Source organism: Bidens hawaiensis, unplaced genomic scaffold, assembly GCF_021521415.1.
Source record: "Bidens hawaiensis isolate Kalapana, Puna unplaced genomic scaffold, B.hawaiensis_p1.1 tig00039700_1, whole genome shotgun sequence".
In the NCBI taxonomy this organism is placed as follows: Eukaryota; Viridiplantae; Streptophyta; class Magnoliopsida; order Asterales; family Asteraceae; genus Bidens; species Bidens hawaiensis.
The window spans coordinates 37,511-109,599 of NW_027505626.1; the positions used below are offsets into that span (position 1 = coordinate 37,511).

General features: G+C 35.5%; 1 long non-coding RNA gene and 1 pseudogene across 2 annotated transcripts; one reads left to right on the plus strand and one right to left on the minus strand.

The window, feature by feature from the left end:
* Positions 1-17,290: 17,290 nt before the first annotated feature.
* Positions 17,291-25,340, plus strand: LOC143614344 (eukaryotic translation initiation factor 2A-like; annotated as a pseudogene). Its single transcript, XR_013150278.1, has 14 exons — positions 17,291-17,340; positions 17,380-17,426; positions 17,828-18,153; positions 18,735-18,921; positions 19,004-19,238; positions 19,348-19,416; positions 20,598-20,699; positions 20,810-20,850; positions 21,783-21,916; positions 22,490-22,553; positions 23,168-23,261; positions 23,340-23,449; positions 24,693-24,715; positions 24,825-25,340. The product of XR_013150278.1 is annotated as a eukaryotic translation initiation factor 2A-like (transcript).
* A 12,516-nt stretch (positions 25,341-37,856) lies between these two features.
* LOC143614343 (uncharacterized) lies at positions 37,857-39,276 on the minus strand. The gene is made up of 3 exons (XR_013150277.1): positions 38,389-39,276; positions 38,238-38,284; positions 37,857-37,964 (listed from the first exon to the last, which is right to left on the minus strand). It is a non-coding gene; the product is annotated as an uncharacterized LOC143614343 (long non-coding RNA).
* Between the last annotated feature and the right edge of the window lie 32,813 nt (positions 39,277-72,089).

The following is a 72,089-nucleotide window of genomic DNA, read 5'->3' on the forward strand; positions in this document are numbered from 1 at the left end:
TTTGGATGGACGAATGCTCAAGCAGCATTTATGGTTATGATGAATAGGGCATGTCATCCGATATTAGGACAAATATGTCGTTGCCTTCACAGACGATAGTTTTGATTATTCAAGGGATAAGTCCGACCATGTTAAACACTTGAGAAAAGTGTTGGAAACGTTGAAGAAAGAGTAATTGTATGCTAAGTTTTCAAGGTGTACCATTGACACATGTCATAAGAAGCAGAAGGAACGGAATACGAGGCAAGAAGATGAGTGAGGCTGATAAAGGATTATGATTGTGGAATCAAGTATTATCCTGGTGAAGCTAATATGGTTGCTGATGGCCAGAATGTGGAGAAGATATCACGACATTTAAGTAGTATAAATTAGTTAGTACTCCGGATTGCATTAGAGAGATCCACAAGGTACAGTTAAAAGTTATAAAGGATTAGAGCAAGACGAAAAAAATTAATGAATTCTCTAGTTACACCGAGAGTTGAAAGATTATACTTATTATGTGAAGATCATATTTGGTCGCCTGAGGATTCCACGTCATGGATGTCTTCGAGGCCAAATCCTAGATGAAGGTCATAAGTCTAGATGTCACTTATAATGAAGGCATATACTAATAGAAGTGAAACGCTTTAGTAGAAGTCAGATGAAGATGAGTCCATGGTATGTGACAGTTGTGGATAGACATGATACTTTGCCAACACGGATAAGAACAACCACAAGTGTTACGAATGTGGAGCCGAAAGTCACACTACAAGAAAATGCTAAAAACCAAGGACAAAAGGTGGAAAGACATGCAAGGAAAACGTAGATATGGTTTAGACTTATTGAGTCTTGACACAAATGAATAATGAGTAATTGATAATCATGTGATCATGGAAGGGAAGTCCTCTGGAAAGTAAAGGATAGAATGGTATTATAAAAGAAGGTCAAGACATACCGGAAAGGAAGTCGGTTAAGGTAATTGGTTACGATAGATCAGGAACCTGATATGCAACGGCAAACAACAATGGATTCATAGGACAACGTGAGGCTTGATTAGTCAAGAAAGACGGAGATGTATCATCATGGACTTCATGATCAAGCTACCTTGGACAGCTATGACTCATGAACCTTACATGTTGACGCAGAGCTGAGAATGAAAGAAGGTATAAGTGGTGACTTAAGGAGTTCTCCGACAATTATTGCAATGGATGCGCTCAAGAATTGTAATCTCAAGGAATAGACAAAGGGATTTTAAGAAGTAACCCTTAAGGAGAAACTTGAAAGGTTTCCTTTTTGAAATTAATATGTTTTGATCGTATTGCAAAGCAGTATATTTGCTAAAGGTTGTAATTGGACGGAATGGTCATTAAGTGCTAATTTAAAGGACAAGAAAGGAGACCATACTTGTGGAAGTAATATGCACTTGCAAAGTCTAGAAAAGGAAGCATATCATAGATGACTTCATGGACAAGCTACCTAAGAAAGGTAAAACTAATTAACATCACTCGTTAATTGTAAGACAAAGGATAAACCGGTAAGTCAGGAAGCTAAAGAAAGGATGTGAATACAGGAAGTATTCCTTTTACAGGGACTAAGCAGGTTTTGAGGACGAAACCTCTTATAAGGAGGGTAGACATGTAACATCCCGAATTTACAAAAATAAATAATTAATATATTATTTAACTAAGATGAAAAAGTTTACTTGAGTTAATAGAAAAATAGTAAAATAATAAAGATGGAAGGATAAGTAGGCTAATTAGATGTAATTAATTATGGACCAAAAAGGAAAGATGGGCCTAAGGTCCATGGGCTTATGGGAGTATAAATACCCCTTAAAACCCTAATCCTTTCCATTTTCATACATCTCCACACCATAGCCTACACCATCAAAACACACACTTAACCCAATTCTCATTTTTGAGAAAAACACCCACAAAGACACAAAGATTCCCAGAGATCTAGCCGTCGGATCGGTCTCAAATTTTAACCGAGCATTCCTGACATTTAAATGAAGTTTTCCACCGAAAAGATCTTCGATCAAACGTGGGGAAGTCCGGTTTTTATCAGTAAAACCACAGCAGCTCAAAAGTGAAGATTCCGGCGACTGCTCGGCTGTTCCGGCGAAGGTGAGCTGACGGGTTTGTAGATCAGGACAAGAAGGTTCCTTGGCCGCTTGAATCACTCAAATCGGAGTTCGTTTGATATGATTTTAAGCATCTCGAGTGATTTTATACAAAAACCTCAAAGGTACGTTTTTTGTTAAAAAGGCTTACTTTTCATGAACGGATTTACATGAAAATTGGTAGGATGATAGATCGGGTCATGATTATTGATAAAGTAATGAACTTGATAATAAACGGGTTAGTTGGTTCGTTTCGGGTAAAACGAGTAGTGTTCGGTTTGTGAAAATGATGGGTAAACGAAGTTGGTTTTGCATGAAACTTAGTATGATAGTAAATCGAGTATAGCTATACCATAACGTTGCTAACTTGAAGATTAAAATGGACTTAACGAACTCATGGTTAAGAACGACTCGTTTAAAATAAACCCTAGATCTAGTTTTGAACGTTTTAGCCATAAAGGTTCAAGCTTTATGCTAGAAAAGGGTTGAGTCTTGATGATGGGTTGATAACGAATGTAAAACGGTGGTGAAACAAGCGAGATCTCGCTTTTTCGGCGAGATCCCGTTATTCCGGCAAAGGCGGCGCCGGAAAATGTGGTATGAGGTTTAGATCTTGTCAGGGAATGTTCTGACCTAACCCTAGTTCGTTAGCGGGAACGTAACGAACCAACCTCAGTTCGTTAATGGAGACATAACGAATTAGCAAGTAATTCGTTATGACCTTTCGTTAAGCAGAAATAACAAACTTGAGGCAATTCGTTAAATTGATTCGTTAACAGAAGCTTAACGAACTAGTCTCAATTCGTTAAGGAATGAATGACAAACTAAACCCAGTTCGTTAAGTAGTTCGTTAAGGGAGAAATGACGAATGAACCCCTAGCTCGTTAAGGGTTCAGTTCGTTAAAGACCAGTTCGTTATAACCGTCAGTTCGTTATAATGAATGAGTTCATTCGTTAAGAACCCCATTCGTTAAGGGCTGGATAACGAACTAGAAGATTGACATAATTACAGAAGTAGTCCACGGACTTAGAAAAGAATGATATAATTACATAATAGCCCTTGGACTTTGATATATGGTGAAAGATACCATTAAAGGTTAGCAAGTAACGATTAACTAACCGGTGATGATTCAATGAAGTAAAACCGGCTTAGACGTGTAAGATTAACTAAGTAGCAATGAGAATGGCTAGAGTAGTGTTTAACATCTCAACTATTAAACAGATATTCGCGCACACCTCAAGAGAGGAATAACCATTAGCAGAAGAAGTAACCTAGTTCAGGTGAGTTTCTAGCCCCGTTTCTTTGTTATGTTTTCGGGGCTGTGTGCATACTCAATGTGAATGTTAACACATTACCTTAAATGGTAAGTGTATGTCTTAATGATAAATGTGATAGTTATGTTTAAATTATAAATGTATGCTTGACAGTACGTGAACGACCTTTGGGTACTGCACGTATTGTTAAGGAAAGTATAGTGTAGTATGTATGATATGGGTATGTGAATAAGGAAGTATGTATGACTATGATATGTATGATATTATGTAAGATATGTATGAATGTGATAACGGAGAGGATAATGACAAGTAAGGTAAGGTTAAAGGGTTGCATACCCTAATAATATATGTGAAGGTTAAAGGGTTGCATACCCTAATAATATATGCAAAGGTTAAAGGGTTGCATACCCTAATAATATATGTGAAGGTTAAAGGGTTGCATACCCTAACAATATATACGAAGGTTATAGGGCGTAATACTCTTTAAAACGTAAGGTATGAAAATGAAAGAAAGAAAGTATGAAGGTAAGTAAGTATATTATAGACGAAAGTATGAAAGTATGTAGTTATGAATGCGTTGTATGTTGTATGATTAACTAGAACTCACTCAGCGTAGCTGACTTTTAGTATGCACGCAGGTGAGTAGAATGAGACAGTTGGCTTGAGCGGGGGCACATGGAAGAAGAATAAGAGTCTGGCATCTGAGGACTCAAAACGTTTTATAACTTATGTTTTTTATTTGGAAGACAATATGTTTGATAGGACAAAGTTATGGATTAATGTGTAATGTTTTATGAATGTTTTGATATTCCGCGAATGTTTTTATTAACTCTGATATTTAAAACTATGTTTATGAGTAAATCCAACGTCCAAAGTGAGGCACCGGTAACGGGGCCTTACAAGAAGGTTCGGTTGTTAATCGGTTTACCGGTTAGTTTGTTAACAATTTGGGACTCGTACTTAATTGATAATTTAAAATAAAATAACTAAACCAATATTAAATAGAAACAAGAATGGTTTAAATCTAGAGTTCGGTTTTATAAAAATGAATAGATAATGAAGCTTATAATGGTGTTATTAATGATAAAGATAGTAATGATAATAATAATTTTAAAATATCTTATATATATATATATATATAAGATAATGATGATAATGATACTACCAATTGAGAATTGTTGTTAAAACTAATAATAGTAGTAGTAATAATAAATATAATAATTACTTTTGTTGTTGAATACATTATTAATAGACTTATGAATTTTAATAATAATTATTATTAAAATAATAATTATATGTGTCATATTAATGATAATAACTAATACTTATAACATTTTCATAATAATAGTATTAGTAATAAAAATATAACTCGAGTAACGATGACGTTAAATGGCAACTAGGCCCGACATGGGTTTCGATTTAATAAAACAAGTGAATAATATTAACAATAATAGAATTTAATAATATTACTTAATAATCATAATAATAATAATAATAATAATCTATTAACTTGGAAAATAATGATAATAATAACTTTAATAATAATAATAAAGACTACCTTGTTAATGATAATGATAATAATAATTGTTTTGTTAATGATAACAACAACAACAACAATAATAACTATCTTAATAATAATAATAATAATAATAATAATCATAAAAAAAATAATGAGTTTTATAATGAGTTTGGATATTAATAATAATGATACCAAAAATACACTCCAAAGTCGGTTCAAGGGGTAATCAAACTTGTGACTCGATTATCGATTATAAGTTAGATGCAAAGACAATTAAAAACTCTAAATCTCGTTGCTTACCATATGACGTTTGGCCGAGAACAATTGTCGGAGCCAAGCAGTAGTCTTCGGAGACCGATTCCGGCCGCTAGAGGTGCACTGGAAAAACGAGCCAAAAAGAGAGAGAGACGGAGAGAGAGAAAGAGAGAGAGAGAGAGAGAGAGAGACGGAGATAGAGAAAGAGAGAGAGACGGAGAGTGAGAAAGAGAGAGAAAGAGAGATCGGTTTTCCGGTCGCCGGAAAAACGACTAGGAGAGGGAACAGGGGCGGTTTTTGGGTGAGGGGTTACCGCGTCGTCGCTCTGGTAGCCGAAGAGCCGAGGGAGGGAAAGTTGGGTGGCCGGAGATCGAAAAACGGGAAGGAGAGGTGGCTGGAGTCGCTGGTCGCCGGAAAAGCTCGAGTTCGCCGGAAAACGGCCAAGGGGGGTGGCGGCTGAGTTGTTTATGATAGGGTTAGGGTTTATGTTTATATATATGTTTATAAATGTTTAACTTTGGCCCCTCATGTTTGATATTTAGTTATAAATGATTTAAATCTTGTATAGCTTTAAGAAAATTCACTTTAGTCTAAAGTTTTTTTAACCAAGCTTATAAACTATAACAAACTGTATTTTGACAAACCCCACACACGCTAGAGTTATAACATCAATAAATGATAAATTGCCGGTTTGGGTTTACAAGCTTAACCACAACTACGAAGTATAATTTAAAGAAAAGTAATTATTAACGAATATCGTTTTTTAGTAAGATAATTGTATGAACATTTTTTTTTTTGCAAAAGAATAACATCAAATCGTTGCATGACTCGAAAAACACTATAAATGAGAAACATAATAAAGGCACTTATATATAAGATGTATTGGCGGCGTATCCATCGTGCCCTTATCATGATTCGCATTTCTATCGTTTTTCTGTCATCATTCTCGGGTCTGAGTTATCGCACACAACCGCACTTACTATGTCTTTCATACGGGGATTTCGATAATTAAGTGTGCACCCATAATTTTTTTAGATCGTCGTATGGTCCACATGGTTCGTCCCATTGTGCGGTTTAAAAGACATATTTATTTTTGAAACCTTAAACATTGGAAACGTGCACAAATCTGTTGAATTTTACACATATTGATAAAATGATGCCCGCGGTTGAAAACTTTTGGGGTTGACCTTTTAAATAAATAGGAAAATGGAATAAATAATTGAAACAATTAAAATCTTAAAGTATAACCAAGGTGAAAATAATTATTATGGTTTAAATAAGTAAAGACTATCGAATAAATAAAATCTTGGGTAGACAATTACGAAACGATGATTGAAGTTAAATGTCCTCAAAGTGAAAGTATAAGTAAATCATTGAAATTCATGGTTGAAAGTCGGGTCACTAAATTAGTATAAAAATCCGATGAGTGAAATATTAATAATGATAACTCTGATAGAAGGAAATGAGAAATCTAATAAAGGAAACGAGAATCCAAAGAGTGGAAAAAAATGAAAAATCCGATAGGTGTAAATGAGAAACCCAAAAAGTGAATCCATGAGGTCGGGATAAACAACGTTACAATTAATAATAGTCTACGATGAGTTTCACACGTGAACAAACTTGAGGTTATAGGTATTTGAGGATATGATTACTTGAAATGTGATAACACGAGAATGACGTGAGTTTCTTTGGGATGACGCATACGTGTATTAACATAAATAAAATAGCATTTAGTTAACAACCAAAACAATCGATGAAATGTGATAAAACGTAAATACGGCCACTATTGTGAAACTATTTATATAATCATCATTATAATAACGGTTTCTAATAGCGTCAAAACTTGCAAACAACCACACATAGACCGCTTAATAGATTAGATGAAATGATGTAGAATAATACATAGAATCGTGTTTACATAAATGCTCAAATATAAATAACATAGTCATGAAAATATCGTTTAAAAGATAAACGAATTTTTTAGCGAAATTTAGGATTTGAAAATATTCCACAAATTGTTATTGAATAACTTGAATTCTGTCATAAACAAAACACCAAAATGAAATCTCATGTGCATGATATTGTCATCGAAACATCTCATCAAATGAAAAGAAATCGTAAAAATCAGTGAGACTCTAATAAACGACGAAATATATAAGTCGCGTGTCATATATAATGAAATTGAAAAATGAAGTCCTTAAGTAAAGCCGTTCATTCGTTTCCAAGAAAAAAAATGAATATAATCATAACATAGTCTCGCGGTAACGCATAGCTAGAGAAACGTTTTGCTCAGAAATGAAAGTAAATCTTGTAAGCCAATTTGTTAAAAGAATTTGTATGCATAAGGTTATTGTGATGAAAATAAATTATATAAAGTGATGATGCTTGCGATAATATGAGGTAATAATTGGCATAAATCGTTGTCGAACGAGAATTTGTGTCACAATATCTAGTATATAAAGTATTTATAAATGCATTCCAAAAGGTTTGTAAAGCCAGGATTATTGAGTTTATGCAAAACTAAGAAGAGTTGTAATTGGTTATCGAATAAATCTCGCATTCAACAATCAAAATGAGACCTCGTATTCATAAAGTTATTAAGAGATTTATCACCTTAAGTGACAATATTTAAAACCTTGAGAAAACGCATATAATTGTTTAATAATCTCTTTGAAAACAATCCTCATAATGGAATTTTGTTGTCATGACAATATTACGTTTTACAAGGATGATTTATAAAATATGGACATAACGTGTAAGTCGTCAATCTTGAAAGAGTTTATAATCTATAAGCGATTATTTGAACACATGAGGTCGTTATAAATACACTAGTTGTATGTGTGTGTGTGTGTGTATTAGGGTAAAACGAAGCTTGCGTGTGTAGGGAGGGGTTTTAGGCTTCGAACGGTGAATGGTTTGAAAGTTTGGTGAAAAGTGAGTGTGTTTCGGTTGACTTTCGTAGTTGGGTTATCTTGAGTTGGATTGATGAGGTTTGTCGAGTTTAAGTCGTTAGAGTGGGTTAGGCTTTGATTATTTGTGTGAGTAATGGTTGGGCTATTTAGGTGAGATTTTGCTCATTTGAGCTCTGGTTAAGTTGTTGGGTTGGATAATTTGATCTTGACTAGTTTGGGTTGAGATTTGGTTTATACATGTATTTTGTGAGGAGTATTTGAGGTTGCTACTTTTCTTGATGTCAAACTCTATGGTTGGATGGAAACAGTGTGGCGATACGGTTGGTGATTTGACATATTATAGGTCAAAAGGATTGGGTCATAGTTGGGTAAGCTTAGATTTGTATACGTTCAAGGCATTTGTGTGTGTGTTTGTCGGTGTCTTTGAAGCATTTAGATAGTGAGTTGAATAGGTTTTCATGGCGTAGAGTGTCGGTGTTTAGGGCCTTTTGTTGGGATGATGTTGTCGGTTTGGATTTGCATGGGACTTGAGTAGGTGAGGGTATAACGTTGGCGTGTTAGGTCTCGTTCATCTCGGGGAAAGATTTGACTATGTGGGGAAACTTTGAAGTGGAATAGTGGTTTAATTTGAGATGGTAGTTTGAGATGGGATACGAGTGTTTGGGAACTTGTGGTTGCGTTTAGGGAGATTTTTGACTAATAATAGGTATTAAATTGAAAATATCCTAATTTATAAATAATGCTTGAAACATCCATGAAAATTTTGATAATTAAAATTACAAGTTAATATATATATAAATATAAATATATATATATATATATATATATATATATATTATAAATAGTTTTTTTTAAATCCGAGCGTGTGAATCACACATTTTTTTTTACCAAGTTCATTACTTAATATCGTGTAACGAAAATATCATGGTAAGTTAGAATGACCGGCATTGTAAATCGAGAAATCACGAGTAAATGATTTTTGGTCTTTAAAGTAGAATTTCTATAATAACCCGAAATCCTTATAAGATAAAGATTAGTCTAATAACTCTAAATTTGTAGAAATTGTATACGAATACTTATATTTACGTTTTGATGTTTTATTTTTATATATTTTAATTAGAATCTATTGTGAGGAAACAATTAATAATTTAAGAGCATTCATATCTCGTTCCACATCCCTATCTCTATAATTACACTACAAAACACTACATTTAGTTTTCTCTCTCCTCTCCTCACAACCAATCCAACAAATATTAAAAAATAAATAGGGGCAAACAATTTTCCCCAAATGTTTCCCAAAATTACAAAAAAAACACTACATTTCTCTCTCCACCCTATAATTTACACTCACAATCAATCAAAACCTCACCCTATAATTTACCAATCCCCCTCATATAATTATGGGGGATGGGATGAGAATGCTCTAAAGAAAGTAAGTCATATAGAAACATGGATATAATCAAATATTCGATCACATGTTTTATTAATTCCATACCTAGTTAATTTGAATGCCTTGACTTAATCCTTTTTTTTTTTCCTATTGATAAGTCTAAATTGTTTCAACAAACCAGTCTAAAAATCTGGGTGACGAAACCTTTAATTCTAATTTATAATCGGCAATACATATTCCTATAAAAACCCTTCTTACTCATAATAACCGTACAACCTCCATCCATTGATGCCCTAGCAAGAAACCATCGCCTCATCACCACCACCACCACCTAAATTAGCCTAACTGCAAAGAATACCTGCCGCCATTGTACCACCAACTCCCGCTGCAAGTCAGACGCCAACGGCGTTTTCGTTAGTTTGCATTTAGGTAAACTACCAACTCTTTTGATTTCTTGATAACGATTGTTTCATGGCACTGTTGGCTATAAATCCGATGTCGATTATTAACGCTAATTCTATCACAGTTTCAGCAGCATAAGCCATGCACTGCCACTCGTTTTTATTTCCCTCAAGCACCGACCGCCGTTCTCCCTCCGCGAGTAAGTCACCGTCCGCATCACGTACCACCACTGTTCAAGTTCCGCCTTCGATTTGTTCTGTTGAGAGAAACCGATTTAGTCATTGTCACGTTTACGTACATCACCGACTTGTTTTGACAACCAAGGTAACCGTCCACTCCTTTTCTTCTAGTTTGTACCCCTAATTAAGTTGTTCGGATGTGGGCGTATGATCGCTGATTTGTTCCGGCGATAGAAATGCATGAACCACCATGACTATTCCAATAACAACTGAAGAAATCATCGAAACATTTTAAATTTCCAAGATGTATTAAAAATTGAAGTAAGGAGCTGAAATATCTACGAACCAACATTCGATTCCAACTAAATAACGAAATCTAACAATAATGAAAAATGGATTGTTGAGGTACCCACGAACCACCGCAGGTTTTCGACAACAATCGTGCAAATGTCATTATATAATAGTGAAAATTAATAATAAAATTCCAATTAAATCACCATGGGAATTCAATAAAATTCATTTTTTTAATAGTGAAAATTAACTTAATAATGGAAAATAAAATTCCATAGCGAAAATAATTTTGTTTAAAAAAATGATAAGTTCAATTAATAATAGAACTATAACAATTCAATTTCAACGATAATAAGATGAAAGGTAAATTGTAATTCATGAGATCAATAAACACATGACGTACACAAATTTTAAAAATCAAAGTTGAGAGTAGAAATTGACACATTGTCAATAATTTAATAAGCAAATAAGGTAGATGAGAAAAGACAAATTGAATAATATAGTCAACTAATAACTGACTGTCGAAATTGTGTTTTTTATAATTGTGAAAAGAAAGGAAACATTTGTTTCGATTTATGAGAATCTAAATATTTTGATTAGTTGACGAAATGTTAATGAACCAGATCCTATAATTTTGATTAAGTAAAACCAAACGTATGGATAAGTACGGCAACCAACGATATTGATCTTTGGAAAGATAAGAAAAATTTTATTGTATGCGAAAAAGATACTTAAAATGATGGATTTTCCTAGTTGGGTTTGTTCCAAAATAAATAATTTAGACAAATAATCGTTTAAGGTATAACTGGATACAAAATACGTTTAGACGAAAATGATGAAGACGATAAAAAAATCTTCTATGTGAAAACTTAACTATGATTGGTTTGATTCAAAACACCTTTGTTAATTGAGCTTATGAAATCTTAAATAATTGAGATCGAATGATTTGGGGCACCTCGAATAGGTTTGTGAAAACAAGGTTTGACTAAGGTAAGGTTGATGAAATTAAGTCTTGCGGGTCTAGAATTGAGTAAGCGAGAACGACCTTGTTACATGAAGAAAGCTTGAAAGGCATAGAGTTGGTTGGTTTAAGGTAAATGAGCATGGGTAGTATGGTACGGTGCCGGTATAATTTGAACTCGGCGTGAATGAGTAAAGAACAATGCGTTGCGTAGGTGATTAGGGCCTCCATAATTGTAGAAGGCACGTGTAGCAGGTGTATAACGCTAAGTTGATGGCATAGACCGTTGTGGGATGTCTTTGTGTCGTAGGCAGCGTAACGACAAGTGTTAACGGGATAACCATAACTGTTATAGTGAGTGTAAGAATGACACAAGAATTGAGTTGGATGACGAAAGTCGCGAATAAGACGTAACGAGCGTATTCCAATGTAAGGTTTCTTGTTTGAGACACTATGATTTCGTTGAGATTGATAAATGGGTTTACTTAATAACCTAAACTCGATTATTAAGCTTGCGTTTGCTATTATCGTTGTTATGAGGGTGAGTAAGGGTAAATGAATCGAAATTTCTCTGAAAGAAGTTAGTGAACAAGATTAAATTGATTGTATTAGTGTTTAGAATTTATACCCTACAGATTGTAGGAGTTATCTCATTAGTTGTACTTGTGGTCATAAAGTAGGTGTAGAGAATATATGATCTATATTGTTTGATGTAGAAATCCTTCTATAATTATGTAAATTGAGATTAAATGAGTATAAATAATAAGTTGTATAAATTCCTTATTATTTATTAAGGAAATAGTGATATTCGACATAAGTTGTGCTAGCGTTAATCATAACTTAAGGATAAGCCAGAATTTAAATGAGATAATATATACGACAATTGGTTGAGTAGATGATATAATCAATGAAATGATTTGATATGAGATTTTTGTCGAAGCATAACAAATTAAAATGTTAATACTTAAAATTTGTGGGTGATAACTGAGATGTAATTGATAGTTATTGGGGATATTGAGTTACTTGTGATAAGTTCGTTAATTGATAACGTGATAATCGTGAAAATGAGGGATATTGTTCAAATATTAAGGTATTTAATAATACTTTTATTATATTTGATAGTTGATGATGTTGTAATATCCGTATGAGAAATAGCTATTAATTGCTCTTGATAATTTGTGAATGTGATAATATGAGTGCGAGATAACCGATTAGATAATTAAATAGTAAGTTGTTTAGATGGACTTGTGATAACAGAGTCCTAGTGAGTGAATGATTTGTGCTCCATTATGGAAATAAAAATATTTGTGAGTATGCGAATGAATTGAATCAATAAGTCTTGGTTCGATGTAATTGAATAATTAAGTGATTGAGTCAAATCGTAACTTCTTTCAAATAAAATAACATACATAAACAAATAAAAAAAATAACACAAGTTTCTTGATATATTGGGTTTCCCATGAGCTTGTCCATGGTATTTTGTTGGCCCGTGAGTGTTACGTGTCTAACCGACCAAACTAAATAACGAATGACAAATGTAAGTAGGAGTAGTTGAATTATCTCGTATATCACCACGCGTGATAATGCTCCAACCAAATATTGTAAATATAATAATTGTGGAAATGAATAGTTGGCGTGTTGATGGCGTCCCATGGATTTTTCACCCGTCTAGACATTTTAAAAATAATAATAAAACACAATAAATGGTGTAACCGTTTAGCCGGCTACGTTAAACGTTTAAATTGTCGGTCGCATGACAATTCCCACAATGGCGGGGAATCTTGTCACACTCCATAGTTCTAAGCGAAAAAGAGCAAATACAAAGCTAGGAAATTCTCAAGAAAATTGCCGACAATAAAGGACAATTTAATAAAATTAAATAGAAATATTTTGAGGTTTAGGCGTAGCCTCAGAGTTATAAAAATATTTTGAGGATGAGACACCGTCTCGGAGTAATTATTTTGAGAGTGAAGCATAATATAATAAACAATTAGCTAAGCAGTTAATAAGTATTTAATCTAACAAGTAATTATGTAAGCTGTAAACAATCAAATAGAACACATCAAGTAAATAAGTAAGCACGTATATGGTTCCTAAGCATGTTACTAAGGCACCACTAACGACCTATCTTAAATCTTCGGCTCTGATACCAATCTGTCACACCCCAACCTACGGCGAAAATGTCGGGGCGAGAGCTGATTGCCACAGCTCACAAGGTACTATCATGCAATTGTAAAGCGACAATATCTAACTAATTTATTAATTGTCAACGAACATTTAAGTACAACAAAAATAGATAAAATTACAATACAAAACCAACTATTCTTGTTTATGTTTAACATCCTAAGGTCATCTCTACGTGAGCTTCAGTTCGATAAGCAATCCAATCTATAACCTGCAAATGCGTACAAAATATATATATTTGTGGACAACACATGTTGAGTGAGTAGATTCACCAGTTTTGACATGATCAAAATGATAATATATAATGATATAAATAATAGAGTAAAAATAAGCAAAACTGTTATCTGTGAGTATAAACAATGAAAGTGTTAAACAAGTAATGAGTGTCGGTGAAACCATTGCCAATGCGATCGGGCTCCGGCCACTACGAGGGTCGTATGATCATACTAAATGAGATTATGTTGGACCTCTCCGAATGCGATTCAAGTAAGCAAGTAAACAAATAGCAAGTAACAGACTATCATTCAATTGATACACAACACAAAGATCACAGTTTGTGTTTGAGAAATAATAAGATAAATAATCTGATAAATGGTACGCAAGTGTCCCCAAAACATTTGAAAACAAGTAAAATAGGGGAGTGATTACTCACCTTAACGGATGAACGGAGGATCAATTGATGATATGAAAAAGTAACAATTAAACCCCCCCCCCTTGGGATGCACCGACAAGGATTCCTAGTTAAATATAATAATATAGATTAATTATAAAGATATAACATGATTCAATTAATTAAGATTTCGATGCGATTTGAGTTAAGTATTGTGATTAAAATGTTTATTAATCGAACGATTGATTTCTATTATTAATATTATTGCAAACCCTTATTATTGTTATAATTTTAAAGAATTAATACTTTTATTATTTTATAGAATCACTATTACGCATACTTGATAAAATCATATAATTAGTCTTATAATACATAATTTAAATAAATAATTTAATATTAAATATACATATAATTATTTGAGTAAATGAAACACTAGTGCATAAATAAATATATGATCATGATAATAATGCGTTAATAATTAAATATAATATGTATTAGAATATAAATAATATTTCGTTTATATCTTTTATAGAAAATCTATTTAATACGTTTAGTATATATATAAAATAAATATAAGTAAGTTTATAAAGACGTTCAATGGCTACGAAACGTGAGTTAAAAGTTTTGGTTACTAAAGCAACGATGATTTAGTATTATTACATATATACTTAATAATACACACACACACACACATATATATATGTGTGTGTGTAACGAAAACTTTTAACAAAGGTTTGACACGAAACATAACTCCAAGATATCGGTTTTAAGAAAATAATGTTTACCGAATATTTAATATATATTATCATTTATTAAATTAATTATAATAATTAATCAAAAACAAGTAAAAAAAAGAAGTAAAGCCTAAAAAAAAGGGCTGGCCGGGTTCGAACCCAGGACCACCACAATCACGATACATAGGCCAAACCAACTGTGCTACCCAACAACTTGTTTATAACATGAAAACTAATGTTTAAAACCAGACATAGAATAGGATATATAATAAACAAACCCTAGAATCAATAAATCGATCAATCTGTTAATGGATTGTTCAATTCAGTTTAGGGTTAATGATACCCGGTTAAAAACGATGCTATAACATATTTTAATTACCAGTTACGAGGAAGATTTAATGATGAACGGCTAACAAAGTGACGGCTCAAACGCGAATCAGAAACAGTACCAACAGGCTTCAGTTGTACAATTATTTAGGGGTTAGGTTCGCGGCGGCTTAAGGAGGGTGAATGGAGGATTAATTGGAAACATCAACATTTAATATGGTTATGAGTTACGAGTTAAACCCGATTCGTAAATAGGTAAATTCGAATCACATTGATCATAGTTTCCTAATTATTTACGTCGGTGAGCGTCGTTTTTGGCATGTAAACGATTTGATGAACTGATTCCAAAAATAATCCGAGAATTAAGGTACAAGAATGAAAACGGGTAAACGGGTTGAGCATAAATGGTTAATGAATACGGGTTTGGACCTGAAAAATGGGTTTGGACTTTATAATAATATAATTATAATCAGATTTGCAAACTAGACCCTTAACTTCTTGTGTGGATGTAAAGTGGGGTAAAACTTATGCTTAGAGTGTAAATTGAAAATTCTTTTAGATAGTTAATAAAATATAATTATTAACTCATAAACGAAGTTTTTTGTTGATTAAAATTTCCCGTAAACGAAAACGGGTCGAACAATGAATATTCTCAAATATTCGGAAAACCCGAGTTGTTACAAGTTCTTTGATAGGTTCAACAATGGTGAACTTTAAAAAACGTCCGAAAAAGTTATAGACGTTTTAAAATGAAAGGGGGGATGACATGTGCATTGTATGTGACTAGAGAAATAAGTGTTTTTCTCTTTATTCCTCTTTCTCTGGTCTCCACTTAACACATGATAATCAATTATGGATTCTCATCCTTTTTTTGTAATCCTTTGTAGAATAACTCAACCTCTACTTTATAAATGCAAGATTTAAGACAATGTGTATCGGATGGAGCCCCTATGGGGGCGTTTTGCGCCATGTGGCGCCACATGACCATATTGGTGTTTATAACAAAGTGTGTAGTGGATGAAGTCTAATTCCAATCAGTAACTCATTATTATTTTATTATTATTTTATTAAATACATTCAAATAAAGCAAATACCAATCATCATGATCCATTCTTCCCTCATCCGACGCTTTGTAGGAAACGCCCATCACAAAAAAAGAGCCATGGAGCCTAGGGGTGGTGTGCAGGCCTTATGAGGACGCTTTGTGGTGGGCATAACGTCCACTATGGATGGTCTAATTAATCGGGTTACTTAATACTCAACTATTTGGCAAGTATAGTTTTGTTTTTAACCCAAGGACAAGAATAACTTGTATTTTTGGCTCTTATAACAAACAAGTTGTAAAATCGAGCCAAATTGACTTCAGTCTACAGTCTAACCGAGCCAGCTTGGAATGAAATTTGTAATCGAGTTAGGTTTTATATTAGGGAAAATTCCCAAAATAGGTGTTTATGAAAACGTTTTTCAGGTTTTAGGTGTCATTTGTAAGAAATTCCCAAAATATGTATTATAATCTAGTCGTGACGAGTAGTTTGTATAATCAATTAAAGCTTGACACGTGTCATTAAACTAACCGTAACGAGCAGATTTACTAACCATTTACTTGTCACGACTAAATAAGTTTTATGCCTCGTAATCAACGCCCACGAATAATCTATAAGTTCTTTAGTCGCGACGAGTAGATTGTAAGGTTAAACTAGTCGCAGCGAGTTAACTACTAATGAACTACTCGTGTAGGGAATGTAAACCAGGTAAACTAGTCGTCGAGGCTAAAGGACTTTTGAATTTCTCGCGGGCGTTGATTACGAGGCATGAAACTTATTTAGTTGTGACGGGTAAATGATTAGTGAACCTGCTCGTTACGGTTAGTTTAAGGGCACATGACAAGTTTTAACTGGTTCTACAAACTACTCGTGTGTAATCATAAATTACTCGTCACGACTAGTTTATAATACCTATCTTAGGAATTTTTACAAATAACACTTAAAACCCTGAAAAACGTTTTTATAAACGTTTATTTTGGGAATTTTCCCTTTATATTACACATCTGGATCTTATATTATTATTATTATTATTATTATTATTATTATTATTATTATTATTATTATTATTATTATTATTATTATTATTATTATTTTGGGTAAATAAACCCTAACGCTGTTGACGAAACCTCCTGCTGCCATCTCCGGTAAGCGTGTCAGTCAGTCAATCCATCCTTCAAAATCGTGCGTGCGAGTAGATTTCAATCGCTTGCAATGTCACTTTCACCGCCATTGGAGATATTAGGTATTACGCCTTCATGCTTGTTCCTTTGACTTTAACCAACGCCAACAATTAAACACCCAAGGTTTTATTGTTCGTTAAGAAAATGAATGTGTTTGTCTTCGTTTATGTTTATGTTTGTTCATTAACTGAATAAACGAAAACAGCCGTATACTAAATTAATTGTAATCGGTGATATTTTCATTTCATAAACAGGACTAAATTGTAACGAACCTAAAAAAAATTAAATAAATATACACTGGATATAAAGGAACGGGCATAAATGAGATATATGTTCATGTTCGTTCATATAACGAAATCAACAAACAGTGTTGTTCGTGTTGGTTTGTATATTAAATAAACGAACTTCCTGTTTATAATAATCACTCAGTTCCTATAATGTTGAATTATTGTTGTGCTCCCAGTTAGAGAACCAGGTGGTTTTGTTATATGGAACGGACCGCCTTTCAGTAACAATCAACCGAGTATCAAGCTTGATAAAGTTCCCTGCACTAGTGCAAATTTTAGTGAAGATGGATCCAAATTGATGGTGATAAAATCGGAGTCTTCAATTAGCATCTATGACTCTAAAACCTTGAAAGAAATAAGGTGTTTTATCTCCATACGGAACTTATCTTCAAACATTCCAGAAATTTTCATCACCACAAGAAAAGAACATCGCGTTATGGAAAACAGAGACCGGGGAGCCTGTTTATGCTCTTTCTCAAAAGAACACGACTAAAGCAACATGGTACACGTTTATGCTTCGGATATCTCATTCATTTAACTTAAACCGAACAAACGATCGAACACCAACAACAAAACGACTGAGGTTTTCTTATTCGTGTTTGTTTGTTTGTTAAGAAAATGAACATGTTTGTTTTTTGTTCCTTATTGTATAAATGAACAGTTCGTAACGGACGAACATAACTGACCGAACCACCAAACACTAATTGAAAGTAAATTGAACATCAATCTATTGGCCTAAAAGTTAATAAAACTTTACTAAATTGTAATAGGTGATATCGTAATGTCATAAACTAGACTAAATTATAACGGGACTTAAAAGTTAATAATATATAAACAAATGTTCACGAACATAAATGAACGAACGAGGTATCTGATCATGTTCGTTCGTTTAATTAAATGAACAAAAGTTCTGTTCATGTTTGTTCATTTATTAAATAAATGAACAGACCTTCCAGCTGAGCAGTTTACTTAACATTTGGCTCATATACAGGCTTAAGTAGCCCTGTTAAGAGTGGGATTCTACTGGGTACGTTGGTTTGTTTGTTAAAAGACTTGATTTCTGATTGACTTATTATGATTTAGGCCATCAATTAGATTTAGCTCTGATGAAGCGGTTGCTTCTCATATGGCAACAAACGAGCTTCAGTTCTTTGATGCTAGTGACTTTTCGAAAGGCATTGTGCATAAGATTAGAGTACCTGGAATAGCTTCAGCTGAGCTTTCTAAGAACCCGGGATCCCATGTAGCTGCATTTGTTCCAGAATCAAAGGTTTGTAACTAGCAGCATTGTATGTAAGATGAGGGCTACAATCTTCATGTTTTGCATTTACCTCAAATACCTTGATTTGCAGGGAATGCCAGGTAGTGTTCAGATATATGCTTGTGCACCGGATTCTCCGAGTGAACCAATTGCGCGGAAAAGTTTCTTCAGGTGCTCATCAGTTCAGCAACATTGGAACCTTGGTTCAACAGGGCTTCTGGTTGTGGCTCAAGCAGATGTTGATAAAACTAATCAGAGTTACTATGGTGAAACAAAGTTGTATTACTTAACATTGGATTGCAGTTATGATGGCCTTGTATCCTTGCGTAAGTTTAACAACTCATGTTGGTTATACTGATGTCAGCTAAAAGACTTATCAAGAAAATAATAATATGTTTTCATAAGTAGTTGATAGGTGGTTCCAAAATTTTGCAGGTAAAGAAGGGCCCGTACATGATGTTCGATGGTCATATTCAGGAAAAGAATTTGCCGTTGTATATGGATGTATCCTTTTCGTTCTGTGACTTCAACAGACATGGACAATTAAACAAACGAATATTTCTTGTTTGGGTTCGTTCATTAACAAAATTAACATGTTCATGTTTGTTAGTTAATAGTATAAATGAATGGTTCACGAATGTAAATGAATGAACATAACTAAAGTACTAAACATAGATGATCGATTTTAACGAGCTAAAACCAGTTAAAAGTAATGTGAAGAAGAATCTGTTGGGTCTAAAAAGTTATAATAAGTATACCTAGTTGTATTGGGCCAAAAAATTTTAAATGAATGTATTAACGAACATAAATAAGAGACTGCAATAAATGTGAACTACCAAACATAAATGAATGTTAACAAATGAAAATAAACGAGTTCAAATGAAAGAGCGTTCACGAACATAAATGAAGGTATGTGTTCATGTTTGTTTGTTTGTTAAATAAACGAACTGTTCACTGAACGTTCGGTTCGTTTACAAGCCTATGATGAACAGAACTAATGGGTTGTAAAAGTTTAGAAGATAGTATTTACATGTTCTTCTGTTGTTTAGACTTTAGGTTGTACTTATCCGCTAATCGGATGTTCAAGTGTTTGGGAAATTACCATCTTTAGGGAAAATAATGTATAAAACGATAAAAAATGATATTTTAGTGGAAATAAAAGATGATTTTAGTTTATCCATTGACATCACAGCTGGAATATACTGACTATTTGACCACTAACTAATCACATAATCAAAAGTTGAAATTATTAATGTAAACCTTAGAAACTTGTTATTGTGATTTTAAATACAGTTAATAAGTTTTAAAGGTTTATATATGTTAACAAACTTGAATTCTAATTATGTGAAGGGGTCAAAAGGTCTGATGCAATGTCGATGGATAAACTCAAAATGCTTACTCTTTTATTTGTGCTTAAGATATCATTTTTTGATTGTTTTATGCATTATTTCCCTAAAAAATCGTAATTTACTAACCACTCAAACATCTAATTGTCTGATAATTACAACTTAAACAATAAAAGAACATTTAAATAGCTCTCTTCTGAACTTTTACAACCCGTTATTACAATTGAATTTCATATATTGATTACTTAATATGGCACATTACTTCATCAATCTATATGATTAACTTTTCACTTTTGTTGTTTTTTTCTACCGATTATGTGTTTACTTGACATACGATAGTTATGCCTGCCGCTGCAACAATATTTGACAAGAAGTGCAAACCTCTCCTACAGCTCGGGGAAGGTCCTTACAATACCATCCGTTGGAATCCAAAAGGAAGGTGTATCCTTTAAGAAACTATTTTTTGCTTGCCTACTTTTTGCATGATTTTAAAAGCCGTTTATGGTGCAAATGCCTTGAGAGTGTGTTTGCCTTAATCGTGTTTTCTGCAGTTATATTAGTGGCAGGCTATGGCAACCTACCAGGTGACATGGTATGTTTACAAATATTTTTTTAGTGCAGTAAACACAGAGTAGTTGAAGCAAGTTGTACCATTAGGGGTGTGCATGGGTCGGTTGGAGTTTTTAAAAATCGTTCGGTTTCGGTTTTTGGTTTGGGTTTAGTTCAGTTTCGGTTTTATCATTTCGGTTTCACTTTTTGGGATAGAAAATTGGTCCAAAATAATGAATTTGGTCTTAAAAGTTCTTTGTTAATTTAATTGTTATTATACAACTGGGCTAATATATTTGGGTAACACTATGTATAAAATCTCTATAAATTGTCCAAATTCACATTATACATAAAATCACATTAAAAATGAAAGCCCATGAATTCTGTTATGTTCGGTTATTGGTTTTATTTACACGCAAAACTGAAAGTTTGGTTTTTACAAAAACATAAGATCAAACGATCGTTTTTTTATTGGGTTTAGTTGTTTAGGTTTGGTTTTTCAGTTATGGGTCAGTTTAATTGGTTTCAAACACAGTTGCACACCTATATAGTACATTTTGTATGATCCTTTTTGGTCATATAACCAACATATAAATACAGGTGTAAACAAGCCAAGCCCGAGCTCAGCTTGCTTATTATTTCTTAATTAATTTATATACATCTATAATTTTTTTAATATATATTTTAGTTATAGGTTTTTAATTTTTGTATATATAATAGAATATATTATTCAGTTATTTTTTCATAGTTGTATACATCATAATAATTGTTATGTGAATATATCTGATATATGACATAATAATCATATACATAATAGGCTCGTTTAGGCTCTGGATCAAGTGAATTTATTAAAGCTTATTTTTAGATCCGTGCTATTTTATGCTTGGCTCGATTCAAGCTTTTAGCCAGCCGATCTTGAGTAGCTCAAGAGCTGCTTGGCTTGTTTACACCCTAACTTACTTTGCAATGTTTTAGGCATTCTGGGACTATGTAGACAAAAAGCAACTTGGGACCACCAAGGCTGAATGGTCAGTGACGAGTGAGTGGTCCCCTGATGGCTGTTATTTCATGACTGCCACAACAGCTCCGAGGCTGCAAGTAGACAATGGGTATGTTTCTGTTAACCTATATTCTCTTTTGACTCTTTAAATAATTTGTGCCCTGCTTGCGGTGCGCGCATATAATGTATATATGTGTGAACCCTCGGGTGGGCAAAAGTAAAATTGCACGAATTTTGACGTTATTTTACTAATTTTGTGAAAATAACGTTAAAAGTGATGGAAGGTTAATCAGGCATCATGTGGTGGCGTTGATAGCCGAAAGACAAGGTTACATGCACCAATCAGCTGGCGTCCCGATGATTGAGTGCTATGTGCCTTATGTAATATGTCCAAGGCTTGATGCAAAACTACTATCGAGCCGGGGGTCTCACCGGAAGCAGCCTCTCTATCCCCATGGGGTAGAGGTAAGGCTGTCTACATCTTACCCTCTTCAGACCCTACCATAGCTTTGCTATTGGTGGGATATACTGAGTACGATGATGATGATGATGATGACTCTTTAAATAATTTGTGTAATATATTATTACAAAAACTCTATTAGTAGTTTAGTACCAAAAGAATCAAACTCTTTATTATACATTTGAATTAAAGAACACAATATTGACCCTTTTATCATTGTAGGATCAAAATCTTCCATTTCAATGGAAAATCACTTTTCAAAAAGAAGTTTGATAAATTGTATCAGGTAAGGTTTTTTTTTTTCAGTTATACTTTTTTTTTAATCTTTAACCAAACAGATTATTAAAAACGAACAATTAAACGGACAGGGTTTTCTTGTTTGTTTGTGTTTGTTTGTTATGAAATGAGTGTGTTCGTCTTTGTTTATGTTCCTTTGTTAATGGTATAAACGAAAGATTCACGAACGTAAAACAAACGAAGAAGTGTTGAACATAGATGAATGAATAGAGCGAACAACAATCATAAGTTAATATGGACATAAATATGTTTGGCCTAAAAATTTATTTAAGCTACACTAAATTGTGATGGAAATGTTAAAACTAACTAGACTAAATTGTAATGGGCTTAATAAGTTTAGATGAATATGTAAACAAACGTAATCTAGCGATGAACATAAATGTACGATGATAGATGAAAGAATGTTCACGAACATAAATGAATGAACTATAAATGTGTTCATGTTCATTCGTTAAATTAAATGAACAATAAAAAATGTTCATGTTGGTTCGTTTACTGAAAGTTTGGTTCGTTTATAGGCCCTACCATAGCTTTGCTATTGGTGGGATATACTGAGTACAATGATAATGATGATGACTTATATTTTTCTAACTCTTCTCACAGGTCGATTAGAAAGCGGATTCACCTGACAAGTTTGGAGACATTGACGAACTTGTAAAGGCTGTTGACTCATTAAAAGTGGAAGGCAAACCACAAGGTTCTTTTCTTCTATTAGTTTTATTTTTTATTTATTTTTTTCTAATTGTAGAACTGAAGTTATATTGTTCTTATTCAGGACAAGGGTCAAAATCTTCTCAGGCTAAACCCATTAATCCTCCTGTTCAGAAGAAACCCGCTGAATATCAACCGCCTCATGCAAAGGCTAAAGCGGCCAAGGAAGCAGAGGTATGACAAATACAGTTACTTGATATTATTTGGAAATTAAGGGCGCGTTCGTTTCACAAAATTCGTGGAAATTCAAAGGAATTGGAATTAAAATCCCATGACATGACGTGTTCGTTTCGTTGGAAATTTGGAATTGGAATCTTAATTTCATTTTGGTGTGTTCGGTTCAAAGAATTGGAATTGGAATTCAATTCAATTCCTTCAAATTCCTTTAAATTGAGGAATTCCAAATCCTTCCAAAATGTGGAGGAATTCAAGGTCATTCATTGGAATCTTTTCTCGAGTTTTGTTTTTTTTTGGTTTTTTTTAACGAGGACAACAAATAAAACATTTTAATTATTTTAATTTTTTTGTTTTTTATTTATATTATGAGTTATGAATTTATTATTTTTATTTTTGGATATTTTTTTGAGGGGTTTATCTTAATAGAAAATCCATTATAAAATTCAAAAAAAAAAAAAAATCATAACGTGAAATATAAATAAATAACTAAAATGTTTTCGTCGTTAACCTTGTTAAAAAACGATTCCTATTCATTTGTCAAACGAACACGTTAAGGAATGTAATTGGATTTCAATTCCCTTCAATTCCAATTCCAATTCCTATTGGAATGTTCAGATTCCAATCCAGTTCATTTAAATTACAAATCCTATGCAAATTCCAATTCCAATTCCATTCCATTCCGTGAAACGAACGCGCCCTAATATCATAATGGATTTGATTCATTTTTATAATGGGTTGATTTGGGTTTTGTTTTATCTGACTGGAAACAAAAATGCTAAAACGAACATTGGTCTTGCAAAGTGTATTGTTATGCATAAAACCTCCTGAATCATTTTATTAAAAAATAGATATAGTATTGTTGTAATGTATTTGGACACTAGTTATTTGTGGAAGACTAGATACTGATCCGTAGGGGTGTGAATGGATCAGTATTGGGCTCAAACCGAACTAAAAACATAATTTTGTTAATTAATATTTAATAGATTATTATACATTTGGGCAAAAATATTTTTAACACTTTATTGAATGTCTTTTTAATTACTTACAGTTTAAAGCTAATAGTGAAAATCCATACATTCAGTTCGGTTTCGATTACATACAAAACCGAAACCAAAGTTTTACCATTTCTACTACCGTCTTAGAATCCTTGAAAAACTATAATCATTTTTCTCGCTGATTCTTTCTTTCTTTTTTTTTCCTGGTAATTCTGTCCGTGTTCTGATGGCAATCATTGATGTAGCTCTTTGGAGGAAGCCCATCAGTGTAAGTACTACCAGTCTCGTACATTTACATCCTCTTTTCATCATACAAATATATATGTTTGTCTGCATCTTTATAAACGGTTTTATCAATAATGTTGTATAAATTGCAGAGAAATGAGCAAGAACGCATTAAAAAACAAGAAAAAAAGGGAAAAACAGAGGGAGAAGAAGGCTGCTGAATCGGGTTCTGCTGCTAATGGTGCAGATTAAAGCATGATCAAAGGTCTTGTTTTATTATTATTCAGTAAATCTTGTTATCTTGGGGCATGTGGAAGATTAATTATGGTCGCAAATCTTTCGTCGTCCCGACCCCTTTTACGATTTATTGCTCGAGGTTCATGACATTTGAGGTGTTTTTTTTTGTTTTAAGCAACCGAGGGACCAAGTTTCGGGCTTGGCTTATATGTGTCAACATGCAGTTATGTACCAGTGGATGTGTATGATAAACTCCTTTTCTTTTACGTCCACGAGTGTGTTATAAGGTTATTTTTGCCATTTTGCAACACACAGATCAACCAACCCAATTATCTTCAATGTAACCAACAATGGTATAGTATCCCAGTTTATTCAAGCCATCAATATGTATTAATGAAACCACACAAGAATAATAACTAAGAATTTAAGATATCTTGGGTCATGAACTTTGTGGCTTTTAATTACTCGCAGGCACACAAACCATGTGACTTCCACCTTCGCACATATCGGGTCACAATGTGACTATATCTATACATCTTGTAGCCGTTATTCCATTCGTGCTACATTACTTGCAGTTGGCCACTACATAAATACTTGCATATACTTTCCAACAGATATTATAATCACTCATCTTTTCCTCTATGATTGAATTGTTCTTGGATTTTCTTGTCGACCCGTTTAGAGGTGCACAATATCGGGTATTTTTAAAACCCGGAACCAATTTTTTTCACATCGGGTACAAAATGGGACTGGTTCCAGTCGGGAACCCAGTGGAACCGGTTAGGGTAGGAACCGGGACCGGGTTTTACGTAAAAACTATGTATACCGTTTTTTTTTTTAAATTTAAACAATTTGACCGTTAGGAACCGGTTCCAACGGTCAAAAACGGCAAGGTGTTGTGTATACTTTGTTAAACCACTTTCAAAACTCTAAAACACAATTAAGCTTAAACCGACAAAAAATGGCAACTAACGACGATGTTATGGTGATCGAAACAACAAGATACCTCGATGTTTGGGTTCATTACAATTTGTGTCATGACCGACTCACAAGAGATGGTCCGGTGCAAGTACTGCTCGACGTTTCTGAAAGCGGGGTCGAACTCCACCTTACGCAAGCATACCTATAAGTATTGTCGTGAGAAAAAAAGTTTGGATGCCAAGAAAGCGGAAGCGAGAGAGTCGTCCGGCTCTACAACTCAAGCACCTACCGTCGCCGGTAAGAACGCTTAATCGTTGTAGAACGCCGGATTAAAACGATGGACGTTGTTTTTTAGTTTAAGCTGTTATGTTTAGTATCGTCATGTTTTAATAATGTTTGTAATATGTGTTGTTTATATAATAAAATGTTCGTCGTTATTGTAATCAATTGAAAAAGTAACAAAAAATAAAACATGACTAATAAGAAATAAAACATTACTAGTAATAAACAAAGCAAAGGTAGTTAATAAACAAAGCAAAACTAAATATTACTTATTACTTGAAATTTGAGCGTGTTACAAATTATTTTGCTAAAACAAATAAAAATTACAAGTCTTCTTAGTCTTCATCCTCGTCTTCTTCACCACCCGAATTCTCGGAAGAAAGCCCTTCCTCCACATCCTCATCATGAATATGACGCTCTATTGGTATTTCGTCTTCAAAGTTTGCCTTGTGTTGTACACGATCCACCATATCCAAATGATCCTTTAGGAAAATACAAACCTCTAAGAGACTCGGGAGTTAGTTTTGTTCTTCGCATTGATAATACCCTCCTAGTAACAAAAAAAACCGATTCGAAAGAAACCTTTGAGGGTTGTACGCCAAGCAAGTCACAAGCCATGGCGGATAGAATAGGAAATTCGTTTTGTTTTCCTTTCTACCAGGCCAACAAATCAATATTGCGAATTTCATTTACCGATACGCCCTCAACATAGTTTGCTCCACTATATCGACCAAGTTCACTAGTTGGTGTGTTTCCTCTTTGCCTCTTAGAGGCCGATTCACGAACCGCATTCATCAAGTTTATAAGTTTGTCCTTACACGGCCTACTAGTCGCTGTTTGCCTCACAAAAAAAGACCTCGCGCTTGGACCATAATGTGACATTCGTCAAATTTCGGGTCTCGATTCGTATCCGTTTTGTAAACTTTATTGATGTAAACCGACCCGTTTTGTAAACCGAAGCTTATGATATAATAAACATTATGGATTTTATATTACAATATTGTTTTACACTTGTTGGGTCTTGAAAACATTCAATTCGGTCTTTAAAACACTTAAAAATCACTTAAAACGAACTTCGGGGGGCCAAAACTGCCATTTTTGAAAATATTGAATAATCAGAAAATCCACCCCGTCGCGCCGCGCGACAGGGGACCCCTATTCTAGTCGCGTGGCGTGACGGCAGACCTGCAGCAGCTGCATGTTTTTGTTGTTTTGTGTTCGTTTTTTACCCTTTTCTCATGCAAACTCTTGATAAACACCCATCTTTGACCCAACTCCTTCCCCTATATATACACCACCATTTCCACTCATTTACACCTGCTACATCTTCAATTTCTCCCTCAAATTCAAAGATCTTAAGGTTATTTTCATTTTGTTCTTGAAGGTTTGACTTCCAAAAGTCAAAATGAGTTTAATCTTTAATTCTAAATTGTTTATCTAACATTTCTAACACTTGTTTATGGTGGCACAACATATATATAATACACGCCCCTTGTTACCTTTGGTAGTTGCTTCTCCGACTCCGGTTGGTTAAGTTTCGGACCTCGTAAGGGAAGGCTTCATGGAGGACTTCGTGTTCTTGATATATATACACACACATAACTTGTTTGCACATACTAACCATGTCTAACATCTGCTCATTTTAGTTTATTTACCTTATTTACAAGTTCCATGGTTATGGGTTTAAGAGTCTATGCTTCGGTTCGACCGCAAATAGCTCTAAACCGGAAACCGAACTTTTGCTTACTAGTTTGGTTAAAAATAGTTGTTTAAACATGTTTAATGTTAGATTTGAGTTTCTAAAATCATTTTTACAAGTTCTTTGATATTAAGCATGTGGAATCTATTTATGAACTCGTTGGGAGATGGAAACCGAACAAAACCGAAACTTTTGCTTAAAAGACTTGTTGTTAACTTTTTAGTTGTAAAACTTAAATATTTCTCATTTATGAATTATTATACAAGATCTATGATATTTGGGCATGTGGAGACCATCAAGGAACATATTGTGAGATGGAAACCGAACCAATCCGATTTTTACTCGCTTAAGACACACAAGTGTGTTTTTAGCTATCAAGACTTGTATATTTCTTTAAAAATAGTTTACAAACTGATTTTAATTATTTTCTTAAGTACTTGGAATTGTTGGACCCAACATGATCTCATAACATATTTGGACCGACAAAACCGAACACTCGCTTAACGTACGTTGTTAGTTCTAAAACAATAGATCTACATACTTGGTTAAGTGTTATTATATTTTAATGAGTTACCTCATAATAATTAATATTTTGGAAAGTTGACTTTGGGTTTGACCATTGTCAAGACCCGAACCGACAACCCAAACACTCGTTAAAAATCCGTTTTAGTATCTTTGTCCCAATGGAACTTGCATTTTAGCATTTTTCCCACCTAATTACTTAACATTGGTTAAGTAAATATTAAGGTTAGATACTTTAACCCGGTTTTGAGAAAACTTACATTTTTAAAGGGTTATTTTTATAAATTCTTAAAAAATTACATTTTAAACCTCGAACTTTAATTTGTTTACTTTTGGCAACAATTATTTTATTTAAAGATCTTCAAGGAAACCTTTCTAAATCCAAGACTTCTTTTTATTTTAGGCTTCATACGTTAACTCGTCGTTCCGACAAATCTCCAAATAATCAAACTTTCAAGTTTATTACTGAACGTGAGTAACTTCATACCCCGTTTTCTATCTTTTGTTTTGGGGGTGACATTTCATCTTATCTAAACTAAATGTTTTATACTTGGGTCTTAAACCACGAACGTTGTTGTATACTTTACTTGAATAATTGCTCGATTTGGTGTTCTATGCTTAATTGACTACGTGTTTATCGCTTTTGGATGGTGGAACTATAAATCGTAGACCATTTGGCAACCCCTCATGGCAAGATGTCGTTAACGTAATGCAAATAACGATAACTATAAGATCCTAAACTATTTGGCAACCCCTTATAGTTGGGTGTCGCTAACTTGTTAGCGATAACTATTTTATCCAAGTTTATAGCTATTATTTATGGTTTTGTATACTAGTTTTGTGGCTTTTCATACTATATATCTATTGTTCAAACTTATGAATTGCTCACCAACCTTTGTGTTGACAAACTTTATTTTATGAAATGTTAAAGGTTTGCATCTAGGTTGATTATAGAGTTCGGTGAAGAAAACGTCACAAATACCGTTAGGATATTAGCAAAAATGAACAATATTTGATTTTCTATATTTTGTTATATTTTTTTGTATTTGAATTATGAATATTTGGTTATGTGACATTTTCGATGTTGTGAAATGAAATGAGTTTGTTAAATATTGTCGCTTTAAATAGTGTCATGCGCTTATGGGCAATCGTTGCACCCCGACACGTTCTGCCACCTTTGGTCGGGGTGTGATAGATTGGTATCAGAGCCTTGACAATTAGGATAGGTGGTTAGACGTAACGAACTAGAATTGTTATGCTTAGGGTCCTATACGTGTGTTCATACGTGTTTACTCTATTTTATTGTTCATATCGTATGTTTATTTATAAACTTGTTTAAAATTCACCAATATCCTAAATTTTCACATACACACACTTACATAGTATTTCCAAGGTATCCTTACATTAAAACGCAAAAGTAGATTTTTATTGTGTTTTATGGATAACAAGATTAACTTGGATCCCGTTGTTTCAAATCCCTTAAAGGTTGCGTTTATATCGGGTTTGTAGCTATCATAGAAAACGAGACAATATAAAATGACCATTTGACAAAAAGATTCCAAGGATCGAAGGTGATTTACTTACCTGAGATGGTTGAGTTATAGTGCTCGTTTTCTAGGCCACAAATCATGTTATATATGTCAATTATTTAAGTAGTCGAATGCGAGCGTCCCGGTCGCCATCCGAATTTTCGGTGTTAAAACAATAGAACTACGGTGATTTCGTGGACTAGTGTTTTGGCATGACGTTGTATCTCGATTTATTGTGTTATCATTGTTATTTGAGTCTAAAACATGAAAAAGTCGCGATGGTACGTGCACATGTTTAGACTCCAACGTGGTGTTTTATAAATCTTTTTTTTTTGTGTTGGAATATCGAGTCATGGTGATTTCATGCACGGTTTTTCTGACTCTATAAATCTCAAAATCTCAAAATTTTCAAGCTTTAACCATCTCAAAATCATTTACGTTTTGTTTACGGTTTTGTTATTTATACACAAAGTTTTATATTTTGCCTAACACTAACATCTTCTCCATACTAACTCTGGGATTCACAAATCAAAAAAATCGAAATCTTATTATATTTTATACACCTTTATATTCATTTCCTTTTATCCAAAACTTATTCCATTTTCTTTATAAATTTTAGCATGCCTCCGCTAAAACTCCAACCGCGCAAGAACTCCACCCGACGCATGGCCGCTCTCATCGCCAAACAAATGGCCGTTGTGATTCCCGAACTTATAACCCAAAGCTGCCCAACCCGCACCCGTTGTTGCACCCGTTGAACCCAAACACGCATCCTACCTGCTTAAAAATTTACTAGTGCCAACCCATTCGAATTCTTTGGAACCAACTGTGCGACTACCTTGTTGCAATGGTTCGAATATGTTGAGAATGTGTTTTTACACAGCAAATGCCCCGAAGCGAAAAAGGCAAACTTCGCTTCAAGCATGTTTAGGAAAACCGCCCTAACATGGTGGGGTAGTGTTATGCACCTCCAAGGTTCGGTTGTGGCCATGACTCTTCCATGGGCCGAACTCAAGGCACTTATGATGAAGAAATTATGTCCCAAACACGAGCTCCAAAAGCTTGAGTAAGAATTTTGAAACCTAAAGCAAGAAAGTGGTGATAACGCCGCCTACTCGCTCCGTTTCCACGAGCTGAGCGTTCTCGTGCCTCACTTGGTTACCCCAGCAGAACGTCAACTTGACAAATACATTGGGGGTCTACCAATGGAAATCCGGGACTCAGTCATGAGTAGCAAACCCGCGAACCTTGAGGAAGCCATCACTTTTGCCGGTGTGCTATCGGAAAGTCATGTGAAGGAAGGTACCCTAACCCTCAAGAAATCAAGTGAGAAAGCTAAGTCTGAGCCCGCACCGCAAGCCAAGGTTGAAACCGCACCACAAGCCATTAACTACTCAAACTCTTCCCGACACAACAACAACAACAAAAAGAAACACAAAACCAACTACCAAAATTATGCCGTCACCCAACCTCAACCACGACAACAAACCCAAACCCTCCTTCAAAACCGAAAACCTTATGTTGGAAACTCCCCGCTATGTAACACTTGCCAACTTCACCATACGCTAAACTCGCCTTGTCCCCATTGTACCATTTGTAACCGATTTGGCCATCTCCACACCACATGCCGATCCACCCAACGAACCCAACCTAACCAACCTAACCAACCAAACCAACCAAGAAAGAACTTTTCCCCAAAATTCCTAAAACCGATATGCACCCTACCCACCAAACCAACCCCAACAACCCCAAGCTTGCTTTAACTGTGGTGACCCAAACCATTTCTGCAACAACTGCCCATGTTTAACCTTCGCCAACCAAGCCCAAACCGTAACCGTTCCCTATTACCAAACCCAAACCTACCAAATTCAAACCTACCAACCTCAACTCCCCCAACTCAATGTACCAATCATCCAACCCATCCAAGCAATCCAAGCACCACCTTCACCGCAAGCACCTCAACTCAACCATGGTAACCAAGGGCGAGCTTTTATGATGAATGCAAATCAAGCTCAAGTGGCAAACGATGTTTTGAACGGTATGTTTTTGGTGAACTATCATTGGCTTCTATTTTATTTGATACCGGTGCCGATAGAAGTTTTATTTCTTTGTAATTTGAGTCGAAACTTGCTATGCCTCGAACTAAGCTTTCCCGACCGTTCTCCGTTGAAGTCGCCAATGGAAATTCCGTTACCATCAATTCCGTCGTCCGCGACTGTTCTATCATCCTTTCTAAGCATAAATTCTCCATCGATCTCATCCCGATGCAAATGGGTAGTTTCGATGTCATAGTAGGCATGGATTGTTTATCTTTGCACCGTGCCGAAGTTGTTTGTTTTGATAAATTCATTCGCATCCCGCTCGTCAAAGGCAAGGTTCTTAAGGTCTTTGGAAACGCAACGACTCGAAGGTTAAATCTCATGTCGTGTGCTCAATCGCAAAAGTATTTACGCCAAAAGTACGTTCCGTTTTTAGCTCTCTCGGTGACAAAGGACAAAAAGGAAAGGAAAATCCAAAATATTCCCATAAGGGACAACCCTTCGATTGGGGTTCGAAGCAAGAGGAAGCCTTTTGTACTCTCAAGGACATGCTTTGCAATGCTCCCATTCTAACCCTTCCCGATGGAAACGACGATTTTGTTGTATTTTGCAATGCCTCCCATCAAGGCCTTGGTTGTGTTCTCATGCAACGAGGTCAGGTCATCGCATACGCATCAAGGCAACTTAAGGTCAACAAGAAGAACTATATGACTCACGATCTCGAACTTGGTGCCGTCGTTTTCGCTCTCAAAATCTGGAGACATTACCTTTATGGAACAAAATGTGTGGTTTTTACCGATCATAAAAGCCTTCAACACATTTTTGACCAAAAAGATCTCAACATGAGGCAACGACGATGGGCCGAATTACTTAGTGATTACGATTACGAAATTCGCTACCATCCCGGTAAAGCGAATGTTGTCGCCGACACCCTAAGTCGAAAGGTTAATGTTAAAACCGTTCTGCTTCTTAGTGTCATTGTTCAAACCGATCTTCAAATTCGTATCTTTCAAGCTCAACGTACCTCCGTCGAAGAACGTAATATGTACGACGATATGTCTTGTGGAGCCGAACTTCAACTCGAAACTAAACCTGATGGTCTTTTGTACTTTCTCAATCGTTTGTGGATTCCCAATCGCGATGACCTTTGTACTTGTTTTTTTGACGAAGCTCACAACTCGCATTATTCCGTTCATCCCGGTGCGGATAAAATGTATTTCAATCTTCGTGCTACCTTTTGGTGGCCGGGTATGAAAAAGGACGTAGCGTTGTTTGTATCTAAATGTCTTACTTGCTCAAAGGTCAACGCCGAACATCAAAAACCTTTTGGTCTACTCGAGCAACCACCGATTCCCGTTTGGAAATGGGAAGACATTGCTATGGACTTTATCACCAAATTACCCAACACCCAAAAGGGCAACAATAGTATTTGGGTGATCATCGATCGATTAACCAAATCTGCTCATTTCATTACGATCCGCGAGAAGTATTCTGTCGAACAACTTGCTCAAATCTATGTTTGGGAAATCATGTGTTGACACGGTTTGCCATTGTCCATCATCTCCGATCGCAATGCCCGTTTTACCTCTCATTTTTAGCGATCTCTTCAAGGAGCTTTGGGAACACGACTTGATCTTAGCACCGCTTATCATCCTCAAACGGACGGTCAAACTGAACGTACAATTCAAACACTCTAGAATATGCTACGAACGCATCAAGATACTCCAACAAATAACCGACATGGACCAAACCACTTTCGGGAAACATATCGGCCTCACATTTTTTTCCACAAGATCGTTATGAAAACTTTGTAATGTTTGGCGTTGGGCAAAAGCACACTTGAGCATATGACAAGTTGAGTTCCAACGGGCAGGAACGTCCCAATTCGGCCCCAAATATTTTCTTTCTACCGATTTGCAATAGTTCTTACATTCAAGATGTCTTATTTTCCACTTTTGATAACATCTTGTTACATAAGTCTAAAGCAAGTTAAATCTTGACAAATGTCTTCATTGCCGATACCATCTTGAACAACCAAATTGATGATATGTGCAGATGTAACATCCCCAAAATTTTGATCCAAATTTGACAACTTAGGAAAGTTGAGGGATCAAAAATAATATCAAGACAAGTCATGAGAAAATATTAAATAAGGAAATATAAGAAAAATAAGGAAATAAAATATTTCCTGAGTTAAGTATTTCCACAAGAAAGAAATAAGGAAACTCCATCCCATATGGAAGGATGTAAGAAAGTGGAAGCACTTTACTTGGATATAAACATGGAATATAAATCCCATCCCACATGGAAAGTGATAAAGAAATGGAAGCTCTTTATAAGGAAGAGATTTTCCATAGTATTATTCTTTTATGAATATCATCCACCAAGTGGTCCTAGCGGAGGGTGCGTAGCACCCGACGCGTGCTCGGGCTCGGGCGACGACGACGGCAAAGAGCGTTGGGCGTAATGTGGCGCTTTGATGGCGCACTTTGTAGACGTGTCAGACCAAGTGGCGATACGTGGCGTTCATGCAGAAGTGGCGGCGTCGCGATACGCGACGGCCATATGGAAGACTCCGTCGCGTATCGCGACGGAGTAAAAAATCAGCTATAAAAGGGGAGGCCACGGGCTCATTCCCCACACACCAAAACACTCTCTCTCTCTAGAATTTCTCTCTCTACATTGGTTTGTGTGCCAAGCATCGTTTTGCGTGCCACCAACCCGACAATCATCACCTCGTAATCCGTGTCAAATACCCGACGTTTCCTCGAAGTGCTTGCCACTGAAGAAACCCGACATTCCGTCTCGAAGTACGTGCACGACCCAGCGACAACTTAACATCACCCGATTTGCGTGCCAAGAAGGGTTGATCAAGAACGCCTCGATAAATGTGCATAGAGTAGAAGTATTGCCCGCATAAACTTAGGAATATTTAACTCCAAATACCCGTGCGAGTTAGGGGTTCTGCCTAAGTTATTATTTTATTATTATAAATAGCTTAGACCATAGTCGAGGGTATAGCCCGAATCTTGATTACGATTAAGAATAATATAACTTTTCTTAAGCAAAGGTTATAGTTAAAATAGTATTTCTTTATTATTAAGAAATATAATATTAAAAGAATATAGTTTGATTAATGTTTCTTCTTGAGAAAGAAACTCAGTATAGACGTTTCATCCTGAAGAAGAAACGTAACATGTCATTGATAAATAAAAAAAGGGACTAAAGGTCCAAATGTTTTATATAAACAAATGAATTTATCAAGGTTAAAGCTATACAAAACAGACTAAAGGTCTGAAGCTCGATCGATGATCTAGTTACTTATACAAATGTTATTCTCGTACTATAGGTCCGAGGTAACAAAACAAGAAGCAGAATCAGAAAACAGGAATCAGTATCAGAAACTTATTATAAACAGAAAAGGTGAATACGCCCCAAACCTTTTATAATGAGTCTGAATGTTTGCATAGGATTTACGAATCCTTAAAACTTTGTGTTACAATAATAAGAAAACGGACACTCTGATTAAGAGTATACATGTGTCTGGATCCATTCATACATGGTGACTCGACATTTCTCCGAGGCCATGCATATCATCAACTTGCCTCTGAAGGTCTACGGGACTGTTCAGAGAAATGATATTGTGTATATAATTAATTGTACAAGGTACTTAGGGTAATTTGATCCCAATTTAGTTGGGTGCCTAATGAGTAGTCACAATGGTATTATTGTTGGTTTCACAAATGTATTGAAAAGATATTTTTAGAGTCAGCGTCATTCACCAGCTGTGTGCTGACGTATTTTCCAACCCATTTTACAGGAAAACAAGAAAGGTTAGAAGAGACAAGAAGGAATAGAAGATTGGAGTTATAGTCATTAGATGCTATCTGGTGGCTCAGATATTTTATTTCAATGTATTATAAATAATTATGTTTTTCAAAGAAATGTATTTGAAATATCAAACGGGTATTTTAACCCTAGAGTTTAATAAGTTTTCAATATAATAATATTTGATTAAAGACTTCCGCTAAAACTAAAAATGCAACTCTGATGTATTTACAAAACATGTACCAACTTGTGGTTACACGCCTAGGCCCTAAGTCGGGGTGTGACAACATTACATCGAAGATGAAAAAAATTCCCGTAACTAGGTGGCGAATATTTTATGATAAATTTTTCGGCCGCCTTTGTATTGCTTGATGCGTTGTCAAACGACATCGAAAATATTTTATTTTTCAAGTTGTAAGTCGTTATAACCTCAAAACCAATTCAAACAATTTTTCGGCGGTATGTGGGTACGAGAAGTTTTTAAAAGCGATGATGCGTTTCATCAATTACCAAGTCACCGGATCAACCCAATGAGCGGTGACACATATGTATGATTCGGGTAACCCGAGTGGTGCCGCCCAAACATCGCTAGTTAAACTCAACATCGATTCTAAAGTATGAAAAAACTCGATTAACTCTTTTTTTGCACACTCCCACAATTTGATACAATGACATCTTAGCCTTAGTGTTTCGGTTAAAAATTGGCAAAGCAACTTATGATCAAATTAGTGCGTGAGGTGAAGTGCTTGTTGATAATAAGATCGAATACAATGATATGATTACGAGGGAAAAAACCCTTGATCACAATAATATTACGTCGGTCAAGAATTAACAACGTAATCTTTGGTCGAATTACTTCGGTCAAAGATTAAGAACGTAATTTTTGGTCGGATTCGTATATGATTATGGTAATCTCCGGCAAAAAAAACCCCCGGATGGTGAAAACTATCACCGTCGACTTTATTAATAATGAAAATAGGTGATTACAAGTGGTGGAGCTGATAAGTGATCAAATGCTAAGTGTTACAGAGTATGCTAGTAGCTAAGTAAGTGAATGTGTGTGGCCTAATGATATTATCAGCTCATATATATAATAAAAGATTACAACTGCTATCCCGAAATAACCGAAAACCCTAGACTATTTCCTCCATAATCCGTTGCTTGCCAACGTTCCATTTGACGAAGTTCAAGCATTAGCCGTTGTAAGTCCATGTTCGTATTAGCATATTTAACACGTGATCTTATCTGCAAAACAAATAAAAATAATATAGGACAATTGAATTAGTCAAATACCATCCTCGGAATATTAGCGTTGACAGGATAGCTCAAAATCCTTGAATCGTAGCTCATCCTGAGGATAGAAAATCTACACCCAACACCTAGTATCACCTTCGGTAGTGAGAACCAAGTCCCAATTCTTCCATACTTCTTTGTTGCGGTTATGTTAGAGGACCCCAACAACTAGTGGGTCATCAATAGCACGAATCGGGTCAATAAAAACGTTCTTGTTAGACTTGTTTGTTAGTATTTTTGGTGGGTGCCATAATATATTTGAGTCGGATGGTCGGGTTTGTAAAACGAGAAGTATTTTAGATTGTTTTTGAGCTTGGTGGTGAAACAAGGGGTGAATAAACCATTTATATAAGGTTTTGGACAAGAAAAACCGGTTCCAACGGCTATATTACCGTTGGAACCGGTTAAAAAGGCTATTTTTCTCTCAAAAACCGGTTCCAACGGCTATATTACCGTTGGAACCGGTTCCAACAGATAGTTTTTGACCTGCAGCTGATATCTACGTAAAATACCCGGCAGAACCGGTTATTCCGGGTAGGAACCGGAACTGGTTCCAAAATGGAACCGGCTACGAACCGATTGGGGATATAATATGTGGAACCGGGTTGGGATATCGGGTATATAAATACCCAAACTGGGTTTTAGGTCCAACACAATGTTGTAAAAGTAGGATTACAAGCCCAAGTACTCTCCGAGTACTCACTACAAGGATTACAAGTCTTAACTCAAATAACAAATAACCCTTTTCAGGGGCGCAGATAAATTTTCCTATTGGAACCATCCTCCCATTGCAGTCGTCCTTCCAACCAATTGCTTTAAACTTTATTTCTCTCTCCCTAGGCTCTTGATAGTCCAGTGGCAGCCGATCAAAATTTGTGCCCATTTGAACCGAGCTCAAGTTGCTCAAATCATAATGCTTTTTTACTTGAGAGCTGCAAGAACCTTTTGAAAAATGGTTTCGTTAATTTGGTTACACACATATAACTATAAGCGAACAATAAAAATCAGTTACCAAATGAACCATAACCAAACCTGTTAAAAATATTTGCCCTTTCAGTTTCATAATCCACTCATTATAAATAGAGACATCTTATTTTGTAACCAAATTGTACTAAATGAAATCACTTCTATATGGTTTAGTTTTATGTCAATACTTACTAAAAAATGGATTCATAAATAATAAATATATAGAAATCAACCATGAGGAGAACTCACCTAGTTAATTAGAATGTGTCAAGGACTACAACTGTTTGATTTAAAACCTGAAATCAAATTTGAATCAATCAATAACAAATCACAACAGTTTAGCCGAACGATCGATTCACAAAATAAATTATTAAAATAAAGAAAAGAAAAGTGTTGCTACCGAGATAAAATATGTGGCTACAGTGTATCCTAGCGATGGACCTCTCGCCCCCATCAATAACTCAATTGACACCGATCGAGCAATGAACCGACTATGGGTAGAGAACCAATTGATTTTCAATCTTAGAAAGATAGTTTATGGGAACAGCGGCTCTTCGCTTTCAGCTGCAACTATGAAAATCAAAAACTAAGTTAAGAAAACTATCATCTAAAGGTTATAAAGCCATAAAGGCAATTTAATGTTTTATTCATGAGAAAGTTGTAGGAAATTAAACATTACACATATTGAAAAATACAATGATTTCACACTCATCTACATACTAATTGTGTAAAGCCCATTAATATATGAAAACTCAAAAGTTTTATACACAATCGGGAAATTCAAAAGGGGTCTCAAGTTTACAGAAGAACCAACTAACATTATCTCCCAGCCTTTGCAACTAAAGTGTTAATAAAAAATTTGGCTAATCAACATTTGTAATCACTTCTAACATCAAACTCAAAAAATCCAACAAAACCAAAAAGTGTAAATAGTAATAGCAGTAACCCCAAAACCAGAACCAGATTTCTCGCACAAAAGTGTATCAATTTTCAACCCTAATTAGACCAATTACTCTGCAAATTTGAATAACATCAATTATCATAAACTGAATAATTACCATATTATTGAAGACATAACCAAACAAATCTTGTAATTTGATGAATCCTGATAAGATTTAACATAAACTGAGCTAAACCCTAGACTCTAAGCCTAGCCGTTCGAACCATATCTGAACCTTAGAAGCCGGGAAACAGAAATCGAGGGTAGGGAAACAAAAGAGCAGAAATCGTACCTGGTTATGCTTTGAATCGGGCAAAAATCGAGCGTCAACGAGCGATGGTGGTGGTGGTGGTGGTGGTAGTGGTGGTGTGTGTTGGTCGCCAAGAGCCAGAGAAGAAGGAATGAACGAACTTGTGGTATCTGTGGGTAATTAGGTCTTTCTTCTCATTCAGACTTGTTTTAAAGCTGAATGGGTAAGAGGCCCATTCAGCCATTCAGATGTGGCACTTTGACAAAACAAACACTCTTAAGTCTGACCCAACCAGATCTGAATCATTAAGAGGGTCATATAGAGCTAAACAAAAGCCCCTAAGAGGTGTAACTGTCTTAATTTTAAGAGATTTTGTTTAATTACTATTTTCCCTTCCTATATGTATTATAATATAGTATAGATAGGTAGCTAACCTATCAAACATGTATTACTAAGTGTTCGACACCGAAGCTGACTGTTTATACGATTTTCTTGCCATCATGTCAATCACGACCATGGTAATGTGTTAGCCAAAATTACACCCACTCGACCTACAGTCGAGTTTAGAGTTGGGTGGGGTTTGTCAAACCCAGTAGTACTACTCAAAGGTGACTCGCTATTATCCAATATTAACCGGTTCGATTGTTCAGAACGACTTAGTTGGTTTGTTTGCCACTTAGCCTTACCAGTGATATATAAAGAGTAAAAAAATCTAAAGTGTTGGAGTATGTTATCTCCCCCTAATAAAAATGTTAAAGAGTAAAAGGGGCCGTGAAACTCACTGTTTGCGAAGTTATCAAAAATCCGAGAAAAGTGTGTTTCACGGAAATCCTCACTAGTGCTCTAAAAACAAAAATAAGATGTCTAAGTGTTTGAAATACGAGTGAGTCTCTAGACTCGACACATAAAAGTTATGCATGAGATGTGTTCGTGTTACGTTTGTGAAACAAGTGCGACTCGACAAACACGTTGGTGATAAGTTACATGTGTGAACAATTATAGTGTTAAGTGTTACTACGGTACATCATCAGTAAAATATCTACCACAAGGGCAAATATGTCAAACACATAGCAAACATCGGTCAAATAATCACTTTTCATGTTAAATCAAAGAATTCAGCAGCTAAGTTATCAAGACAGATTTTTAGCACGTCAAGATTACTCTATTTCACTAACCATACATGTAGATAAAATCACCAGAAATTTATCATAGAAGCACACATGAGTTAGGTTTCTAAAAATATTTTTATTATATTTTTATTACATACGGTTTTCTCACAATGATCAAAACAACACAGTAAGCACACAACAGTCATTATCATGCGCAACATAACTTTATTTACTATTCCAGTTACATGGTTAATCCAATTAATGCAAGACCAATTGGGTTAGATTCTACACTCAAATTATTAACTTTCAGAAGTGGAATAAACTAAAGTGGTCTTGACATTTGTGAGATATACTAATTAAAAAACAACCTACAAGAAGGCTTCCCGAATCAGACTTGCGCAACAGATTTGTAAATTTATAAAAACTAACTTCCACACGTCCAAAAATTACAAACTAACAGCCTACTAGACTCGACCTACTACATCATAGAATTAATAATCACTTCCAAGCACACCATTAACGTCAAGTTACAGTCGTTTTAACATGCAATTATAATTCTGTCCAGCATCAGATTTTATCAAAAACTCAACAAACTACTAATCTATGAACCAAAAATCATGCATACAACCCTAACTCATCAACAATCAATATATTTAGCATTTAGGGTTTATGATCATCATGTTAAATCATGAAAACACATAAATGGAATGGATTAAGGGAGTGTTTAATTATCTAGTTAGTACTTTAACCCTTCAATCAAGCTTGTAATGTAGTGTATGTGTGTGTGTTGTTGTTGTTCGGCCGACGATCCAAGGGGGGGGGGGCTGCCGATCACAAGAGGAAGAGGGAGAAGGAGAGAGTTAGGGTTTTGTGTTAATAATATGTTTATATATTATTACCTATAATACATGTCACACTTTGCCCTCAACTCTAATTAGTTTAATTCTAGCACAACTAGTTTATTTTCTTCATGAAATAATGTTACACAATGCAAGCACATAGTCATATATAATCATAACACGTATTTATGCCAAGTACTTGTTTATATTATTTATTGTTTGTTCACCAACGGTTTGAGTCGACTCGTGTGTGTTTTGGTGAAACTCCAAAAGACTAATTGTGTAATGATTGTCATGTGTCATTTAACTCTAATTAAATGCAATTTTAAATGCGTTAACTGGAATGACATAGTTCGTGTGATCTTGCGTTTGAATTAACGGAGTTAACCTGAAATTTATGAGGGTCACAAACAGGTTCGGAGAAGGGAGTTGGTTATGATGAGGAGTCCACAATAGGACTTGGTTTTGTTGAGATTCCTTCACAGTCAATCAGATAAAAGTTAAGGGTGAAGTGAATCAAGATAAGAAGAAAGATAATGGAGTGATCGTTGACAAAGGGTCACAACCTAAAAAGTTTGTTAAACCTAGCAAAACTTTAAGCAAGACAAATCATAGGTACATTTCAAAAGCAATGTTATTTTTAAAGAAAGTGTAATTGTGAAAGAGATTAAGAAACTAGTGATTAACAAGAACCACATACCAGCAGAAACTCTCATTTTGTGTGAACATGTAAAAGTCAAATTTTCAATTGTATTATGTACAAAATGAAAGATTAACGATTAGATGTATTCAGACAAAGGATATTTAACCGAACATGTAAACCAGATTTAATTGACAAAATGATATATGTGTTTGAAAATCCTAAATATGCAAAACCTTTTCAATAAGCAAATGCAAAGAAGAATAAAAAACAATGTTTTAACAATGGTTTAAACAGCCATTTTAAAACTCCAAAACTTAAAATGTTTAACCTTTAAAGAATAATTTTGTCAAATCCATTAGGAATGATGAAATTATGAGGTTTAAGAATCAATCAAATATTGACTTTGTTCGAACAAAAACGTTTTGAATCCTTTGTTCATGAGCATAGTTCAACATCTCAAACCTAAACTTGTTTATATGAGAAAATGTTTTTACGGTAATGTTTGTAACTTCATGATCTTCATCATGCAATGCATCATGTACGTGAGAACGTAATGATTCGGATCGATACGATTATATTTGCTATACTAAATGACATAGCGGAGTTATATCACCAAGGATTGACAACATATTCCCTCATAAACACCGATATATTGATATATGACTTTTGTGTACAAATCAGTTTCAAATCACAACTGTTACAAAATATGACATGAACTCCCTATTTATACTGTCTACCGTGCTAGCCTATAAGTCTAGTCACCGTATAAGCCTATACGGACGTATAAGCTTATACGCCACTACCTTATGGGCTACACTTTACACATTTTCACATAATGACAATTCAGCCCCTTACAATCACACAAATGACACATTTAGCCCACTAGACCTAGCATTAGACATTAATGCTCTAACAAACTCTCCTTGGATATTGCTTGGTCTTCAATCCATACCAAATACTCTCTTTCGATATTCATTCCTCGCTTCTTCAAACGACGGCTTTGTAGATCCTTGTTGAGATGTAGGCCTGGACATACCCATGTCTTTATATTGAAATCTATTCCAAGAAACCTCCACAACTCGATCTTTAAGCTTAGCTTCCAATTCAGCTTCAAGCTTCTATTGCTCTTCACTAACTACCCTCCAATTGGTCTCCCATGCTCTACCAGAATGTATTTTCTTATCAAAGCATAAGTCCACAACCTTTTGAACTTGGTTGGCTTGACACTTTACTTTATCGTCATTACATTGAATTTTGTTTACGTGCAATATCTCAATATCTTACCACAAGCAGTTTATCAACCACATTGGATCATATACTCTAATCACATCATACTTTTCATTCCCATGATCTAGATATATGCTCGCTTCACCAGTCAACGCTAAATAAGACCAACAAAGGAAGTAACGATGAAAATCCCGTTCCAATTGGTACATCGGTATAGTATGAAGCAAATATGGCCTTGTATACCTCAAAGTTCTAATCAATTCCCCTTCAGGATTTTTACGATTTCTCGATTTGAACACCTTAGGCAACTAAGGTGTCCATTTCTTGAAACCACGTTTAGCCTCGTTTACCATAAAGTCCCAAATATTTTTCACCGGACCACTCTTCGAATTAAATATAGAAAATCATAATGCATACAAATATCATACGCATCAAACCACGGCAGACTTTTTAATTCCATCAAACTATTGAAGTATTGCACTCCAAATAGTCTGCGAATTCCAATCTTCTTGATTTTACTTAAATAAACAATACTCAAACACTTACCCATTGCCACATCCTTTCTAGTATTTTGATAATACTTGACAGGATTTTTGAAAACTTGATTTGGAATTTCAACATGATTCGGAAACCAACTCTTCATCTCTTCTTCACTGAACTTCTTAGCTTGTTTGTTTGGATTTGGTTACATCTCTATCTCCTCATCAAAAAATTCATCGAAGTATCAAATTCTTCCTGTTGACTAATGTACTTGACAGCTTCTGGTTTATCCATAAACTCGACATCATAATTCAACCAATCAGCATCAATATCGGGTTCAGGAATATCTTTTTCGAAGTCAAATGTCAAATCATCCATAGAAACTTCCAACATTTTTGCCAAAGCATATTTATCAACTTGAATATCCCCCCCTCTTCCAGATCATCTTCCATATTTGTAACACAGAAATTAGAAGTAATCAAATCTTCTAACTCCTCTACAGATTTATCAGACGGTGCACTTTTAGATTTCGATTCCTGTTGTGGATCATCTTTATGAACATCACAACCAACAGACTTAACTTTCTTCTCAGTCTTACCAGTAATAGCACCAACACCACCTTGCGGTGCATCATCATCATCCAAGTCATCAAAGTCATCAGAATCACCAAAATCTACCATTTCCTCATCTTCTTTATCCTCTTTTTCCTCCTCAACAACCTTTACATCATCCTCAACTAGAATTGGCTGTTCTATAGGTTCAACTACTGGCTCATCATTCAACACAGGCTTAGTAACTTGTACATCCGGATGACTAGACTCGCCAGCTTACACAGAAGCTTCAACCACATTTTCAATAATAGGCTCTTCGATTTTAGATTTGCCTTTATCGGCAGCTTTTTCCAAATCATATTTTACATGAAAAGATGCCTCAGCTACACTAATATCTCCACCATACACTTTATCAAACACGGTGTTTCTAGCTTCAACTCGATCAACTTCAGAATTCAAATGGATACCCAACTTTTGCTCAATTATAACAAAGTATTTCATGTGCTCCACAGGAAAATCATCTATTAATTTCATTTTGGGTTCACTTTTATCCAACCTCTTCTTGATTTCAATGTTATCAGCTCGCATACGAATATTTTCATCAACAAGACTATTGATCTTCACATATTGATTACCAACCTTTTCTTTCAACATCTCAACATCTTCTTTTGAAGGACCATCAATCTGCAGAAAAACATCAAAAAATGTTTGAAAATGATTGTTGTGAAACTTTAGGATCAGATGTTTGAGAAAATTTTGGATAAGATTTTGGTATTTCTTGATGTACAAAATCATCAACTTTTTGTGTAAACTTTGGAGTCTTCATTAAAATGATCAACTGCATAATCTAAATTCACTTCAAACTCAGGTGTTTTCTCAATTTCAGGTGCTTTATCAAATTCAGGTGTTTTGATCATCTTTGGAGTTTTATCAACAGAGGTTCCTTGAACAATTTCATCATCAGGCCCATCAACCAAACATCTATCAATCACAGACCTCTTTACCGTATGCTTGACACGTCTTTTCTTCATAGGATGACTTGCTTCACAAAAATATGTTTCATAGTCATCATCAGACTTTTTCTTTGTTCTTCATTCCTTAAGATAATCATGCATTTCTCGAGGATTAGCTAATACTTTCTTAGGAAATTCATCATCAGACTCTGTTTCTTCATCATTAGCAGGTTTATCAACAACTGGTTCTTGTTGAGCTGGAATAGGAGCAGGAGGTGTAACAACCTCAGTTTTAACCACACGCTTACGATTTCTCTTAAGCTTTTGAGAACTTTCAGCTTCAGCATCTTCAGCTTTCACAAACCATTTACCTCCCAAATAAAAATACCCTTGCATCCTCACATTCTCATTTTCCCTGTCAGAATCCCTATCATTTTTTCTCCACTGATTATTCGAAGGAGCCACATAATCGGGATTCAACAAGTGTCCAAATAAAGCTTGGAACTTAGGAATTTGATCCTCATCCTTTTTCATGTAAGACTTAAGCTTAGCACACCTAGAAACAGACATGTGTGCTAGCTTCATCTACTCCCCAGTCTATCAATACCAAGAAATTGATGATCTATAATCAGCTGAATAAACCTCGGATACATCAGCCATTTGTTATCAAAATAAAGCTTCATGTGTTCATAGAACTTCGGAAAGGTTATACATTAAATTCAAGCTTAGAGCAGTCATCATGCACATTTAGTAATCAAGAATGTCTTCATATCCACCCTTTATGTGCCCAAAGCAATTTACTATCACATGTACCAAAAACTTATAAGGCCTTGATAACCTAGTCTTCAAGAACCCTCTATCCAAATCATTCTGGTACCCCCATCCTAAGAAAACAACATTTCACCATTCGTTCATCCAACAACATAGGATCAGTAGAATCGTCTCCATGTTTCAAAACATCTCTTAATACTTGCTCAGAAACTATAATCTCTTTCTTTTTCACCACAGATTTTATGCATTCCTCTTCAAGTTTCGCATTATACCAAAATTCAACAACCATCTCCTTGATTATTACAGTGTTTGTAGTGATTGCTTTAAAGATTCTTGATCTCTCGAAGAATGGCAATATGACACGAAATGGTTCCATCTTGTCATCAGAACCATCAAGAAAAGCAAAGATGTTATGGTTCACATCAAAATCCTTGATTTTCACCATCTGCACATACAAACAAACACATAACATGTTAGTAAGTTTTATAACAATTTCAAGCTAACAACGTATAAGGTCCACATATAAGGTCCAACCATATAAGTCTATTTCAACAAGTAAACCCGTATAAGTACAATCCGTAAAAACGACCGTATAAGATTCATCGTTTGTATAAGATCAATCAACGTATAAGTTTAGATGAAATGATAAGAATATGAACGGATAAGTACATGGACGGCTAAGCAGGATGATCTTATACGCCATATAAGTTAAACAAACTTATATGCCGTATAAGTATTCAATATACTTATGCGTTCAACAGCCAAAATGAGGTCAAACATAAATTGAACAAAAGCAGACAATAAAGGACATGGATTTTTGGTCGAACATGTTCGCAAACTAATCGATAATCACAAACAAACCAAACCCCTATGTATACAGGTCCAATTAAGTCCAATTGAGTTCAAATATCAATAAGTATTTTTCATCGCTAAAACCCTTCACAGATCTGTCATAGACACATGAATTTATACCTTTAATGTTACTAGTAGTGTGTGAATCAACCACAAGTAAACCAAGAATTCAAAAACACACAGTTATACGAACGGGTGATAATTGCACGATGAACCAGCGTTTAAGTCTCAAGTTTATACGTTTGAACAATAATAAGAACTTGGCGTATAACCTCCTTATATATGATACACTTATACGCCCGTATAATTTATTCATTTATACTTTTGAGATTTTCAAACCATTAAAATCCGACAACTTTCACATATACAGTCCAGATCAAGTCCAAACAAATGACCTTGATGAATCTTTTGAAAATTTTGAAACAATTTTGCCTATTTGATTTTTAAAATTTTGAAATTAACCAAGTCCAAGTTAATGACCTCGATCAACATTTAAATCTCATATTTTGAATCATTTTTGTCAAAAACTACGTCTCGCTTCCGCTTCTTGCATATCCAGACCCGAATCACCATTCACTAAAATTGAAAAAGTAGAATCTTTTTGGTTTATGAAGGAAAAGATAAAATAAAACAAAATATATCAAACTAAGAACTAATAACAAACAAAATGAAACACATATTTTTCTGAGTTGAGTAAGGAATCATATTGATCAATCTGTTCTTCCATCACGGTTTTCAGCTTTATTATGTCTTATGTTAAGCCAGTTATAGATATTGTTGTCCACTTAAACTTTTGTACCAAAAGATTCAAAGACATTAGTGATATGATTAAGGTTCAATTAAGCACATAATATCAGAACATGATCAGTTTCTAATCTTGATTCAGGCTTAATTTGATTTTTACCATATCACCCCAACTTGACTTAAACCTTATAACCAGCGGATCAAAACATTTAAAATTTTAACTTTTGGCAATCATGGCAATGGCTTTCCACAACAAGGCATACCCCTGTTATCAAGCAACACACCAAGCTTCTTTTGCCAAGGATGAGTATGCACGATTTCATCTGTCGGATTACATACATCGTATTCCCCCGGGTCCGTTTATTAATGGTATTAAGACGCGCGCAAGGGAGGAACAATGTATGACTAACATTTTTGATCAAGTCAGTAGTAAAATTTTGTACATTTGTACATAGCGATCAAGTTTAATGACTTATCACGGGTTTGCTCGATTGAGCAGGATTTAAAGTATTCTTTTGAATACCCTGATGAAAATTGCATAAAGACCTCATGGCTCAAGAAACCTAATGCATCTCATCAATACAGGATTGAAGGCCATAAAACCATACACCATTGAAGTGTAGACCGTGTACCAGACGCTTAAAACACTTTATTAACACTTTATTTTTTTGATCTACTGAAACATAAGACTTGAGTATGATAGGCTATTACATTTCTGCCTTCATTACCAAGACTTTTGCTAGAATACTAACCCATCTTTCAACATGGCAATTTATGTTTATATCACTTATTCCCTTACTTGTTTGGTCAAAAGCCTACCCATACACCGGACATTAAGCATAGACTATTATTCTTCAATTGACTGGATTTGGAACAAGACAATCAATGTACTATCATCTTCCTTTATGCTTCAAAACTCATTTTGAGGAGCAATTTTCTATTGTGTTTGTATATTTCACATTTTTCAATGTTTTTGGCTTTTAAGAATTTTTCAAATGTTTTTAGATTTTCACCAAACGCCCCAGTAACTTTCCATTCTCAGGTAAATGGCACTCTCGAATATTTACAAGTAAATATCAGGACCAAATATTTACAAGTATATGTCCTTTAAATGTGAGTAACTGACATGATTTTCAGCGAAAGGTTATATATGAATGTTTTTGTTTTTTCACTATACATACTGAAATCACAATATTTTTGTATTTTTCCAAACCCTCTCCCCCCCCCCCTAAAATCAAAAACCATTTAAAGAAAATATTTACAAAGAAAATTTGACGTGGTGAACGGTTACTCAAAGGTCGGAATCCATAACCTCGGTATAACTCACTTTCCCACCGCCCGTAGATTTTATACCATTAAGCCCCAACAAATACAAAAATCTGTTTTTATCGAAAGGTTTAGTAAAAAGATCAGCATTTTGTTCATCGGTGTGAATTTTATCTACAGTAATCAACTTCTTCTCGTAACAAATCACGGATGAAGTGATACCGTATGTCAATATGTTTAGTTTTCGAGTGACTTACCGGGTTCTTAGTTATGGATATAGAAAAAGTATTATCTACAAAAATAGGAGTGGTGAGAAATTTCAAACCGTAGTCGGCATTTGTTGTTGTATCCATAAAACTTGAGAACAGCATCTAGAGGTAGCTACATACTCGGCTTCACGGGTAGATAGCGTCACAGTCATCTGCTTCTTAAACTGCCATGTCACCAACCTACTACCAAAGAATTGACAGCTGGCGGTGGTAGATTTGACGTTCAGCTTGCAGCTTCCATAGTCAGAATCAGAAAACGCTCTCAGCTCAAATACATCATCTCGAGGATACCAAAGACCGACAACCTGGACACCTCTTAAGATACTATAGTATCTGCTTCATTCAACGTTAGGTGAGAGACCATTGGACTGGATTGATAGCGGGTGCACAAACACGTCGGATACATGATGTCTAGCCTTGAAGAAGTGAGGTACATAAAGGACCCAATCATAGAATGGTAGTGTTTCATCATCCTTCTCCCGGGTTGGATCAGGACCAATTCCATGATTTAGTGGGATAGGAGTGCTAATCGACGATTACTCAGCCATATTGAACTTTTCGAGGATATCCTTGACATACTTCGTCTGATGAATGAAGATACCATCAGAAAGTTGTTCGACTTGCAAACCAAAGAAAAACTTCAATTCTCCCATAACACTCATTTCAAACTTTGAGGTCATAACCTCCTCAAAAACTTTGCACAGCACATCATTCCTTGACCCAAAAATCATATTGTCCACATAGACCAGGACTATCAGCAAATGACCATCCACTTCCTTTGTGAAGAGTGTACCATCAACGGTGCCACAAACAAAAATATTATCTAACATATGTTGAGACAATGTGTCATACCAAGCTCTCGTGGCTTGATGTAGACCATAAAGAGCTTTGTCTTTGTGAATAGGATTGACAAACGATGATGGTTGCCCTTCAAAGGCTTCTTCACCCAATTTACCGTTCAGGAAAGCAGACTTAACATCCAATTGGTAGACCTTGAATCCCTTCCAAGATGAAAAGGCTAAGAAAATTCTAACTGCTTCAAGTCTAGCAACGGGAGTATAGACTTTGTTAAAATCAATTCATTCCTTTTGATTATAACCAAGAACCACTAATCGAGCCTTTTTCTGAAAATTATACCATTTTCATCCCTTTTGCACTTGAAAACCCACTTGGTATTAATGCATCGTTTGTTATCTGGTAGATTAACAAGCTTCCAAACTCCAAGTTTTTCAAATTGCAACAATTCCTCTTGCATTTAATTTACCAAACTCTCTTCAGTTAAAGCTTGCTTGTATGTCTTCGGTTCAATTTGTGAAATGAAACATATAAATGAGAACCGGTTCAGAAGAGGAGCAACTTGAAAATAGTAACAACTAAGACTTTGGTCAATCTGACTTCGAGTACGAACACCAGAATTAAGATCTCCTGATATATTCTCTTCTGGGTGATATGATAACGTTCGAGGCATGACTTCACCAGGAACTACCACGTCATTTAGAAGATTCGTGACATTTTCATCATTGGTCACCACATCAGAAAGCACAGAATCAATAGCAACAAGATCAGAAATAACAGGATCAGGTGTCGGTTGATTCAACGACTCAATCACATCAGTATGATCTTCACCATCATCGTCAAAAGAAGATGTAGCCGGGGTATCATCAACATGGTCATCACCATCAAGAATAGGATCTTCATTAAAGACTGGAACTTCTTGTGTAACATTGTCTTCATGAAGAACTTCACTAGAATACTGTTGAAATAATATTGTAGACATTTCATCAGTGATTTCTTCTTCTTTGAATAGGAGTAGCATACATTTGACAGTCCACATGTTGTACTTGACAGTCCATAAGCTGTCATAGTCAAACATCCATGAATCACCTTTTCTTTGAATAGGAGTAGCATACATTTGACAGTCCACATGTTGTACTTGTACAATACGGCTGATGCTAGGTAAAAATACTCTTCTTAATGTACTAGCATAACCCACGAAGAAACCTTCCACAGACTTTGCACCGAATTTTCCATCGGGATCCAGAACAGCGCATTGGGATCCGAACAACTCAAGCCACTTCAAATTAGGCTTACGTCTATTAAGTAGCTCAAAATAGGTTTTGCCATACTTCTTTACTGTCAGTACACGGTTAAGAGTGTAACGGCCGTGGCACAGCTTCAGACTAGAAACTCACAATAAATTTGAATCCACAAACATCGCCCTAGCTGTTTTAGTCAGAGTACGGTTCTTTCGTTAGGCAACACCATTTTGTTGTGGTGTATAAGGAGTGCTAAACTCATGAAGAATACCCCGCTCATTACAGTATTGAAGCATACGGTTGTTTCTGAACTCGGTACCATTGTCGCTTCTAATCCTTCGGATTGGCAAGTTATATAACATCTCAAGCTTTTTGAACAAAATCATCAAGTTGTCAAAAGTTTCATCCTTCTATTCAAGAAACATTACCCATGAAAAACGTGACTAATCATCTGTGACCACCAAGCAATAAAGTTCCCTGGTGATACTTTTAACATTCACATGCCTAAATAAGTCCAAATTTACTCTCTCAAACGGTAAGTTGAATAAATTGATAGATTTTGTCAGGTGCGACTTCTTCTTTTGCTTACCCTTCTTGCAACTCAAACACTCATAAATCATATGAAAACCCTTAACATTCACTCCTTCAACCAATTGATTATGAACAAGGTAGTTCATTTTCCGAACATTGATGTGACCCATTCAACGATGCCATAACACATATTCTTTTTTAGATGCTTCAGTGACAAAGAGTCGATGACGCGACATTTATGTTAAGCACATAAAGATCATTTTCTCTTTGTGCTTTCATCAGAATCCACTCTTCTGGAATCTTTTATCCAGGCTTAAGAATCAAACAATCATGATTAGTAAAATACGTTGAAAAGCCTTTGTCACAAATTTGAGATATACTCAGTACGTTATTCTCAAGCTCATGTAATTCACATTTTTGAACATTACTTTCCCATTCGATAACGTCCATTCTCCAACAATTTTTCCTCTTTAATTTTCTGCAAATACCACATAACCCCTCGAATAGATTGAACATTCTTTAGCAGACGGAGAGTTCCAGTCATGTGCCGAGAGGCTCCACGATCCATTATCCAACGTGAATCATTGGATCTTGAAAGCCACTACAACAACAAACAGTTGGTGAAACAAGGAAACCCAAGCCTTCTTGGTCTTGCGTTGTTTCATTTTTTCATTAAAACTTCCTCTAAATCATCATATTCATAATCAGACAATGAATCATTAGAAGAACATGAACTCAATGAAACAACAACTTGTTCATCAACTTGATTAACAATTTCAGTTAAAGACTCAACATCTTGGTTATCAGTTGGATTAACAACTTGTTCATTAGTGGTTTAACATTTTCATTACTTTTAACCTTTGCCACCCAGTTCTGACCAACAAAACTTTTCTTTTAATAAAAACCACTTGTAAGATCATTTTTTTAGCATTCGAAGATTCACCCACTTCAAAAATATTTTTGACATATTCCTTAACTGTGCCCCTTTTAAAATCTTGATTGGTGGAGGTGTAGGTTTAACCACAGGAACTTTAACATATGATTTTTTGTTCACCACATGTTTCCCCTTCTTGAGAAAATATTTTAAGACACGAATAGAACAAATGTCCTTCTTCATTACAACAGAAACACTTTCTCCTATCAACAAAATTGTTAACAGAATGAACATGGTTCTCTTGACTCTCTCGTTCAGCTTTGAATTTGTAAAACTCATCATTTGATTGCCTTGTAAAGATAGCTTCTTTTTTTTTCCTCAGAGGTCTCACCTTTTACGTAAACAATCTTTTGAAAACCATCTTGTGGTTTTACCGACTTTTGGTTATTCTCTTTGAAACCAAGACCCTTTCTTTTATAATAAAAACTGGTTTTAGCAAATCTTGAATTCTGATTAACAGTTTTACCATTTTATTGGGTTTTAGTTTCCTCAAATTGATTACCAATAATTGACAGAAAATACAAAAGGTTTTCTCTCTAGGAAAGGCGATTTTGGATATTACCCTATGCGATCGGCCGCATAGGGTTCTTGGCTTCTCTTGGCTTTTGGTTGCTTTAATCTTGTTCCAATCCTTGATTCTGATCGCTTAGTAGGTTCGTTATTGATCACGGCTATTGTTATAGTTTAGTTAGATCGATAACATCCTATTAATTGATTAAGGATCTTGTGGTTATCAAGGTTAGGGTTGTTTCTTGTTCTTGATCGATCGTTGGGTTGATTGTTCTTTGATCTTTGGGCAGATCTGGATTAGGGTTTCATTGGCCTTTTGGTTCCTTGGATTGGTCGGCTGGGTTTCTTGGATCTTGATCTTGGTTCTTGATCTTGATCTTGGTTTCTTGGAAATTGGCCGATCCTTGATCTTGATCTTGTTCTTGGCTGATTTGTTTTTGATCTTGTCCTTGATCTTGATCTTGTTCTTGGCGGATCTTGTTCTTGGCTGATTTGGTTTTATTTTGATCGAGATCTTGATCTTGATTTGGTTTGATCTTGGCCGATTTGTGTTTCCTTGTTTATTGATCTTGATCTTGGTATTGATTTTGGGGTATCTTGGCTGGTTTTTATTGGATTTGCATGGAGCATAAGGGTGGTAATGGTTTTGTTGATCATGTTATACATGGGTTTCCAGCTAATCGGGTAACAAACATTGATGGGGCTCTCCCTTCGTAGGGGGGTTCTGAAAACTGGTTCTTCGGGAAACCCTAATGTTACGGGTTCGTTTGTTTCGTTTGCTGCAAACACTACATTCACTGCTCCTTTAAATGATGTTATCCACAATGATGGTGGTTGTTCAGCCGTGGGGAACAAAGTTAGTGGTTGTTCGAGCGATAACAAGGGTATTGGATCAGTTTCGCTAAATAGTCAACAAGATAAAGGTTTTTCAGCCTTTGTCTCGAACGAAAACAAGGTGGTTGGATCTGAATATTCTAATATTCAGAAGGATGTAGGGAAGGAAAAACATATGGAAAATTCAAAGCCTTCCTACATGAGTGTTGTTCAACTTGAAAACAAAACATCGAAGGCAACATTAAGAAAAGTAAATGTGGAGTCAACAATGGAAGGAGTTGATGTGGTTATCCCGGTTGAATCTGTCAAGAAAGTTAACGAAAGGTTTAATAATACTTTGTTTGGCTATTTTTTGGGTAACAGGCTTCCTTTTCCGGTTGTTGAGGATTTTGCTAAGAAAAATTGGAACAAATATGGGCTTACGAGACTAATGATGAATGCGAAAGGGTTTTTCTTTTTCAAGTTCCATACGGAAGCTGGGATGATGAAGTTGATTGAAGATGGTCCTTGGATGATTAGAAATGTCCCCATTATTCTCCAAATTTGGACTATGGAGTCAGATTTGGAGAAGGAGGATGTACGGTCTGTTCCGGTTTGGGTCAAATTACAGAACATTCCCCTGGGTGCTTTTACTGAGGAGGGTCTAAGTATGCTCGCGTCAAGAATTGGGGATCCGATAAGTATGGATTCTTATACGGCTAATATGTGTAAGGAATCATGGGGAAGAAGTAGTTTTGCTAGAGTCCAGGTTGAGTTCCATGCAAATCAGGAGATTAAAAGGAAGCTTGTTGTTGCTGTTCCGGATACGTGGGGGGAGATAAATAAGATCTCGGAGATTAAAATTGAATATGATTGGGAGCCCCCCAGATGTTCTTTATGTGAGGTGTTTGGCCATTCGAACACTCAATGCCCGAAACAAGTTCACGATAAAAAGTTAAATGAAGAACAAAAGAAAGTCACTAATGATGATGGTTTCCAGAGGGTGAAGGGAAAGAAAAAATTTAATACGCAAATCAAGAAACATAATCTTGTCTACCGACCGGTGGTTAAACCTGCTGTGCCTATAAATAAACCATCCGCTCAAGGACAAGACAATAATTATTATGTGGGTAAACCTACAACTTCTATGGCTGAGGGGGTCCAGTTAAAGGAAAAGCATACTGTCCAAACCAGTAACAGGTTTGGTAAGTTGGCGGACGAATCGGAAAGTGATGAAGATGATGATGATGTGGAGGAGCTGTTTACGGATGTGGCTAAAGCTATGAAAGCGGATATTGGTTATGAGGGTGCAAGCACACCCGGTGAATTGGGTGTTTAATGGGTACCATCGCCACTTGGAATATAAGAGGGTTGAACCGCCCTCTTAAACAAAAAGAGGTTCGTAAGGTAATACAAGATAATAATATGCAGGTATGTGCTATTCTTGAGTCTCACGTCAAATTAAACGCGGTTTTTGATGTTTGTAAGAAGATTTGTAAAAATTGGGATTGGACCAGCAATGGTAGTGTTTGTGATAAAGGTACTCGGATTATTGTGGGGTGGAATACGGATTTGGTTGATCTTATGGTTATTGATTATTCGAACCAGGTTCTTCACGTTCAGTTAAAGTTCAAGCTTGATAGCAAGGTGATGTATGGTTCTTTCGTGTATGCTGAGAATTGTTATTTGAAAAGAAGGGAGTTATGGCGAAATCTTCTTGTTCATAAACAATTCACTCATGGTAAACCTTGGGCTTTACTGGGAGATTTTAATTGTGCTCTTAATTTGGAAGACAGCTTGCATGGTTCTTCCAAAATCTCCACTGGAATGATTGATTTTCGTGATTGTGTTAAGAACATTGAAGTTGAGGATATTAATGGGGTCGGGCTCCAGTACACTTGGAGCAATAAACCGAAAACGGGTATGGGTCTTTTCAAAAAGCTTGATAGGGTGATGGGAAACTCTAAATTCATGGAGATTTTTAATGATTCTTCGGCGGTGTTCCTTCCGTACCGGATTTCAGACCATTCTCCATGTCTATTGAAATTCCCCTCGCTTAGTAAAGGTAAGCCTAAACCGTTTAAATTCCCTAATTTCTTGATTGGAAAACCGGGTTATAATGATATTATTGCTAACGGCTGGAATATTGAGGTTAACGGTTATCACATGTTTCGCGTGGTAAAGAAGCTCCAAAACTTAAAACATCCTATCCGTTCCTTGCTGCACCGGCAAGGCAATCTCCATAAGAAAGTTAGTGATCTTAGAACCCCTCTGGATTCTTGTCAAACCCGTCTTGACATTGACCCTACTAGTTTGGAGTTGATTCGGGAGCAGAGTAGTTATCTTAAGGCTTATCATGAGGCGGCTAAAGATGAGGAAGATTTCCTTAAACAGAAGGCTAAAGTCGATTGGTTAAAGCTTGGTGACTCTAACACTGCATACTTTCACAATTCTTTGAAAATGCGAAACCATAGGAGTCGCATTGATATTATAAGTGATGCTCAGGGCCGTTTATTTGAGGGGTTGGATGTTCCTTCGGTGTTTGTTAATCATTTTATGAACATCTTTGGTTCTGATTTGCAACCATTGAGAAAACCGGATAATCAGATTTTTACTACTAAGCTCTCGGCCTCTCAGGCGGAGTTTATGGTTAGACCTATCTCCGATTTGGAAATCAAGGATGCGTTTTTCTCTATTGGGAATTCCAAAGCGCCGGGTCCTGATGGTTTTTCATCGGCCTTCTTCAAGAGTTCTTGGGATATTGTTGGGAAAGATGTTTGTTTGGCGGTTCATGAATTTTTCAGCAGAGGAAGTCTCCTTAAACAGGTAAACCACACTATTATTGCTCTGATTCCTAAAGTGACCAATATTGTGACTCCTAATGATTTTCGTCCCATCTCGTGCTGCAACACTTTATATAAATGCATTACCAAGATTATCTCGGTTCGTATGATGAAGGGGTTGGAGTCGTTAATTGATATCAATCAGTCTGCGTTTGTGCCTGGGCGTAGGATTTCTGATAATATCCTTTTGACCCAAGAGTTAATGCATAATTACCACACTAATACTGGTCCGCCTATATGTGCTTTTAAAGTTGATATCCAAAAAGCGTATGATACGGTCAGTTGGGACTTCATTCGTGATATTCTTTTTGGGTATGGTTTCCACGATAAGATGATTCATTGGATAATGGAGTGCATAACCACTTCTTCTTTTTCGATAGCCGTTAATGGGAATTTACACGGGTTCTTTAGTGGTAAAAGAGGTCTGAGACAGGGTGATCCGATGTCCCCTTATATTTTCACGCTGATTATGCAAGCTCTCACGTTAATTTTGCATCGAAAGGTTCGTATTGAAGGCTCGTTCCGTTTTCATCGTTGTTGTGAAAAATTAAATATTATCAATATTTGCTTTGCGGATGATTTGTTCCTGTTTGCTCGAGGTGAGGTGAATTCTGCCAAAACTATTATGGGGGCTCTGAATGATTTCAAAGATATGTCCGGGCTTACTCCGAGTGTTCCGAAAATTACCGCGTTTTTTTGTAATGTCCCGGACCGTGTTAAAAGTGGTATTTTGAATATTATGCCCTTCGTTGAAGGAAGGCTCCCGGTTAAATACTTGGGGGTTCCTCTTATTTCCACAAGGTTAAATTACCGGGATTGTAAGAGGTTGCTGGATTGTATGGATAGTCGGATTGGAGATTGGAAGAATAAAACTTTATCTTTTGCGGGTAAAATGCAGCTGGTCAGGTCTGTTCTTTCGTCTTTATATATTTATTGGTCTGCTGTGTTTTCTCTCCCTTCTAGACTTATTGCTGATCTTGAGAAACGGATTAAAAACTTCCTTTGGGATTATGGTCAAAGTAAGGGAAAGCATAAAGTCTCTTGGGATATTGTGTGTCGGCCGAAATGTGAAGGTGGTTTGGGTATCCGGCGTATCCGTGATGTCAATAACTCTCTTCTGGTTTATCATATTTGGAGCTTAATCAATGTGCGTAACTCGTTGTGGGTTAATTGGATTTATGAGTATAAAATGAAGGGCCGAAATTTTTGGAGCTTGCAGATTCCTAACTCGTGTACGTGGGGGTGGAGGAAAATCCTTCAGTTTCGTCCTCATATTAGACAATTTATATGGCATGAAATTGGTAATGGGAGATCTACTTCAGTTTGGTATGATAAATGGGATGATCATTGTCCTTTAATTGATTATATTAACCCAAGATCTATTCATCGGGCTGGCTTGTCTTTAGAGACCTGTGTCAGTGATGTTGTTCATCATAATAACTGGGGTTGGCCGCCTGATTGGATTTTGAGGTATCCAATTCTTTCGAACTTAAAAGAAGTTAGCATTTGTCCGGATAAGAGGGACAAGATCGTGGTTTTGGATGAGAATGGGACTTCAATGAATTTCTCGACTTCTGGAATATGGCATCTTATTCGGAGACCGGCTGATAAGGTGTCTTGGGTGCATGTTGTTTGGTTCTCTCAATGTGTTCCAAAACACTCCTTTATGTTGTGGATTGTGCTTCATGATAGGTTGAGCACACAGAATCGTATTATGGGGTGGAAAATTGGTGGGTATCCAAATCATAACTTGTATCGCTGCCTTCTTTGTAATGGAGAGCCGGATTCTCGTAATCATCTCTTCTTTGACTGTAAGTTCTCTTCTGAGGTTTGGAGTATTGTAAAAATGAAAGGGAAGTTTCAGGGGTGTAGGAATGGTTGGGCGAATATTCTTCAATATGTGTCTCATTTTGGAATGTCCAACTCTATTGAAAATGTTGTTAATCGGCTGCTATTTGGGGCTTCGGTTTACGTTATTTGGAAGGAGCGAAACAACCGGCTGTTCAAGAACTCTTTGAAGACCCCTAAGATTGTTGCGGACGAAATCATTAGGGGTACGCGCCTAAAGCTTATGACTCTAAAGTCAAGAATTCTGAACGGGTTAATCGGGTTCTCGAGGATTGGCACTTTCCGCGGGGAGTTTCCCACCAAATTGATGATAATGGTTGATTTGTTTTTTGTTTTGTTTATTTACTTGGTTCTTGTGTAAGCTTTAGCTGTGTTTACCAGTGTTTGGCGGTTTTGGTTTTGTTTACTCTTGTATGGCATGTCATACATGAGAACTAATATGGCACTCTGTCATATTACTTGTAATTTTTGGTTGTGTGGAATGCATTTTACCGGGTGAATCCCTTTACCCAAAAAAAAATTGATTACCAATATTAACACTTTCTTTAGATGAACTTTCTGATTCAGACAACAGAAATTCAGCAGCTTGTTTACCTATTTCACTATCAAACTCAGAACTACAGACAGATGGAACACCTTGCTCATCACATGAGTTATCATGTTGTGGTGAATCAGACACAACGTTCAATGCCTTAAGAAGTCCTTCGGGTTCTTTTGGAACATAAGAACACCAAATTGGTGGCGGAACAACATGATATTTTGGGATCTCTTTCGAAACAATGTGATCCAAAACATATTGAGAAGCGGAATAACTTTTCAATTTTGTTTCAATTCTTTCAATCTCAATTTTAGTCAATTGCAATTCTCTTTTCAATTCCGCTTTCTCATCCACATGTCTATTGATGGCAATTTTCTTATTTTCAACCGTGTGAGTGATCATGGAAATTGTTCTTTCATCTTGCAAAATTTTCATCCATAAGTTTTTCTCACACGATTGAAGCTTGTCAGAAGCTTCTTTCACATTTTGATAATCAAGAAACATTTTGTTATAATCATTTCTAGCAAATTAAAATCCGTTATCAATGAATTAATAACAAATTCCTTTTCTTCATGTGATTCACAAATGTGTTTAATTTCTTAAGGAGAATATTTTACCTGACCAGCCATGTTTTCTTGAAGAATTGGTGCATTCCCTCATCATCACTAGCTTCACTCTTTGATGTATATTGAACTCCATCACTAGTCTCCTCATCTAGCTCATCATCAATTCCAAAGTCAATTTTTCCATGTGGAACTTCTTCTCCAATGAACCAACGTGCAAAACTCTCAAACACTAGGTGGTAAAAATGACTTAAAGAGTTCATTAGGAATCGATTCAAAACGTTTTTGGAGAATCCTCTGTAGTAGTAGAAATCTATTCAGCATTACTCATTCCTTCAATATCAACATTTTCTGCATCATCCTTGTTCTCTTGTTCTTTAACTTGTGAACATTCACCAAATACTTCTGCCACATTAGCTTTATGGACCACTGAATTCCAGTTAAACCCTTCATCCAGTTGAGCATGGCATGCCTTTGAGGATGAAGCTTTATGTTTCTTAGATGTCTCAGCTTGTTTAGGTGAACTTTGATGATATATTGCTTATCGGTTGTAGTCTCGGCCAAACGGATTATGACTAGAATCTCCAACTTCAGGATTAGTACACTCTCTCTTGAAATGTCCCTTTTCTTTGCATCTAACCTTTGACTTATCAAAGCCGAGTTTAGCAGTGGTTCCATCAAGACAATTATTCCCACTGATTTCCCTAAATCTTTGAGCTCTCCTCACCACACTTGCCATGAACCAACAAATGTCAAGCATTTCCATCTTCTCGGGGTCAATTTGATCATAATCTTCTTTTGTTATATTATAATTCCCAATACGACCAGCGATCAAACACTCATGACTCCAAGACAGATCCTAAGAGAGCCATGTGTTCTTGAACATTCTCCACAGTCAGTCCATTGTTGTTTTTGATATTCACAGCAATATTACATTGAACAACATCTGATGGAGGACTCGTGTTCTATGGTGATTGATCAGGAATAGCAGATGTTGTCGAATTAGTTCCAACATAAGAGTTTGTAAAGTGAGGTATGTTAGAAGGTTGACTTGATTGAGAATTCCCACCAAAACTACTATCAGTAACATAAGCAGTTTGGATCTTCTGGCTCAGGGCAATCACAGATTGTGAAGAATTAAAATATAAACCAATGTCTTGAATAACTGATGAATTCTTCATTTTCTGTTTCTTTATTAGCTCAAGTTCATGTGCTTCCAACTTCTCAATGAAACGGGCTAAAGTCAATCTTGCATAATTGATTGGATTCGATTGTTGTATCATTATAAAGGTATTCCAATCATCAGACAAGGCATTAGCCAGGTTGTCAATATATTCATACTCTTCTTTGTCAATTCCCAATATCTTCATCTCAATCACAAGATGACAATATCTCTCAGTCAGTTGAGGCATCGTTTCACCTTTGACCATGGTGAAAATGTCAAACTCTTTCTTAAGCAAACCCATCTTTGACTTTCTTATGTCGGCATTACCTCTATCTTTGTTCAGTAGAGCCTCCCATATTTAATATCAAGATCCATTATGTTGAAGTTATTGAAAGATCTCAGATTTGATTGATTGTTGAAACAAATTCATCATCTTTTTCTCACGAATATATCTAGCCTTATCAGCCTCAGGTATTTGATATAATCTATAACACCTTATGCGGACTAAACCCAGCGTATAACACCTTATGCGTCCAAGACTTATGCACCGTATATCCCTTAAACGCCCAAACAACTTATATGGACGTGTAACCACCTTATACATGCACCAACAACCTTATACGCTGGAATGAACTGTTTAACATTTTGAATCAAAAACTGGATTTTGAGCTTGAATTAATCCAATTCACTCTTGCAGAAACAATGATTAGGTATCTACAATCACAATGACCAATTGAATTGAAAAATAATCCATAATCCAGAGAGTAATCAAAGAAAATGTAAACGGGTAATGAGCTGACTTTGAATATTCAAATCTTCAACAATTATCCTTGAATGTGTTGTAATCAGTAGCAACTATGAGCCTTATGCTCTGATACCACTTTTAAGTTCATGATCCTCATCATACAACGTATCATGTACATGAGAATGTAATGATTCGGATCGATACGATTATATTTGATATAATAAATGACATAACGGAATTATATCACAAAGGATTGACAACATATTCTCTCATAAACATTGATATATTAATATATGACTTTTGAGTACAAATCAGTTACAAATCACAATTGTTACAAAATATGACATGAACTCCCTATTTATACTGTCTACAATGCTAGCGTATAAGTCTAGTCATCGTATAAGCTTATATGGATGTATAAGCTTATACGCCACTACCTTATGCGCTACACTTTACACATTTTCACATGACAATTCAACCACTTACAATCATACAAATGACACATTAGGACCACTAGACCTAGAATTAGACATTAATGTTCTAACAATGTCAAGGGACATTTGGTTGTTGATTGTCCTCAGAAAAGAGAAGTCAAATTGCACCGTAATTTTAACGAGGTTACTTTAAGTTTTGGGCAATTAACTCAAACAAAAGGCTAAACAAGAAAGGGATTATTTTAACATGTTGTTAAAATATATTGAAGCGTCTCAAAATTTATATGATTTTAATTTGTGAGACAACAATCCGATTAAACCATTGCCTCCTTGGAAACCAAGAATTCGTCTGCTTGTACTGATCAGGTTCAGGATACTGGCCAACCTAAAACTATGATTTGGTTCTAGTTTCTCATTGATTATCTTGCTTTTGTGTATGGATATCCAAGAAGATCTATCTACTCATTATGAATGACATATGGTTTGTTGAGAGTGGATTATCTCAGCATATGCTCTTTATTTTGAAATATATATATATAATTTTGAGAAACTGATCCGACCATATGAAAAATGATGATACATTGACTTAGCAAACCTATCACATGAAACGAATCTACCAAAAAGCCATAAGTTCACTGTATGATGTGTATGATAGGCTTGACAAATCAAATATATGTTGATTTGATATAAATCTAAATGTTTGACAAGTCTATTGGTACAACATCTTGATGCATGGTTAATATATGCGTGTACTCCAAAAGCTTTAAAGATCATTGTGTGTAGATGTTTTGTTTATTATGCCAATAAATTCAACTTGTTTTTATTTTGATTATGCAAAGTAATTCAGCTTCATTTTTTATTCAGTTTTGCTTAAATCTTGAGTTCATTTCCATGTAGTCATACTGACCTGAGAGTTATGATCCTAAGTTTTATACTTTATTTTCTTAGGTGTTTGGTTCAAGCATTGAACTTTCTCGGCATGTAGTAATACCAACCTGATTGTTAAGGCCTGAACACTTCAACTTGTTTTATTTCTTTTCTTGTTAAAATGGATTCATATTTACTTGTAGTAATATCGACCTTAGAATGTAGTTTTAACATTCTGTTTTATTTTTGCATGAGACAGTGTTTATTATGAACCAAGCTGATTTACATGTGAAATACATGAAAAATGATAGAAAATATGTCTGATGGATCGAGTCCATATATGACTTGTGTTTCAACCCACCTTAATTACATTGCATAAGGTAGCCACACGATTATGTCTGAGTTTAACATGGACAATTATATGTGTAATCATCTTTGGTTTTTGTGTATAATATTGTTAAAATTGAAGTATAGCATAGGGCGTTACATGTCAATATGATTTCATATTGCAATCTTTCTCGCCAAGAATACAAATTACATTAATTGTTTTCATTTGTTTTTGTATTTTCAATTGATATTTGAAAATTTAAAAAGGATTTTATGTGTGATTTGATATATACATCGATAAGAAAAAGTTATTTTTAGTGTCATTTAGTTAAAATTTTGTAAATTTCAAAAAGATTTTTTTTCAATTTATTTTTGATCTTCCGGCAAGTGATACACATTTTCGAATTGATTTGCCGTGTTATAAAATGTTTTCACCATTACATATTTCTGATCATACATTTCTAATATTAAAATGCTAAATCAAGATTACAAACTTTACAATTTATTGATGGAATGTGTTGATTAACTGCAGTTATAAAACATTTATCATTTCCTCAATCCTTGTATCTTTAAAGATGGTGAACTGAAGATGATGAGAGAGTTTATGTGAAGGGGGAGTGAAGATATCAATCGTGTTAAAAGCTTGGAGCTAATAAAGATTGAAGGCATACAGGTAATGACAAGGGAGACTTTGTTATTGCATTTTCCGAGTGTCATTACCTGTATAGGTCACTAGAATAGCTTGTAGATCAGTCTATATATATTATATGTGTTGTTTAGAGGATAGATTAGACTCCATACGCCTAGTATGTTGGTGTATGGAGGTCCATATGCTTGTTTGTAAGCACATGGATGCATATGCTTGATGCCAAATGTTAGTAAGCACAGGGATGTCATAAGCTTAGTTAGTAAGCACATGGATGCCATATGCTTAGTAACTAAGCCTATGGAGGCTCTATGCTTAGAGAGTGAGCTAATGATAAGCGGTAGGAGCGTGTGGAGGAGATTAGCTATAAATACTTCATTTAAACAAGTGTATGTAGAGAGAACACTCATTCTAGACACCTAATTGTTACGCTACCCTACCGAACTTGTGTGTTATTATTTACATTATGTGTTCGTTATTGATCGCCGATTAGCACAATAAAGGAATTCCAAGCATTTTGGCGTATTACATAGAATCGATTCGTATTTCGGATCTATATCGGAACCTACAAACAGAGTAGCATCTGGAAACGCAAAGTACAAATAAAGTATATTTTCAAGATAAAGGACAATCACTGAAATTTGATACAAACATAAAAAACAAGTTTTGTAATTTTATCTTTTATTTATAGGTGTTTGTTCATCCTTAACTCGTCTATTATATTGTTTGGGTGAACGTGTTTGTTGTTTAAAACTTACATTTTCAGAGGTTTTCCTTAACTTTGTTCGTGTCAACAAACAATTCGAAATACATCGCCTTTGAGCTTTCTAGATGAACCAAAAGTTCAAGACATAAGATAAAGTTACTAAGGTACAACTATGTCAATGGGATAAATGGGTGAATCAACTTTCAACCATACTTTCAAAATTTGATCCCTAAGCGCCCTGTTCTTACATTTTCGATACACTTTTTTGTCTATCACGCCATTAAATTAACAATTTAAGTAGAATTATTATAAATCGACGTTCGCCGAAGCCCACAAAAACCTAAAAATGTGCATAACATGATTAAGGTACTATTCCTTAACCAAACATAACGAACTCAACTTCGATCTGAACCTCAAACACGTGTCACAATCACAAGTTGCAATCCACCAAATTAACATGCAAGTGTCCATGGTCGACCCACCACTCCTATTATACGGTACTCGCCGGCGATTCCTAACTCACCACTAATTATCAATGTTTAAAGTATATGATTAACTAATGTTAATTATTCACAATAAAATAAATATAAGAGAAAGAAAAACCCAACATTTTAATTTATATACCAACTTTACCATTCAAATATCAGATTACGAATGTCAGGAAAAAACAAATTACTATATTAAATTTTATTATTTTATAACGACAAACTAATCCACTATTAAAATTATACATATATTTAATTGGCAACTTCTTAAGGCATCCCTTACCTATACTTCATGCTTTAGTGATTGTAAGTGCTTTACTAGCATATACAGTCTTCTTAAGATGTTGTACTTGTATCTCAATCTGCACCTTACCATTATGCTTTCCACGTGCTAATCAGTAGAGACCTTACTTCATTAGTCACGCTTTCCACCGCCCAAATCTTCCAATGGCTTTCCTCCAAAGCCACATAAGACGATGAAATCATCCTGTTCACGCTTTACTTTGTCAATTCTCCTCTCTCTCTCTCTCTCTCCCTCTAAAACATCATAAACTCTTTTGATTCTCTTTCTCCAATATCGGTCACGAAAACTGTACCCTCTCCGATTTCGAATGTTGTCAGGCGGACTTCCGGTTGTCTATGAGTTGCCGGGCTCCATTTTGGAAACCCAGGCGACCATCGATGGTGGAGGTGTAGGGTCATCGTTGCCGTCGGCTCTGCCGTACGTGGCGATGATCCTGATGTTGTTTGCGGTGGCAAGCGGGCCGGTTGTCTGATGGCCAGAGTGATGGTTCGGTGGCGGTGGTTAGGGTTTGTGACATAAAATCCCATGTTGGAGTGTATGTTGCATTCTTAATATAAACTGATGTTTGAAGCACGACAGTTAGGTTTGATTTAGTATTCTATAGCTTTTTTATATTTAAAGCCCAGATTTTGTTGATTTGAGAAGTTGTGTAGTGAGGAATAAGGTCATACTTTGCTCTGTAACTCTTAAATTTCGACTTACATAAATTTTCAAAGAATGATAGCATCGATTCTCCATAATTGCATCTCACTGCAAGTCTGCAACTTTGCAAAGTCATAGATTATGTTCTTCATTCTTTATAAGACATTATATAGAATTGCAATGTTTATACCATGCATGAATACCTGAAGCAGTTTGGTGTTGTCATCATTGGTTGGAGCGGTGACTTTTGGTTGTCACCATGTCCGCAATGTGTTCTCCTATTACAATTGTTGTCGGGTTCCATTTTGGAATAGAACGCTAGGCATGTTGTGAATTTGAATGAATTTCATTATTATTCAAGTGTAGCAACTTGAATAATTTGGGGGAAGTTGACTTTGATTTGGGTTGGGACTTTTCAATCTACTCACTCTTGAAAATCCGTAGCCTATGATGCATTGCTGAGGTTAAGAGTCTATGATGGTCACCTGAGGCTCCATTACTAACAACTTTGTTACTTGAATTTACGAGGCAATGATGTGTATTTGAGTCTTGAGAGTTATGTTAGCTATATTGATACGACTGAGGTTCGGCAATGATATGATGATTGTCTTAGATTGGCAACTGAGACGGCTTAACACAAGCAACCAAATATATTGTCTCCTTGATTCTGAGCCTGAACTTACAGACAGTTAGTTTTAGCTAACGATTCGTATCTAATTATTTATGGCATTCATGATGATCGTCGAATGGCTATAAAGTTTGGTTGTTATGTGTACTTCCTATGTGGGTTAAATATGTGGGCAATGATCATTACGACTTACGACATTACAACCATAACTTTTGATCTCATGTGTTGTAGTTCAATGTTTTGATGTCGGTTGTTTTCGCCGTGGGTGCTTTTGTGTTTTCTGGTCACTTCGGCAGATGACACTCGGCAGATGATAATCGTAACTCAGCGGCTCCTCACGAATCATTCTATTGCCTGCGGCTCTCCGGCCTATTGTTAATAGATTTTCAACCTTTTGTTCTAATTTTGGGCTTGCATGCTGTAAATCCAAATATTGTTTTTAGGTTATTTTATGTTATATTTTTTTCGGCTTTGTGATTTATGGGTCACTTTGATTAGTTTGTCTTTGATATGGATGACCATAGGTGATGCTGCAAATCTTTTATTTTCTTTTATTATTAAAAAGTGGCAATCAATCATAAGGTGTATGAATTCGACTATGGTGATTAGCATTGCATTCATCTGATCTTAAATCAGATGTGATATGGCTGCAGTTTGAAGGTCAGCTCAAGTGTGTCAAGAATCCTCAAGTTGTTTCTTTTTATCATATGCATATTCTTTTACCTACTGTGGCATGTTACTGTACACGCGTTTAGGTTCCTCTAGATGCAAAAATGCTTCGATGATCCGCCAGCACCAAGACATGAAGTCAAAGAGACTTTTGTTGTCTTCTAATTATGTAAATGGAGTAGTTTCCATAATCATATTAAACTCATTACTTAACTATAGTGTACACTCTTGAATGAACATGAATACGCTTGACACATTTGTACGTGGATATTTATTTTTTCGTGTGTAATTTTTTTTGGGTTTAACGCTCCCGTCAAGAAGCGTTATTTGAGTTGGTAATGTTTGCTTACATCGATAGATTTTTTTTCCTTTTTAACGCATGCCATCACTAAACCCAGCGCAACGCGTGGTACTATTTACTAGTTACCTATTAAAAGACAACTTGATAAAAATTAATATTTCCATATTATAGTATTATTAGTAATATAGGGTAAAGTTAGAATACAAAGACACAAAAATTAGAAGTGTTAGAAGAATTTGTTACTACAAAAAACCCCTTAAAAATAAGTTCAAAAAAAATAATAAAAAAAATCATAACTTAAAATAAAAACGAAAAAATTTTAAAAATTAAAACGTTTCCGCCATCATTCTCGTTCAAAAAAAAAATAAATTGACAAAAACACACAATGCCGAGATAAAAAACACAATGGCGAGAATGAAAAAAAGACACAATTATAATGTAAAAAAAACACACAATAGATCGCAACTAATAACACAACGTCGAACAAAATATAGCACAATGTTGAGTAATGTAACACAACATAAAGAAAAAAAGACACAATATAAAGGAAAAAAAGACACAATCAATGACGAAAATAAACATAGTGATAAACAAAGAGACATAACAATCTTTTTCACTCACCATTGTCTTTTTTTTTAGAATGAGAAAGACGGTGGAAACATTTTTGTGTTTTTACTTTTTTTCGTTTTTTATTAAATTTTGAGTTATGATTTTATTATTAATTTTTTTTTTTTGAGAGGTTTTAGGTATTACAAAGCCTCGTCCAGGTCCTATAATTTGTCAAAAGAACAACTTTGTAGGAGGTATTTTTTAAGATCAACTCACAATAGACATGTCATATAGAATCTTTCATTCTTATGACACTATATAGTATGCATACAAGATATATTGGGGCCAATTCTTTTCTTTTTTTCTTTACATCATTCTCTTTTATGATAAGAAAGCGCTCTTAGTTCAGTTCGGTAGTGGCACCGGTACTAAGTACTCTATGGTTCGGTTCCTTGGCAGGTTTATTGATAGAGATTAATCGTTTTTTCTCCCGGATGCGTTGACGTTCCCATTCTAGTTATTGGCGCGAGACGGAAGAAAGAATATTAGAGATACAATTAAATATCAGCCCCCTCTTTCTCTTTTTTCCCTTTTTTAGAAGAATGTCTTGGTAGAAGATATTATTTCTTGAAACTGTGGTTTATTGGTTTTTAAGTAAGTACGTAACTCAACCAGAAATTTCCTTACCTGTCCAATTTCTAATGAATCGAGATAACCGTTTGTTCCGGTATAAATAGTAAGTATTTGTTCTTCTACCGCGAGAGGGTTTCTGTGTGGCTACAAATTCTTCTCATAATTCTCATTTTTGTTTCCATTTGTAGAAGAACTTGACCCTAATAATATATACTTTTCCAATTTTGTCACACCCCGACTAGGCAAATGTGGAACCGTTATACGGGAATGCAACACACAACGCTGGTATCAACCACTTTGTTTATAAAGAAAATTAACAAACTAATTTACATCATGTTACATAGTTTTAACCACGGTTACAAAGTAAGCGTTCACAATATAACCGGTTCTTTAAGTCGCTTTATTCTTTAATTGTATACTTGCAGATATCTATAGCAGTAGTGTTTATCACTCAAACACGTAGCATATAAGCACATCATTCCAACTTTGGTATACCTTAAAAGCATGTTAAAACGGGTCAACTACAAATAGTTGGTGAGTTTCACAAGTTTATACGAAATCGGTATACGTAATCATAGTATTCACGGTATGTATGTATATGATGTAATTATACTAAGCCACAAGTAAACCCTTGACGTGCTTTTACCACGTGGCCTCCACTGCACACGCATTCCCGTGGCCTCAACTACCACATGCCCCAAAGGTGCAATGTCTAACACCACATAGCATGTTACAACAAGTTTATATGGTCATGTGCGGCATACCCCTTGCCCTGTCAATTGGATTGCCAAACCAATAGTACTATTCACATGCCACTGGTTCGAAATTAATCACACGTGTTTGCGGGGACTTTCAAGTGTTAGCACTTAGACAACTCACATCATAATACGTTTCCAGAAAAAAAAAAATATATATATATATATATATATATATATATATATATATATATATATATATATATATATATATATATATATATCTACCTCTTCTGTAAGGCCCCGTTACCGGTAGCCCTACTTTCGTGTTGGATTTACTCATAAACGCAGTTCTAAATATCAGAGTTAATTAAAACATTCGCGGAATATAAAAGCTTTCATAAAACATTTCATAACAAAACACATCTTGTCTTAAAACATCATTTTGTCTTTCAAAATAAACGAAACATTAAACTTATACGTCTTAAGTCTTCCGATGCCAGCCTCTTATTCAGTGCCACGTGTCTCCTCAAGCGAGCAGCCTCATCCTACTCACCTGCGTGCATACTAAAAGTCAGCTACGCTGAGTGAGTTCTAGTTAATCATACACTATACAATACACATAAACTTATATTCTTTCATTCATGCGGACTCTCTGTGGTAATCCCCTCACGTAACACTTGATCCTCTTAGCCTCAGTGTTGACCATATCGGGCACCAACCTAGACATTCGATTGAACTCGGTGGTGTACTCACGATGTGTCATTGTCCCAGCTTTCAAGTTCAAGAACTTCATCTCCGCCCTTTCAACCTCGGCGTCAGCACAGAACTTCATCATTACTAACTCCTTCAGATCGTCCCACTTCATCTATTTGATCTCTTCACGGGTCTTCCTCTGCTCCACACTCTCCCACCAATACATAGCCTCATCTTCAAATGATTGGGTGGCATAACCGACAGCTTGGTCAGGACGACACTCGCTGATTCGGATAATTTTATCCATGGCGGTTATCCACTGAAGAGTAGCGATTGCGTCTCCTAAACCAGTCAGCTTAGACGGGTCGCAACCTTTGAAGGACTTATAGTTGCAACCGCCTCGGCCCCTCTTCCCATCGTCAACTTTCACAGACCTCACCTCACTTGAATCACCCTTTTCCCTCTCATCATCTTTCCTACCATTACCACCTGCCCCTTCAACAGTTCTTTCACGGCTTCCAGCAGACCCTCCCGGAGTAATATTCTTCACAGCAGTGGCTACAGCTTGAACAATAGCTGCTTGAATTGCGGGATCCAATTGAACTCCTTCATTGTTTTCCGGGTTTCTTCCAGCTGCACTTCCTTCAGCTTCGGTGTTGGAAGCTGTCTCAACCGAAGGTTGCTGGACACGACGAGGCCTGCCGCGTCGTCCAGTGCGACCTCCAGCTCCAACAATGTCTCCAGCTCCAGCCATCGTATTCTAAAAGGGAAAACACAAACATCATCACTCAAAGAACTATTTAGTACAAGGATAGCAAGGCTAACAGGTAATAACAGTGGCCAGCTGTGACTAGCTGATCACGTTGCTTTCCGTGTCCTATACACTTCCCTTTATGAGTCTATTTGTGCTGGTTCTACTTAAGCAGTTAGTCAAATCAAACAATCAATTATTCCTATCCCTGTCGCTCACATATCTTTTCTTTCTTATTAACATATATCATTTAATCATACAATTTACCTTTACTGATCTTGCTTGAGCGACACATGGCATTCTTGGACTAGCATCTTCTTTCCTTTCTTACTTAAATCCCATTCTCTGTTCGAGTCTAAGCATGTAGGATGCTTAAATCTCTCGAACTTTGCTCAGATACCAACTTGTAAGGCCCCGTTACCGGTAGCCCTACTTTCGTGTTGGATTTACTCATAAACGCAGTTCTAAATATCAGAGTTAATTAAAACATTCGCGGAATATAAAAGCTTTCATAAAACATTTCATAACAAAACACATCTTGTCTTAAAACATCATTTTGTCTTTCAAAATAAACGAAACATTAAACTTATACGTCTTAAGTCTTCCGATGCCAGCCTCTTATTCAGTGCCACGTGTCTCCTCAAGCGAGCTGCCTCATCCTACTCACCTGCGTGCATACTAAAAGTCAGCTACGCTGAGTGAGTTCTAGTTAATCATACACTATACAATACACATAAACTTATATTCTTTCATTCATACTTTCATACGTTCATGCTTTCTTTTGTATTAACTTACTTTCATATCTTACGTTATAAAGAGCATTACGCCCTACATTCCTCGAGTATTATTAGGGCTTGGTACCCTCCTTCCTCGAGTATTATTAGGGCTCGGTACCCTCTTTCCTCGAGTATTATTAGGGCTCGGTCCCTCTTTCCTCGAATATTAGTAGGGTTCGGTTCCCTAGTTCTCGAATATTAGTAGGGTTCGATTCCCTCTTCGTTACCATACAACCATCCTTTCCTTCTTTTATTAACTTTATCACATTCATACACATAAGCATACATATCATACTTACCTTATACTTAGCGTTACAACCTGACAGTACGTGCAATATCCGAAGATCGTTCACGTACCATCAAGCAATCATTCATACATATCACATCATTCACATAAGGCATACACTTATCTCTTAGGATAAGCGTATTAACAAACATATCGAGTATGCACACAGCCCCGAAAACATAACACATAAATGGGGCTAGAAACTCACCTGAACACGGTTACGTTCACCGTTAATCGTAATCCCTTTCTTCAGTTGTGCACGGCTGACTGTATAACAAGTATACAT